At 53.7% G+C, this 67,388-nt stretch overlaps 5 protein-coding genes across 11 annotated transcripts; 4 read left to right on the top strand and 1 right to left on the bottom strand.

Moving 5' to 3' along the window:
• Nucleotides 1–512: 512 nt before the first annotated feature.
• Nucleotides 513–6,076, top strand: FXYD3 (FXYD domain containing ion transport regulator 3). Its single transcript, XM_079119716.1, has 8 exons — nt 513–613; nt 3,091–3,143; nt 4,263–4,295; nt 4,398–4,421; nt 5,261–5,335; nt 5,418–5,454; nt 5,745–5,782; nt 5,883–6,076. Exons 2-8 carry the CDS (start codon nt 3,104–3,106, stop codon nt 5,900–5,902), a joined length of 267 nt encoding a protein of 88 aa, XP_078975842.1. The 5' UTR covers nt 513–613; nt 3,091–3,103; the 3' UTR covers nt 5,903–6,076.
• A 1,390-nt stretch (nt 6,077–7,466) lies between these two features.
• LGI4 (leucine rich repeat LGI family member 4) lies at nt 7,467–21,070 on the bottom strand. The gene is made up of 10 exons (XM_079119708.1): nt 20,968–21,070; nt 13,839–15,834; nt 13,377–13,448; nt 13,055–13,126; nt 11,887–11,958; nt 11,722–11,793; nt 11,348–11,517; nt 9,092–9,256; nt 8,499–9,004; nt 7,467–7,804 (listed from the first exon to the last, which is right to left on the bottom strand). Exons 2-10 carry the CDS (start codon nt 14,009–14,011, stop codon nt 7,490–7,492), a joined length of 1,617 nt encoding a protein of 538 aa, XP_078975834.1. The 5' UTR covers nt 14,012–15,834; nt 20,968–21,070; the 3' UTR covers nt 7,467–7,489.
• On the top strand, nt 17,822–21,656 carry FXYD1 (FXYD domain containing ion transport regulator 1). 3 transcript variants are annotated; one of them, XM_079119713.1, is made up of 7 exons: nt 17,822–17,961; nt 19,145–19,209; nt 19,690–19,722; nt 20,011–20,085; nt 20,213–20,249; nt 21,109–21,158; nt 21,331–21,656. In XM_079119713.1, exons 2-7 carry the CDS (start codon nt 19,149–19,151, stop codon nt 21,351–21,353), a joined length of 279 nt encoding a protein of 92 aa, XP_078975839.1. In that variant the 5' UTR covers nt 17,822–17,961; nt 19,145–19,148; the 3' UTR covers nt 21,354–21,656. The 3 variants fall into 3 exon arrangements, with proteins under 3 accessions (XP_078975839.1, XP_078975841.1, XP_078975840.1); XM_079119715.1 differs by having other exon boundaries at nt 17,856–17,961; nt 19,090–19,209; XM_079119714.1 differs by lacking the exon at nt 17,822–17,961 and adding an exon at nt 18,661–18,756.
• Nucleotides 21,657–21,845: 189 nt separating this feature from the next.
• FXYD7 (FXYD domain containing ion transport regulator 7) lies at nt 21,846–30,375 on the top strand. 2 transcript variants are annotated; one of them, XM_079119717.1, is made up of 6 exons: nt 21,846–21,976; nt 26,005–26,034; nt 27,902–27,976; nt 28,073–28,115; nt 28,230–28,270; nt 29,980–30,375. In XM_079119717.1, the coding sequence occupies exons 1-6, from the start codon at nt 21,946–21,948 to the stop codon at nt 30,000–30,002; spliced, it is 243 nt and encodes an 80-aa protein (XP_078975843.1). In that variant the 5' UTR covers nt 21,846–21,945; the 3' UTR covers nt 30,003–30,375. The 2 variants fall into 2 exon arrangements, with proteins under 2 accessions (XP_078975843.1, XP_078975844.1); XM_079119718.1 differs by having other exon boundaries at nt 28,073–28,106.
• Nucleotides 30,376–30,580: 205 nt separating this feature from the next.
• On the top strand, nt 30,581–42,364 carry FXYD5 (FXYD domain containing ion transport regulator 5). 4 transcript variants are annotated; one of them, XM_079119711.1, is made up of 10 exons: nt 30,581–30,800; nt 31,468–31,528; nt 33,067–33,147; nt 33,960–34,016; nt 35,623–35,727; nt 38,076–38,150; nt 39,067–39,096; nt 39,174–39,248; nt 42,031–42,076; nt 42,173–42,364. In XM_079119711.1, the coding sequence occupies exons 2-10, from the start codon at nt 31,468–31,470 to the stop codon at nt 42,207–42,209; spliced, it is 567 nt and encodes a 188-aa protein (XP_078975837.1). In that variant the 5' UTR covers nt 30,581–30,800; the 3' UTR covers nt 42,210–42,364. The 4 variants fall into 4 exon arrangements, with proteins under 4 accessions (XP_078975837.1, XP_078975836.1, XP_078975835.1 ...); XM_079119710.1 differs by having other exon boundaries at nt 30,587–30,859; nt 35,620–35,727; XM_079119709.1 differs by having other exon boundaries at nt 30,592–30,800; nt 35,620–35,727.
• The last annotated feature ends 25,024 nt before the right edge of the window (nt 42,365–67,388 follow it).

Below are 67,388 nucleotides of genomic sequence, written 5' to 3' on the forward strand. Positions count from 1 at the left end.
TGACCTGGTTTAAGGACGCTTATTTGGTTCCAGTGTCTCCTACACCTCACAACCTTCGTCTTAAAGGCATCTTCTACTGACCCTCAAATGGTGTCAACAGAGAGATGTGGCCCGGAAGGGGACTTTAAATCCCCCAAAATTGCCACTGATCCCTCCTCCAAGCAAAACACACAATCCAAGTCAAAGAAGTTGGGTCGTTACACGGATGGGTCACCTCTCTCCACAGCCTTGCCAAACAGAGATCTGCCGTCAAAGACCCCAAAACCTTCCCCGTCCAAGATCTCCTTCTGGTTTCAGGAGATTGGAGAAAGTCCCTCCCCTAAGTCGAGGGACCAAGTTCCAGACCATGCTGCTGTCCCTGCACCTCACCTGAGGCTGCTGGGGCCTTGGTGACCCCAGGGAACTCCCTGCTGCGGTAACTGGGGCGGGATGGAGCTGTCTCTTTAAGAGCAGGAATGGGGTGGGGGAGCCCCGGAGTCTTAGGGAGACTGACTTGTTCCCTACCTGCCTAGGTTTGCTCAGGGCGTGGCCACTGTGGATAAAGGCAGAGCTCAGGACTCCGCTTGGCAGCTGGCTTTCTCCAGGACCCCAGCTCTGCCAAAGGAGCCACCAGGTGAGCGCCAGGGCCCCTTCCCGCCAAGACCCCCTAGAACCTTCCCCCTCCAAGGTCCTTTTCTGATGGCCAGAGATTGGAGGAAGCCCCCTCCTTTCCTGTGACCCTCCCCCTCATTCTCCTCGCGGGTACTGGGCCAGGCAGCTGTGGCAAGGTGAGACCTGTAGGTGGCATCTGGAAAGACTGGTGGCGTCTGCGTAAACTGGAGATGTCCGAGCGGAACCGACGTGTCTGGATCGGGGTGTCTAGGTGGCCGGGGGTAGAAGTAGGGGGGGTATTTAGGGGCATGGTGTGTAACAGGGTAGGTGAGAGGAGACTAGGTAACTCAGGCATCTGGGCGCCTACATACGGGACCTGCGTGGATCCTGAAGACCTCCAGGAAAAGGAGATGCTGCTGCCAGGAAAGCTGTCAAATAGGAAGCTAGTTAGACTTCAGGGACTTGGAGGTGGAGGGCTCTCTATGCACACCTCTGCAGTTGTGGTCATTGGCCACCATCTTGGAAGAGTAGAGGGATAGCAGAGGGCAGGTGGTAGGAGCGGCCTTCAGGCTGGGTGTCGGGATCTCCATGGCCAGGAGGAAGCGGGCAGGGCTGCTTCCTCTCCCAGCTGCCCCCACCTGCAGTCAGCTGAGTGGGGGTGGGGCTTGAAGGCCTGAAGAGACAGTGAGGGCAGACCAGCTCCCCCTCCCTGGAAGTGTTCAGGCTGGGAACCCTCTGCACAGGCTGGGGTGCAGCTAAGGCATCTGTCAGTCACCCCAGGTCTTGGACACAGGGTGATTTCATAGGCATGGCGGGAACAGTGGAGCCTTGCAGGCCAAGGGTGCTTGGAGAGAAGTCCCTGGGGAGAGGCTTAAGTGGAGAGACCCAGCAGCCCCAGGAGGCAGAGCATTTGTACTAAGTGGAATTCTCAGGGGTGACAGGGTCAGCGACAGCGGCGTGGGATCATGATAGTGCCGGCTTCCTCACGCTGTGAAGGTGATCTGAAGGAACGGCTCTCAAGAGCTGGGAACAGGCCACGTGGGGCGAGCAGCGCTCAGCAAGCATCGGCTGTTATTCCTAGTGTTGGTGTCACTGAGGAGTGACAAACCCCAGGGGGTAGCTTTAGACCTCAGGCAGGCGCCTGCCGATGGCCTCCCCAGCCACTCTGATGTCCTGCCTCCACTCACCCAGCTCCCTGCAGAGGCTTCTGGGGTCTAGATGCCTGAGGCACACTCCCCAAAGCTACCGCCTCTCTTCCTGCGAGAAACGGATGCTCCGGCTGAAATCACTGTGGGTCCAGTGTCCCAGGGGAGCCAGAGGACTCCCAGGCCTGGGGTGACAGAAACCCCAGCTGCTGAGCACATCCTCTTTGAGCATGTGTTTTGCCATCAGTGAGACAGGGACACAACGGCTGGCCTCGGGGCTTGCTGGGGATCGAAGGGTTGAAAGCATGGCAAGGCCACTGGGCAGTGTCTGGTGCAGGGTATGTCCGGGGAGTGTCCAGGGAGTGTCCACTCTGGCCATCAAGATGCCCGCAACACGTGCCAGGGGCAGTGGAGCCAGTGGGGGCTTACGGCAGGCGCCCATGGTGTGGGTATAAGGTTGACCCTCGGCCAGGAGGGAAAGGGAAAGTGTTCCAGGGGACGGGCAGGCCTACCTGGGGAAGCGGAAGGCCTGGCGCCAGGAGAAGCTTGGCAGGACCAGGGCCTGGGTGGGGAGCAAGCCCTGAACCTGCAGGGAGAGGGGCGTGGGCCAGGCTGGGCCAGGGAGGCCAAGCTGGGAGAGCTGGGACTGACCAGGGGCTTAGTGGGGGCCAGGCGGGCAAGGGAGGGTGGGACAGAGGGTGGAGCTGGGAATGCCAGCAGCGCCAACCCAATGTCCTCCCCTGACCCCCTGCCCCAGCCTGGCGTTCTCTCCTGCCTCCACCCAGCCCAGCAGCCCGAGGGGAAGCTCAGCCCCAGCCTGAAGCCCGCGAAGTCTGGGCAGAGCCGGGCAGGCTCCACGCTGTCTATGGGAGACACTCCCCAGCACCCGGGCTTCCTGCCACCTGGCTCCTAACACCCTCTTTCCCAAAACACCCCAAGGCCCCGACCGTCCTGAGTTAGAACAGCCACTGAGGAGCCAGGCCTGGTTGAAATCCTGCTTCCTGGCCAAGTGACCTTGGGCACCAACTGTCGCCTCTCAGAGCCTCAGTTTCCCCATCTGTGAGATGGAGATAGAGCAGGCCATGCTCCCTTGTTCAGGTGCCAGAGCCATTCACTAAAAGCCTGACATCCCTGTCCTGTGAGTCATGGACGCTGTGTGCTCATCGGGCCTGGGCCCTCACCCAGCCCTCACTGGACTCTGGGGCTCCTTCCTATCTCAGCCCAGCAGTCCCAGGGCCAGGCTTCCTGCACACAGCCTGGGCGGCAGCAGGGCAGGAAGGCGGTAGGAGCCAGAGGCAGGGGACCACATCCCCACGGCCGGCTAACGCTGCCCCCACTTCCCGCTCTCCCGTAGGTCAGTTCTCAACATGCGAGAGGTGGCTCTCAGCCTGCTGGTCCTCCTGGCAGGTGAGTGCCGGCCCCTGGACTGTCCTTTTCTCTGGACCCCCAGCTGGTGGCATCAAGCCTTGTGGTGTGTGTGTCTGCGTTTTTCTATCTCCCTTGGAGAGCTGGTGACTCTTAGGGACACTGTGTCGTATTTATGATTTCAAGGGACACACAAGGACAGGGCCTCTTTTAGCAGAGCCTCACACAACTGGAAAGTCACCTTCTTCCCCATCCCCCTGCCAACCGTCAACCTTCTGAGAACCTCGAAGAGAAGGCTGGGCCCAGGGCGGGGCCTCTAAGGGGTCCCTAAACTTTATTCCAAGAGGTGACTGGAAGCTGGGCAGGGCAGTCGCAAATGATCGGAATGTTCCGTGCCTCAGTTTCCCCATCTGTAAAAAACGAGGAGACTAACAGCACCCATTCGCGGAGTCCTTTCAAGGAGGAAGCGAGTTCATATTTGGAAAGCACTTGGAAGGGAGCTGGGTACAGTCAGCCCACATGTACTTCCCGTGTCCGTAAAAATCCCAACGTCCCTGCAGCAGTGTGTTTCCGGCCGGCCTGAGGGGCGCGCTGCTTTGAACCAGGATTAAATCCTAGCCCTTGGCTTGCGTTCGTGTTTCTTTTTCTCTCTTGCTTTGGGCGAGGTTGGACGCCACGCAGGGCAGGCGTGTGAAGTTGCATTTTTACGTCCTGGTGAGTCACTTTGCAGGGAGCTGGTGAGCAGATGCCAGAGCAGGTGGGGCGGGATGTGGCAGAATCCGTGGGTATGGCCATGGCTGGCTTTCGGGGAACCAAGCCTTGGAAACGGAAGCCATATGCCGTCTTGACAAGAAAAGTCCCCCATCTCTGCAGGAGGCGTGGATTAGCCACGAGTCTGGTGGCCCCAAACCACCCAGACCTATTCCAGGTGATGCATGCTGGAGTGACTCAAAGGTGCGAGGGCGAGTGGGTGAGTCCACGTCTCCGTGAGTGGACGCACCAAGGCAGTGAGACCAGGCAGTGAGACCAAGGCAGTGGGATCCTGCGTCTCAGGCATTGGGGAACTCACCGACCCCCAGGGACCCCCTCCCAAGGACCCTAAGGCTCCCTGGACCCTCCAAGGGCTCTGCCGAGACCAACATCCCCGTTTGTCCCTGCCAGGTCTGCCTGCATTGGACGCCAACGACCCGGAAGGTGAGTCAGAGGGTGCCCCCACCCATCCCTGGAACCCTGGAAAACTGCTATTGTCTTCGACTCATGTGGTGTTTTTTTTTTTTTTTTTTTCTTTCCTTGCAGATAAAAACAGTCCTTTCTACTATGGTGAGAGCTCAGGCCCCCCACTTAGTCTCTTTCCAACCCCCAATACTATTTTGTGCTCAAGTCCCCACACAGGGTGGGTGGAGGGTCTGGTGTGGGACTCCGGGGCCAGGATAGGAAGGAGCATCGACCATGAACATGGTGGATTCCAGGAACAAGAGATGGCAACGTCACCTTGGGGCAGAGTCTCATCCAGCAAGGTGGTTAGACACACTCAGCGAGGCATGATCACAAGAAGCCATTAGGTTCGAACCAACTATTAGAAGGGCAACTGTTAGAAAAACTTCCTGGAGGAGGTGAGGGACTGCACCCAAGCCAGCATTCTCCACTTATCTCCTCCCCTTGTCCCTCTGCCCTCACCTCTTCCACTGCCTGTCATTCTGCTCCAGCCACACTGGCCTCCTGCTGGTCCTCAGGCACAGAAGACAACTGCAAACCACAGGACCTTTGCACCTGCTGATCCCCCTGCCTGGAGCACTTCCTATCATATATCCACACACTCCTTCCTTCACCTCCCGCAGATGGCTGCTCAGTTGTGGCCTCCTCAGAGAGGCCTTCCCTGGTCACTCTCTTTAAAACACCTGCCCTCTGACTTGCAGATCCCTGCCCTGGTCATTTTCCTTCAGAACGCTTTATCTCCACCTGACTCAACAAGAAATACCTTGTTTGCTCGGGTGTAAACTGGAATGTGTGCCGCACCAGTCGGGCTTGGGTTTTGTTCTGTTCTCTGTCCTCAGTGCCCTGCACGTGGGAGGTGCTCAGTGCCTGTTTATCAAATGGATAGGGGTGATGGATAGAAAGGACCCGGCTTGGCCTTGAGGTCCCCTCTGATTTTCTCCCAGATTGGTACAGCCTCCGGGTCGGAGGACTCATCTGTGCGGCAGTCATGTGCGCCATCGGCATCATTGTCCTCATGAGTGAGTGCAGGGGCTGGTGGAGGGGGGCAGGCAGGGCGAAGCCTGGAGTCCCCTCCCTTGATGGCTCACCTCTCCCCGACAGGCGGAAAATGCAAATGCAGATTCAGTCCGAAGCCCAGGTAAGATGGTTCCCGGCATGCCCGCCTCGCCTCCTGCAGGCTAAACACTCTTCAGGGCCAAAGAGCCTTTAAGTCTTCCAAAAAGTGGATGAGACTCAGTGTGCTTCCACTCGGATTTCCAAGACGTATTATTCATGGCTAACAATTCCCCAGAGGGCCCCCAATTCTGAAATGCTTAAGTTCCTGGAAAAGTAGCCAGGAAGCCATACCTGGGCGAGCAGAGTCTCCACTCACCCTGCAGGAGGGGACAGATGGGTGGAGGTGAATCTCACCACCTGCTTTCTTCCTAGTCACCGGCCAGGGGATGGCCCGCCTCTCATCACTCCAGGTAAGACAGGATGGGTGGGCATGGACCGCGGGGAATACCCGCGTGTACTGGGGACCCAGGACTCCATCTGCCCCTACGACCGAATCACCACCTCTCCTAGGTTCCGCCCACAACTGCTGAGGTCCCACCAGCTGAAAGAACACAGAGGGCCCTTCTTTGTCCCCAAGTCCTGGCTGGGCACAGAAGCCTGGACTCCAGGGTAACCTCCTCCCTCCCCTCCTCTCAAGGGAGGGCCCGGCTCTTTGTTCAAGGCTAATACAAAATTGCTTGCCTGCCGCCCAGGCAGCCTGCAGACTCCCTGTGTGTGCCTGGGAGCGGGTGGGCCCGAGGGCCTGGCCTGGGCTGGGGCTGGCCGGAAGCTGCCTGTTGGTGGGTCTTCGCTGGGAAAAGCTGCTCCGCCTACTTTCTCAGGGCCTGCCCGGGGCCTGGGGCCTGCTCTCTGCCTCCTGGGTGCAATCGGGGATGTTCTAGTGTGCACGGGGCACTTCTGAGAGTGCAAGAGAGCCCTAACCGGCTGGAATGTGTGGGCACTCGGGCGAACGCTGGCACCATCCCAGGAAAACAAGGATAAGGTCTCATCCTACCACCACGGAGAACTCCATTTTATGATTGTGACAGTGAGACACCTAGGATCCCCTCCCCCACCTGAAACCTTTCCGAATACCCAAGTGTCCCCATGAGACCTTTAAATGATTCCCCATGACAGCCCTAATAATATATAATGGCCACACGGTGTGAGAATCTCCAGTGAGTCTTAAACTCCCTGGAGGCTCCCCAGTACCCAATAAGACATCCAAAATGTTTCCATAAAATGCCTAAAATCCTTCAAAACATCCCAAAATATCTCCTACAAGGCCCTGGGACATGACCTCTAAAAAGAGGCCGCAATCACGCCCTTCTATCTCTGAACGTCCCGTGAGCCCACCCTCCTTAATGCCTTCCAGAGCCCTCCCCCTGGCCATGACAAGGCTCCAGGGTCACCCCAACCCCCATGCCATCCACAAGACTCCCGCTCCCAATGACCCCACGACAATGGGCAGGGCAGTGCACAGCGCATTTATTGAACTCCCGCTTGCTGTCCTCTCCCCTGCCGCCCTTCGGGGAGGGGCACCCGCGGCCTCCTGCGCACCTCTCCAATCCCAACGCCCCCGACAACCCGCCCTCCTGCGCACGCGCAAGAGAGACGGAACGCGGGGCCACCGCCTCTGGCAGCAGACATGCGTACAAGCAGGAGAGAATGAGCGGGTCAGGCAGGAAAAACGACCCAGCAACTGTGACGTCGCGGAGTCGGGCACGCCTCCATGAAAGCGAGTGGCAGGGTTGACTTTGAAGGGAGAGGAATTCTCTTACCCCAGCTTTCACAGGGAGCAGGTGGGTGGGAGTCGGTAAGGGGGAGCTTCCAGACCTCACGGAGCCCAGCGCATCCCCCCTTGACTCTGGTGTGCCAGCTCCAAGCAGGGCCCCAGCCTGAGCCCTCGAGTCACCAGTTGCGGGGCATCTCTCCCGCCAGATACTGCTTCTGACTGGGAGGGCAGTTCAGGCGGGGACTTTCCATTTCTCCCAGTGGGTCCAGATCCTCCAAGAGGTGGTGTAAGGCCTGGACCTGGAGCTGATGGACTTGGCCTGTGGTCAGCATCTCACAGGACTGGTCATTGCCCCCAGTGGGGCCACGCCCAAGGCTCCCCATGCCAGCACCTCGTGTCTAGTCTAGGCGCTCAGGTCCAGCTCATGGTGCTGGTAGATCTGCGTGGGGCCCTTGAAACAGGCTGCAAACAGGAAGCGCTTGCCGGCTAAGGTGACGTGGGCAAAGGCCCGGGGGGCCACCAAGGCCGGAGGCCCCAGCTCCTGTACTGGCTCCAGGAGCCACTTGTCAGGATCAAGGCGGAACACCTGGCTGAAGGCAAAGTCGCTGCCCAGGATGGCCAACTGGTCCCTGGCAATGAGCAGCGGCTGGAAGACATGGGCGCCTCTGGAGGGAAGCTGGTGCAGAAGGCGGAACATGGAGCCGTCCCAGCGCATGACCTGAGGGGATGGCGGCCAGTTAGGGCCTGGGGCCTTGGGCAGGGCGCAGGTCTGCCTGTCATCCTTAAGGGTCCAGAGAACTCGGGACAGCTTGGAAGCAGGCCCCTAGGTCTTCAGTTCCCACAGCTGTCTTAATTCAGTGCGACCATCCAGCTGCCCAGGCTGCTCAGCTGCAGTTCTGAGCTGGGGAGTCCCCCTCTCTTTCCCTCAGGCCCTACACTGAATGGTCAGCAACGCCATCTGTGAGTTTTACCTACAAGAGCTATTCGGCCTCTTAGTGCACCCTGGCCCAGCCTCCACCCTCTCCAGCCTCCTTCCTGGGCCCTAGTTCCTGCCCCTGTCCCCAGTCTGTTCCCCACCAGAGACCCTGTGAACACCAGAATTAAAGCAGGGGGCCCTCCCCTGGTTGCAGTGCTGGGGGGCAGGGCCAGCCTCTCCATCAGTCTCGGGGCAGCAGCATGGGGCGGGAGGACAGGCTGGGGTTAGGGCAGTCCTGGAGGGTGTCCAGGAGGCGGAGCCAGGCTTGGGGATAGACTTAGAATCCTGGGCAGCGATTTGGACACAGAGAGCCTCCAGGGGCCACAGTGTGACTCCAGTGTCAGTGTTGGGATGGGATCAGAGTTCAAAGGTCAGCCTGTGAGGCCGGAGCAGTTTATGGCCCACCGTGCCCCGCCACCTTGCTGGCCAGCCTCACCATGGAGTCCCCGATGTAGCGCGTCAGGCACAGGAACACGTCCCCGCCAGCCTGGAAGTGGCGCGTGGCATAGACGTCCTCCGCCTCTGGGATGTCGGTGCGCCTCTCGAAGCGGCCACCCGACCAGTGGAAGAGCACGGGCCGCTGAGAGGCCGAGGCCAGCAGCAGATGGGGCCGGCCGTCCAGCTCCAGGGCCTCAGCGTCGGTGTCCCGGTGCCAGGCGTGCAGGCTCTGGCGTGGGTAGAAGCCGGGCCCGTCACGGCAGAGCAGCGTGGTGCTGCCCGCTTTGGAGGCATCGGCCACTACGAAGCAGGGTTGCCCGTCCAGCCAGAGGAGCTCCGCGTCATTGGGCCTCAGCAGCCGCCGGGGGGCCAGTGCCTGCATGGGGGCCAGGCGCAGGTCGGGGCCTGGCCGTGCCCACAACTGGGAGCCTCCCCACAATCGGGCGGCCAGCACGAAGAGGCGCTGGCCCAGCACCAGCGGCTTGCAGGACACCACTGAGGGCGCTGTCGGGGAGCAAGGAGGCTGTCAGGCTGGTGGGCAGGCTGCTGGGCCGGCAGGCAGGCCAGGGACAGGTCGGGAGGAGCACTCACCCGACAGCTCGTCCTGGGTCCGGAAGCGCTGCAGGCTGTAGTCCCAGGAGAGGATCAGGCAGCGGCCGGCGAAGGGCTGAGCCAGGATGACGTGGGGCTCCCCCTGGTAGGAGAAGGTCTCCACGCCCAGCGCAGACTCCCCCACTGTCTGGAACCAGGACAGCTCTGGGGGCGGCAGGAGAGAGTCAGGTAGGCTCCAGGGACCCAAGGGCCCTCACTGCTGAGCCGGGATTTGCACATTTCTGAAAGGAGGGTCCTGCCGACGCTCTTCACCCCACAGGGTCCCCAGCATTGTGCCATCTCTAGCAGTATTGACTCAGGCAGCACCTTGCTTTTGTGAGCCGAGTGGCATGGTCAAATAATCCCCTAGACATGGCCCACTCAGTGGTTCCTGGGCCTCCACAGCATGCCAGCGAGGTACGTGCTGTCATGAAGCAACGGAGGTTCCTTGGCCCAGGTGGCCGGCTGTCTGAAAAGGACTGGGGCCGGCCAGCAGGCTGCCCAGCTAGAAGCCACATCATCCTGGCCCCTCCACCAACACTCTCCCTGGAAGTGAGGTGTGGTCATGTCAGGACCAAGTTCCCACCGGTCAGGAACAGAAGGGTAATGGACGCTGCTTCACCTGGGGGTGCAAACCCAGCCTGTCTTGGACTTGACCTAATTCTCCTCCTTCTCGGGAGCGCATCCTAGGGAAGCGTCAAACCTGATTTCAACCATGAAAACGAGGTCAGTACCCAAGGGCTGCTGCACCCACCTGGACGGCTCCCCTCATCTCCCCTCTTCAATTCATGGTATTTTGAGCCTCTTTGTTACATGGCTTAGCTTTTATGGGATCTGATCTAGCAAGATGCCATAAAAGATCCCGGGTCGTTAGTGGGGTGCCATGCTGTGACCCCAGCTTATCATGTGTCACCCGCGTCCAGATCCAGGTGTCAGAGCTGAAGCCCACCCAGAGAAGGTTCTTTTAAAAATGCCCATCAACTCCTGCTCCACACCCTCCATGGCTCCCCTACGCCCTTGAAATAAAGTCTATTCCCCGTGACTTTCAAAGTCCTGCATGGTGGGGCCCCATGCCAACCTTGACCTCATCTCTGTTCCCTCCCTCCAGGCACCATCCCAGCCACACTGGCCTTTTGATCCTCAAACAGGGCAAGTTCTAGGCCGCCTCAGGGCCACTGCCAATGCTGTTCCCTCTCCACGGAGTACCCTTCCTCTCCTTTTCACATAGCTAAGTTCAGATCTGATCTCCCCTATTCAGCGAAGCCTTCTCTGACCCCATCGTGCAGGATAGGAAAGGTCCCACCTCCCCCACGACTCCCTGTGGAATGTGTGGCTCGTTTATTTGTGATCTCACTGAGTATTAGTTGATTAACTGAATCCAGAGTGAACGTTGGGCTGGGGTAGAGCCCCGTGGACAGTCCTTGCCTAGCAGGGGTGCGGCCCTGGGTCTGATCTGCGGCACCCCTTCCCCTCCAAACACAGAGCGATCCCTGAGCTCAGTCACCTTGTCCTGTGAGTCCCCCAGACCAAAAACATGTCTCACGCGTAGATCAGATTTGGTCATTGTTATCATATCAGTAGCATCTGTGTAAAGACTCTTTGGGTTTGAGCTCAGATGTCCACTCCTGACTCCTGCTCAGTTCTGTGGGACCCTGGCCCTGGCTCCGGGCTCCCTCAGCTCCCGTGGCTTCTGCCCTGGCCTTATTTCTTCCCCATCCCACCCCAGACCCCTCTGCCTCTGACTGCCCGTCCTGGCCCGGAGGGTTCTGGGCTGTCCCTGTGTGGGGCTGGGCTGTGGGCTCTGTGAAGCCAAGACCAGGGGTGTCTTGGTCACTGCTCTGCTCTCTGCATTGCCCTGTGCCCAAAGATCCCCAAAATATATTTATGGAAAAGCAAAAGGAAAAGAAATACAAGTGAGGAATGTGGTGTGTGCGGTTCCTGGCACAAGTCGAAGGACGTGTTTAGAAGTAGCCAACTGTATCTTAACCACCAGCGTGAGCATGTGCAAGAGTCCTGCTGGGCCTGGGTCGGGTGCTGGGCGGGCCTCGACGTGTCACAACTCCTCAGAGCCTCCTACCTCATGGTTCATTACCCCCATTTTACAGAGGAGGAGACCGAGGCTCAGGGTGGTGATGCTATGTGCCCGGGGTCTCGTGGCCAGGAAATGGCAGGGAGAGGCCAGCTCCTCTGTGCCGCGGACCCCTCTCCTAACTTCTGGGACCCCTGGGCCCTCCCTCCCCACTGGGAAAGCCCCACCTATGGCTCTGCACTTGAAGGTCTTTGGGTCGAGGTGGCGGAGCTGCATGTGAGCCAAGGCTGCGGGGCCTGCACAGGCCCCGGTCCCCACGCTGGCGTTCACGGTGGGCATCCACTGAAGCAGCCAAAGGACACGGCAGTCGCACTGGAACGGGTTCCCACGGAGGTCCCTGGTGCAAGAGGCCAGGAAGGGGCTGCGACCCAGCCTCTACCCGCTGGAGGCCATGTACCCCGCCCTAACCCCACAGCCCCCGGGGGCACGAAGAAGATGTCAGGACCCTTGCAACTTGTGCCGCCAACCCAAAGTGGCACCGACGGCGCCCCCACTCCCCGACCGCTCCCACACGCCCGCCCGCCGGGGCCTGGAGCCTCACACGTGAGTCAGGGTCTCCAGGCCTCGGAACAGGAATCTGGGCAGGGCCTCCAGGTGGTTATTGGCCAGGCTTCTGGTGGGGAGAGAGAAGGAGCGTCAGCAGCTGCCAGCAGAGGCGCCGCCCGGCGGGGGTGCCTGTGGGTGGTGGGGCGCCGGAGGCACGCACAGGTGTGTGAGCGAGCGCAGTCCTCGGAGCGCGTTCTTGGAGATGGAGCCGATCTCGTTGTCCTCGATGAAGCTGTGGAGGGAAGGCGGGCAGGGGTCCCCCGGTGCCGGGACCACCCCGCGGAGGCCAGGCCCAGGAAGGGGGCCCCCTCTCTCCCCGCACCCTGGCCAGTCCCAGGGAGCGCCTCCCCAGAAACCCCTCCTGGCCAAGGTCACGGTCCCCAGAGCCGTGAACCTGGCCCTGCATCACTGCCAGCCTCGCCGTGAGCGCGGCCACCACTGTCACCGACGTCAGCATGGTCCCACCGTCATCACCAGGACCTCCCTACGGGTGCCGGCACGCCGCCACCACCACCGGCACCACAGCCGGCCACCGACATCACCACACGTCCACTGTCAAGGCCAGTCACCAAACTGCATGCGGACAGCACTGGTGAGCATCACCAAACAGCCCGGCCTTTGCGATCCACACCAAAAACACCCGCCACCCTCACCAGCACCGTGGCTGATCAGAATCACCAGCGTCACCATTATCCCAACACTCACGTCACCTGCGGCTGACACCGTTGCTCTCACGGCTTTACAAACATGGACAGTAGCAATACCACGGTCAGCACCACCGGCACCCACGTCCTGCTCACAACAATCCGCCACACCAAAGCCCACCGCACCGGTGACCCTCACGAGCACCCGCAGAACCGTCCCCTTGAGCAGTGGCCTCCTTGCCGGCGACGGCAGGTCGATGCTGGCCACCACTTCCCACGTCAATAGCAACAGGACCCCCCACCATCACCACCTCTGCCCTCACCATCCGCCATCAGTCCCACCAACACCTAACTCGGAGCGGTTTCCTGTTCTTTAAAACGCTTCCTTCCCCTGGCCTTTTTGCCCGCATCCTCCCTGGGTTCCCGTGAGCCAGGAAGGGGCCAGAAATGAGTCTGGTTATCTGGGCCCTTTGTGGATCTTGAAGCACAGAGAGGTGAGGTGAGCAACCTGAGGTCACACAGCGGATCCAAAGCCCTGACGCTATCCGAGGAGCAGATCTGAGGGTCCTTGTCCAGACAGCTCCTCTCCAGACCCACCGCGCGACTGCCTCCTACTCTGGGCGCCACACAGAAGCCCCTCGCCTCCTCCCAGGCCCACCTGCCCCAGCCCCTGGCCCCACTCACAGGTACTGCAGGTGGGACAGGCCGGCAAACGCGTCGTCCTCTATCACGGAGAAGGAGCTGGACGTGAAGAGGCTGGCGGGGAAGAGAGGCGACCCAGTCGAGGACCCTCTCTGATATCTTGGCCTTGCCCCCGCCATCAGCCCAGTCAGGCCGGGGACACTGACACGCACGTGGGTGATGGTGCGCAGGGACCGAGGGACTTTGATAGGGACACACGCGTGCGCGCACGCCCTCTCCTGCAGGGACACCCCACGCCCGCACACGCATGCGCGCCGCCCACCGCCTCCCTCCAGCTGTCCGCGGCTCTGCGGGGCCCACTCACAGCAGGTGCAGTGACGGCACCCTCAGGAAGCTGCCGGCCTTCAGTTGGGTGACCCCAGTCCTCACGAGCGAGCTGGGGACGTGGGCGGTGGCGGGTGAGAAGAGGACCACTGCAGCGCTGCGGTCGCCAACGCAGAGCCCTCTGCCGTCTCAGACTGCCCGCCAGCACCCTGACCCCGGGCGCTTCCCCTCCGTCCCAGCAGGGTGCTTGTCCTCTGGTTGGTGAGGGTCCCGGCAAGCGCCCAGCCCGGTCCAGGGCTCTCCCTCCTTCCAGGTGCCCAGGACCCCTCCTGCTCCATCAAGTCCCGGCAGCCCCCACGCAGTGCGGGCATCCCGACATCCTTTGCTGCCCAGGATCCAGGTGGGCCCCTGTTTCCTTGGGCACCCAGGTACCCCGACTCTACCCGGGGGGTCCCAGGACCCCTGTGCCCACCTTCAGGCCCGGAGAGGGCCCGGCACTCACAGTGACAGCAGCGTCGGGGAGAAGCTCTCTGGCAGGTCCGGGGAGCCCTCGCACAGGGCGCTGTCTTTGGAGCAGGAGCAGCGGGGGGGACACTTGCCCTTTGGGGGTCTCCAGGCCACCCCCAGCCCCAGCCCAGCCAGCAGCAGCAGCAACAGAATGCCTGTCTGTCCCATGCCCCCCACCCCCCGCCCAGGTGCCCACTGCTCTCCCGCCCAGCCTGGCCCAGGCCGCTACATCTCGGCCAGAGGCCCCTCCATGCTGCCCACTGGACCCTGCCCTGGCTTCGCTGCCGCCCCGGTCCTTGGCCTCTCTCAGCTGCCCTTCTCCCTGGACCCTGCGGTGTCTGCTCCTCTGTCTTTCTCTCCCTCTCCCTTTGTCTGTCTGTCTCTGTGTTAGTCCATGGCCCACTTCGGCCTCTACCCAAGTCTCAGTGTGTCTCTCTCTGTCTCTGTCTCCCCAGGTCCCTTTCTGGTGGCGTGTCCCTCTGCCTGGTGTCTTTACTTCTCCTCTCCCGCCTTGAGCCCGGGAGTCTGCCTCCTCCCACGCAGCCTCTCCCTGAAGGTTTGGGGAAGGGATGTGCAGAGCGGGGCAGGGAGAAGGAGGGGGTCAGAGGCCATAGGAAGAGCGGCCCTAGGGAAGGGACTTTTGGGAGGGGGTGGGGCCACCAAGGACTGGAGCCGCCCTGGCCACTCCCAGCCAACCCCCTCCCCAGATTCCCCCACTCAACCTCACCCAGGGAGTGTGAGGAGGATGTCACCGGGGTGGGAACTGAATGACCCAGCAGACAGGAGGGGGAGTGGAGTAGAGGCCACTCCTGAGGGGTGGGGGAGGTCCTGGCCACTCCTGGCCAGCCCCCTCTTCTGGATCCAGGAGGGTGTGGTGGGCCCTGTCACCAAGGCGTGGAAGGGGCAGGTCAGGTCCAGCTGCGCCCTCTGGTGGCCATACTTGGTATGACAGTTGCCTTCCCCCAAGCCCAAGACCTCCTGCCCGCCCCTGAAATTAACCCTTTAAATGCCCGCCACCCACTGGGGTAGACACGCGACCCAAAGAAATAATGACGACTCCACCTCTTTTTCAGCTTTTACTCTGCAATAAGCCTAGTCCTAACAGTTCATCTATTGACTACTCTGGCCACAGCCCTCTGGGGTTGGTACTATTCTCATGACTAGGGTACAGCCTGAGAAACTGAGGGCAGGGGTCAAGTAACCTGAGCTCCAGGTGTCCAAGCCAGAGGCAGAGCCAGGATTCAAATCCAGCTGGCAGCTGGCTCCAGGTTATGTCAGATTTTGTCCTCAGAGATCAGAATTCATGGATATGTGGATAATGAACAGTTTTGATTTGGACTAAGCTTTTAGTAATGTGGATCGATTCTGTTCATTAAATAAAATGATACTTGCTGCCTAACCTGACGTAGTAATAGTGCTTACTGAGCACTTACTATGTGCCATTCTTTTCACGGGTTGACTCAGTTTCCCCAGTAACCCTGTGAGGTGGGCAGGATTATTATCCCCACTTTACAGATAGGCAAACTGAGGAACCAGGAAGTTCCTCAGTTAAATGATTAGTTTTATGGTGCCCATCAGCTCTAACACTGACCACTAGTCTGTACTACCTCATTTCCCAGGACCAGGAGACTCACCCTTGAGACTGAGGAACACACTTCCTCTCTTGCCACTGGGGTAGGCATCCAGAAGACTGGGCTTAATAGCACCAGCTTGAGGTCACACAGATCTGGGTCCATCCCAGTCCCTTGTGACCTCCAGTCAGTCAGTCAACCTCTCTGGTCCTCATTTTTCCCATCCATCAAATGGGAACATTCTTAACACCCACTTCCAGCATGAGGAAAGGACTCAGTGAGAAGATAGAGGCCACTCACCCTCCTGGGGTTCAGCACAAGGTGGGCACCCCAAAGTGGTAGTGGGCTTGGGGAGGAACTCTAGGTCCAGGTCTTAGTTCTGCACTCGGTTTCCTTTACTGAAAAGCAAACATGATAAGCCTCTTTACTGGGACTTTGAAAGTACAGATAAAGATCTTAGTACCAGGGACATGCAGGGCACATGCGCCCACACACAGAGGGTCAACCCAGCGGGCTCTCCCTCCACTTTACCATGAGAAGGAATGGCATGGACAATAATAACGACAGATAACTTTTTTTTTTTTTTTAAATCACTTACTATGTGTCCCGCTTTTTCTCTGGTTTTATAGGGATTGTTTTACAAAATCATCCCAACTTCCCTCTGAGGTGAATATTATTATCCTCTGCATTTTACAGATGGAACAACGGAGCCACAGAGAGGTTAAGTCATTTGCTCACTATCACACAGCTAGAAAGGGTTGAGCTGTTCCTCCCTGGGTCAGTTTATGCTCCTGGGTTGGCCCCAGGAGGGAGGGAAGTTGGGGGGCCAAGAGTGGGCCAGGTGCCCCCTCCCAACTGCCCCCTTTTGCCCCGTCCCTCCTCCTCAGTGCCGTGTAAACACCAGGTTATCATTAACCAGGGCCAGCTGATGACCCTGGGATGCAGGGTCAGGGGGCAGAGGCTAAGTGGACTCAGCAGGAGGGATGAGGGAGCCTATTGAAGCCTCCTGGGTCCTCTGAAGCCAGGTGTGTGTGTGTGTGTGTGTGTGTGTGTGTGTGTGTGTGTGGACACTCACATGGGTGTGTCAGGGCTACACCTGTGCCTGCCTGGGAGCACCTTGCAGTGTCCCTGCAGGTGCCCATTGTTGAGGGCAGGGGCATTTCTGTCCTTAGTCACCAGGGGGCCCTCAGGAGAATTAGCTCCACCTAGCTAAGCCTTGGTTTCCTCATCTGTGAAGCGGAGTTGAAAATGAGACAAGGTCAGGTTCAGAGCCGGGGTGGCATATACAACTTCAGCCGCGTATCCATCTAGTGTGGGAAACTGAGGCACAGAGCAGTCACGAGGGCGGCCCAAAGGCACAGAGTCGGGAGTGGCGAGTCTAGACCTGATTCCAGGTGCCTCTGTCCCCAGGGTCTGTGAGCCTGGCCTGTCCCCAAGGACACCAGAGCTGTTTCCCTGGGCGTCCATGGCCTCCTGCTCTCAGGGAAAGGCCCCTCAGGCTTCAGCGCGCAGCTGTGGTTTGGGCACGTGAGCGCGCTGTAGGTCTGCACACACGAGGCCCGTGTGCCCGCCGCCCCTGTGTGGACTGCGGAGTGGCTGGTCCTCGGCCGGGCTCCTCCACAGTTGGCTTCCCCATACGCCCAAGGAAATGAGGCGTGTGTGGACACAGCTCACTGGCCTGCAGGTCTTTGAGACGGCGTGGGAGTGCAGGTGACGCGTGTGTGGCAGTGAACAAGTCGACGTGTGCTGCGTGTGTACCGGTGTGTTGCTGTAAGGCCATTTGTGAGGGGTCTTCACACAGCATGGATCTCTGTTTCCATTTGCACGAGCGGACAGATGCGAGGCTGTGTCTTGACTGTGCCTCTACGGGTGTCACGGGGAAGGGTGTGTGCGTCTATGCAGGGTGTCCCTCCTGGTGTTTGGGGTCTGGTATTAGAGGTGCTGGCTGTGTGTGTCTTTGGGTTTCTCTGGTGGTGTTGTGTGTGTGTGTGGGGTGTGCATCTCTGGTGAAGCTCACAGTCGGCAGCAGACCACACACACACACACACACACACACATGCAAGTAAAGTTCCCCCCAACCGTCCTGTGGCACTGTCAGGGACAATAGAGACACGGGGGTCAGGGGGCAGTGACCTGCAAAGCACCAGCAGATTCCCAGAGCACAGCCCTGAGATCACTCGCCGGCCCCAGCTCCACTGCCAGGAGCTCCACGCCAAGGCTTGCCGTGTGCACGCGTGTGTGCACGTGTGCCTGTGTCTGCGTGTGCCTGGCGTCCCTCACCGGCCCCTGCTGTTTCGCCCTCTGAGTTGAGAGAGTTAACCTAGCGGGCCAGGGCGGTCTGGGCTGGGGGCCGCCCCCTGGCCCCCCTCCAGCCCGGGCTCCAGTTACAGCTGCTGGTTGGGGAGGGGAGGGGTGGGGTGGGGCCAGGAGGGGAGCCTGCGGGGGGCGGAGCGTCCAGCTCTGGGCCAGGGGGTCCAAAGTGCTCAGCCCCCAGGGCACCACGGGACACTTGGGGGCCTTCTTTCGGCAGGGGACAGCCTGATCGGGGTGAGCGTCCCCCCCAGACGTTTTCCCACTCCTGCCTGGGCAGCCTATTTTGGGAGCGGGAGTGGCCAGCCGGTGGCTTCCCAGGCAGGCCTGACCCTAGGGGGAGGAGAGTGTGGGGACAGTGGGGTTCCGCTGGCTGGGAATCAGGGTGCGACTCCTCCCCCTGCTGCTGCGTGAGCCCCCTGGCTGGGTGTGGCGTGGTCACCCCTGTGCAGGTCTGCTTGCCACATTGCTGGGCACTGGCGGCCTGGAGGAGGAGCGTGTGTGTTGCTGTCTACACCCCACATTCTGCCCCCAGCAGTGTGGGGAGAGGGTGTCTTCTCCCATTCCAGCCCCACCCACCCTGTGTGTGTGTGTGTGTGTGTGTGTGTGTGTGTGTGTGTCCCTGCCCCTGGCATCTGTCTTCTCTCTCAGGCCCGCTAGCTTGGGCCTCACGTCACTTGTCTGGTGTTGTCTGGTTATAAAAGATGTCACCCAGGGGCGGGTGGAAGGGCTGTTTCCCTCTTCTCTTGTGGTTTCCAGGAGTGGAGAAGGGGTGGCTTTACCCTGAGGGCGATGTGGTGGCCAGGCCTCACCCCACCAGGGTTGTGCATGACCCCCGAGTTGGTGGGGGGAAGGCTGTTGCCATGGTGGCCTGTGTGAGGCGGATTCTTCCAGGGTGAAGTGGGAGATATTTATACCCAGGGTCAGGCCGAGAGCGGGCGGAGAGCGGGCAGGCGGCCGAGGGCAGGAGAGCTGGGATCATTCCGGACGCAGCGAGGCAGCAAGGCCTGGAGGCCGCCGGTGTGCAGGCAGGTGGGACTAGGGTGTGTCCTGCTGTCTTGCACACAGTGTGTCTGTCTCTCCAGCGGGGTGAGGTGGCATCCTGCCTCCCCTGTCAGGGCAGAGCTGAGGAATCTGGGGCCTGCCGTGGGGAGATGGAGGCCAGCGGGAGACCCACCCGGTGGCTGTGCGTCTTGCCTCTGCCCTTGCTGTGTTGGGTTGTGTGACCCCCACTGTGTGAGCTGCTTTGGTGGCACTGCCCCCTGAAGCAGGGGGTGCCCCTGTTTCTTGGGCAACTAAGCTCGATGACTGACACTTTTGTGATTAAGTCCCAGGACTGTCTCTGACTTAACCCTTTGGGTCCAGGCCCCAGTATGGAGAGGATGAGGGAACACATTTCCTGACCCTTTTGTCCCCTCAGGACAATGGCGTCTGTCAGTCACATCTTGGTTCTCTGCGTGGGTCTTCTTGCCACGGCCAATGCAGGTGAGTCACAGAGGGCAGCCCACTGCCCACCCTAGCCTCAAGAGTGGCAGGGGTGGGAGAAACCATGAGAGAACCAAGTGGGAGACTCCTACCTAAATGAACGAAGTTGGAGTACCAGGACATTTGGGATCCAGCATGGGGTCCAGTCACAGGCTGGCATTTGGAGGAAGGGAGCGGATGGGTACCCCAGGTCAGGCAAAGGTGGGGGTGGGACGGAGCTTGGCTTCCTTCCAGATTGAGGGAATCACAGACAGGCTGTAGTACACGGGGGTGCTGGGGCAGTGACATGACCCCACCCTGCCCAGGGCAGTACAGAGGGGGCGGTTAGGACCCAGAGTGGGTGGGCAGCCTGCCGGGGTCCAACAGCCCCCAAACTCTCAGCCTTGGAAGGTAGAGCCCCCAAAGGGTCTTTCGACGCCCCTCCCTGTTCAGAGTCCTGGGAAGCATCAAACCCGGATCCCTCTCCCTCTCTCTTTCCAGAAGCGCCACAGGAACACGACCCATTCACCTACGGTGAGGGGCGGCATCTATTCCGGGAGTCAGGGGAGCGCCTGGGTGTGCCGGCCCGCCCTCCTCCTCTCGGCTGGCTCTGAGTCCGAGCCCGCTCCGGCTCCTTCGGACTCAGTTTCTTTCGGTCGCTCAGGGCGGGTCCTCCGCCGCCTACGGCCGGGTCCCTCCGCTCTCTGCCCTCCTCCCTGCCCTGCCCCCTCCTCTGCTTCTCTTCGGTCCTCTCTCCCCACCAACTGATCTCCTCTCCCGCTCTCCTCTCCCTGCCCGCACCCTCCTCCCTGCTGCCCTCAGACTACCAGTCCCTGCGGATCGGAGGCCTCACCATCGCCGGAATCCTCTTCATCCTGGGCATCCTCATCGTTCTCAGTGAGTGCCCGCACCTCGCCCCGCCCCGCCCCGCCCCGCCCCGGCCCCGCCCCCCCGAGGGAGCGCGCGGACTGAGCGCAGAGCGGACACGATCTCAGCCTCCGCGCCCCTCTGCCCACCCCCACAGGCAAGAGATGCCGGTGCAAGTTCAACCAGCAGCAGAGGTAAGAAGTCCCTCTCCGCCCTCCCTCCTGGGGAGGCGCGCTGGGGGCCAGACGGGGAGTCCACCCAACCCGAAGCCAGAAACCCTTCGACCAACACGTGCGAAGCACCTACTATGTGCCAAGCCCCGCACCAGGTCCTGGGACCAAGTGGTGAATAAACTCCTGCCTTGCTTGGTCAAGCTCTCGGCCCAGTGAAGGCGGTGGCGGCGGTTCCACAGATTAAAATCACACAGCATGATAACAAAACTGCTGATAAAGAGGGAGCCGCTGTGAAATGAGATCATCTCACACGGCGGCCCAGTTTAGCTCAGGGTCTGGTTCCTAGCGCTTTGATTCATCTTTAAATAAAAAATTTAAAGCACAGCCAACATATGAATACCTTCATGTTAAAACAATTATAATATCGTTATCAGCAATAACTAACACATTTTGGCTATTATACCACGTGCCAGGCACTCTTTCCTTGGGTGTTATTTTATTTATCCTACCACCTCCTTGAGGTAGGGGCTGTTATCAACCCCCATTGTGCAGATGGCAAAACTGAGGCGCACGGAGGGAAAGTCACTTATTCAAGATGAGGATTCTGGGTTTCCCACTCAGATCACCTCCTGGCAGTCTACCAAGTGCCTTTGACCATCCCCGCCCCCCAACCTCAAGTCCCTTCCCCAGCATCCCCGGTGGTATTCACCGTTACCTGCGTAGAACGACTCTGCCACACATACTGCTCCTGGGCCCTCCTCATTTGGGGCGTACCCCAAGCGTGTCCCTTGTCTGGAAGATGAGGCCGTCTTTGGGGGTTTTCTGGAAGCCACTGTCGCGCCTTTTCCATCTCGTGTTCCCTCTTGCTCTCCCTTCCCAGAACTGGCGAGCCTGATGAAGAGGAAGGAACTTTCCGCAGCTCCATCCGCCGTGAGTCTGGGGAGACTGCGGGTGTTTGGGGGTGAGAGCTGGTTCCTGGCCATCCCTGGCCGTGTAAAGGGAGGGGCTTGTGCTGAAGCCAGAGGGCAGGGAGTCGCCCCACCCGGACCCTCCCTCCACAGGGATAACCCTCCTGACACCCGAACTTTCTGTCCCCCATCAGGTCTGTCCACCCGCAGGCGGTAGAAACACCTGGCACCATGGAACTCGGCCAGGTCCTGCAGCTCCGACGGGGCTTGGGGAGTCGGGGAGGGAGGGAGGAAGAGGGGGCCACGAACCAGGGTGGGAAGGTGGCTAAGAGGAGGAGGAGGAGGGCTTGAGGTCCTTCCTCCTCTCACCCTTTTCACCCCACAGGATTCCCCGGCACCTGATGCGTCCCACCCACCTCCTGCGCGCCTGCCACCACCTAGACTGTCCCCTTTCCCAGTCCTGCCTCACTGAGTCCCCATGCCTCTCAGATTTCCAATAAAACGTGCTTTTCTCTCTTGACAGCGCTTTGTTGATCTGTCAGTCCCTCTGCGCGAACGCCTGGGAGCCCCCTTGGTCCCGGCAGGGGGCGCCCCCACCCTTGGGGAAGGGGCGGGGACGACAGCAGTGGGCGGGGGCGGGGGCGGGGGTGGCCTGGACGGGGGCGGGCTCCCCGGGCCCCCATTGGCTACAGGCCCCCCCACACCAGGGCTCCCCCCATCTCCCCCCCACATCAGTCTGTCCTGCTTCCAGCTGCTGCAGCCGTGCCTTCGCTGCCTCAGCATCCAGCAGCCCCCTGCTCTGGCTCAGCATGGCGACCCCAACCCAGACCCCCACAAACGGTGAGCGTCGCCTGGGGAGTGGGCGCCGGGGAGGCTCCGGGATCTGAGAGCTTAGGAGAGAGGGTGTGGGGAGATTCCAGCACTGGAAAGGGGAAGAAGTGAGGAGGGGATATCCGCCCCTTCCCTGGGCAGAGGCCCCTGTAGCGCACCCCTTGACGCCCCTTGCGGTGCCTCGGACACCTGCTCCTCTGCGATGTGATCCCTGTGCGGGACCTACGATTAGAGAGTGGCAGTCCCCGGAGAAAGGATGCTCGGACCGGTTGCTATGGCAACCGGGTGGCTGGTCCAGCTCAGTGGTGGTAGCAGACGGGCAGAGATGGGTTTTGAGGGTGGGAGCCGGCAGGTCTGCGGCCAGAGGGGTTCTGGAAGATTTTAGGACCCTGGTGGGCAGGGAGGAAGCGTCTACAGCCCTTGTCTTTCCAGCTCTGTCTCCTACCACAAGTGTTTCCTGAAATTCCTGACAGGCAGGTTCAGAGGGAAGAAGGGACAGCTGAAAAAAGAGAAGGGTGGGAGCAGAAATTGATCAGGAATTGACTAGAAGAACCTAAAAAAGATAGAGGAGAGACAGGAGGTACAGAGTCAGAGACCCAGGGAGACCCAGACAGATAGACAGGAGACGCCGAGAGACTGGGAGATAGGGGAGGGGAGAGGTAAAGAGCTGCACCCGGAGATGCAGAGAGGGAGAGAAAATCAGACAGACTCAGAGAGAGGGATGGAGACAACCATGGAGAGGGAAGGGGAGAGAGACACCAAGCCACAGGCGGGGGAAGAGGAAGGGGGCAGCACGGGGTGGGGCTGCAACCACTGCAGTGAACCCCTGAGGGTGGGATAGGGTGAGGGGCCCTCCTTCCAGCCCACACCTACTTGCGGCTTCCAGACTCCGCGGTGCACATCGCTGACCCTCCCACCCCATGCAGCGGCACGGTTACATTGCATACCCGTTAACCCAGATATGCTCCCACTTAAACACTCCTTCCCACTGTTGCCCCCAGCACGCCCCCCTGCTGAGCCTCGGGCTGCAGAGGAGCCAGGAATGGGATGCTTCAGCGGGGGAGGGGACAGGGCAAGTGCTTCCAGTAGGAGGGCAGGGCGGAGGCTGAGGTGCCCCTGGCGGTGAAGGGAACCCCGATTCCACTCGGTTCTCTCCTTCCCTTCCCCCTTTCCCAGCAGGCAGGGGCTGCTGCACTGAGCCGTATCTGCAGAATCTGAAGCAGGGCGGGGGTTGGGGGGGCTGCAGAGGCTGGAAGCCACCCTAGGGAGAGGGGGCGGGGCAGAGCCAGCAAGTCTGGCGGGAGCCCAGGGCTTCTTTTTGCAGAGGTGGTGGTTAGCAGGATCGATGGCAACAGACGGGCAGAGGTGGGAGGGCAGACGCCTCAGTCCTCCCCCTCCCCCCACAGCTTCTCCCAATCACAGCATGAGAGGGGACCACAGGTCTTGGGAATTCCCTGGGGAGGAAAAAGCACGTTGTGTATTGCAAACTGCTTCAGGAAATGAATTAATGAATTGCTGGGGAGAAAAGGGGAGGGAGAAGAGTCTCTTTCCACCCTGCCAGAGAAAAGGAAGGAGAATTGGGGGCAACAGAAAAGGGGGATGTGTGAGCACCACCCAGAGGGACCCTCAGCTTGGCCAGAAGCCAGCCCTGCAGGGACAAGAAGGGAGGTGCAAAAGGAGGAGAGGGAGTTAAAATTTGGCTCAAGCTCCCAGCTTCACACAGGACCCCAGCCAGCCTGGGGTACCAGGACCCATCACCTCTCAAGATGCCCCCGTTGCCATAGCAACCACCTCCTTCCCGATCTCTCCTTGGCAACTGGCCAGGAGTAGTGCACATTCCTTCTCTGTCTCCTGGCTCCACCCTTTGCCCAGCCACACCCTGGGGAACCAGATTGCTGGGCCAGCAGGATCCAGCAGAAGATCTTCCGCGTGGAGCACTGCGCCCTCAGGTGCCAGGCAAAGAGGATTTGGGGACAGATGCTTCCCCGAGGGGCCCCTGAGCACTTTGGAGGAGGGTGTTTGGAAAATCGGGAGACAAAAGCAAGATAGTCCAGTGGTCCCGCCTTCGACGCAGCCTCCTGCAGCCCAGGAGGGCTCGCATGCCTTCATTCCTCCCTTGATGCACGCATGCGTGCACCCCAAAAACTTCTCTGAGAGCCTAACAAATTTACTCACTCTGGTCCAGGAGCAAAGACAGAGCACAGGTGACTGCAACACTGTGACCTCATGGGGACACTTTTAAGGATCACCTTCAAGATTTTTGCCCTGTTCAAATGTTCTCCATACTGCTATTTAATATTTTTTCCTTTGAAGGATTCACTTTTTAAAATATTTAAATTAACATTATTTTATATCACCACCACAAATGGAAAATGAGTGTGTGTTTTTGTTTTTGTTTTTTTTTGCTTTAAATTGATGGTAAACATCAAAACAATCTAAAACAAGTGATTTCACTTTTCTGGGTCCAGTGTCTCCTTTTTGTGAAGTGGAGATGAAGATAGCACCTATATCAGAGAGTTCCTGCCAAGATCAAATGTGAAATGTGTTAACATCCGTAAAGTGCTTAGAAGTGGTTCTGGCATGGAGTCAGTGCTATCCATTTCTGACTAGATAAATAAATAAAGGAGAAAAGCTGATAATGTCACAAAATTCTACCTAGGTATTATTATTGTCTGCCAAAGACTCTGAGCACAGGGCTTGTTTTCTCTTGGGTAACAAGAGTAGATTAACAAGGTTTGCTAGGCATTAAAGACACATCAGCACCAACATAAGATTTCCTCCTTGGAGACTAGAAGAGACCTGAGAAGGGCAATCTTACATACTGTCGGGGTCTTGCCTCTGAGTCACTTGTATCAGTCAGTTTAGGCAACAGCTTGCTTTGATAACAAGCGGTACCAAAAAGCTCAGTGGATGATGATCGCCAGGGCTTATTTCTCCCTTATGCTAGATGTCCATCACAGATTGACTGGGGTGGGGGGCATTCTCTACTCACCAAAGAAAACGAGAGCAGCTACTATGTTGAACCTTCTGGTCACCAGGCCACAGGCAAAACAGAGCTCTTGCCCTGGCACTTAAATGTTCCAGCCTCACAGTGACACTTCCCTTCACAGTTCATGGGCCGGAATCAATCCCACAGCTCCAACCAACCTCGAGGGAGACACCCTTCCCTGATCCTTGGGAGGCGGGAGGAGAACACTAATGACATTACCTGACATCCCTCTGGCCCCCCTCTGGAACGCCCTCTGCAGAATCCCTACTCCAAAACCATCAGACATAAGGGGCCATCGAGATGGACTTTTGGAGTGGGAAGATGTTCTGAGCTGTCCAGGGGAATAGGGTCTGGGCCAGGGAGATGGAGGAGGGAAAGGGCAGATTCACAGGCCCCCAAGCTGTCGACTCTGAAGTCAGGGCGAGTCTCCTAACAGAGGCACATGCTTCACGTGGTGGAGAGCCACACACCCACACATGCACGCATCTTGGGAACACCATCACAAAGCCAATTTTGAATCATAAACTCACGGGTGTCTTAAAAATAAGTAACACAGGATCAGAACGGCAGAGCAGCCCTGTGCTGGATTCGGTGTCAGGAGTGGCTGCAGCACCTGCCCTTGGGAGCGCACAGATACCTGGGAAGTTTTAGGGATTGTACAGGGGAAGCGGATACATCCAGTGGGCCCCCAGTGGAATTGTTAACACTTGGCATCACATTTAAGTGGGAGTGTGTGTATTTTTCTGGGAGTGAGCCCATAGCTTGCATCAGCCCTCCATGGGGATCTAGGACAGAGACTGCCGTGAACAGTTGGGTAGATCATACACTGCACAAGGGATGGTACCAAATGATGGAAAGAGTAGGGATGGAATCCATCCTATGCTCCCTTCTTCAGGCCTGTGTCCTGCCATGGAGCTACATGATCCAGAGTAAGGGACATTTTTGTCTGATTTCCACTCAGAAACCATTAGGCCAGTGGCCCCATCTAGGTCCTTAAAAATGTTAAGGAACCAGTGTTGAAATATTTCCCTCCTCTTCCTTCCCACAGTTCCTGAGGAACCTGACCCATTTTATTACGGTGAGTGTTGGATTTTGCAATGGGGGTACCCTAGGGCTGGATGGAAGGGTGGCTGCATATTCCCACAAGCCAGTTGGCTTCGCCTATGGCTCTATGGTTCATGAGCCACCAAACATGTGACCATGTGGGTACAGTTCACATCAGCTGGGTTTATGGAGGGCAGAACCAGACTAGGGTGGATCTGAGTCTCCTTCAGGCTTCAGCAGGACTCTGGGCTAGCGCCTTGAAGTGATCAGAGAAGCAGGCAGGGAACTCTTAAAAGTAACGTCTAAGTCCAGATCACTTGGACCTGAATCTCCTCTCCCTGCTGTGTGGCCTTAGGCAAGTGACTTTGCCTCCCTGAGCCCTTTGGTCAACAAGAGATGTCATCATTCCCACCTGTGTGGGCTGTGGATTTACCTGAACGATCACCCGGAGGGCACTGAAGCACAAAGAAGTTACCCCCAGGTCTGGGCGACCTGGCTCCAGTGTCCTCTCTGAACACCCTCCTCTCCCCCCCATTTTTGCTGTTCCTCCAATATGTCAATTTCCTTCTCACCTCAGGGCCTTTGCACTGGCTGGTGCCTCTGCCAGGAGGATTTCTCCCCTTGCTCTCCACATAGCTGGCCATGCCCCTTTCCCTTTTTCTGACCTCAGGTCAAATATTGACTGCTCCCAGAGACACCTTCTCTGACTGCAGGCAGAAGGAGCCACACCACACCCAGCCATGACTTGGATTTTTACTTTATATATTTTTTTGTTTGGTTGGTTCATTGAGGAGTGCTTAATCACAATACAAAAGTCCCCTGCTGGAGGACAGAGGCCTGGCTCACTGCTGGTATAGACCAGGCACCCCACAAATTCCCATTTCAGCAAATATTTGCTGGGCACACGCTCTGTGCCAGCAGCGTTCCAGACACTTGGAGAACTGCAGTGAGCAATACAGACCAGATTTCCTGCCCTCCTTGACCTTACCTTCCACGAGAGGGACAGATACTCAGGAAAAATTGAAGTTATTCTTTAGAAGAGAATATAAAATAGGAATGTTTCTTACAAAGGGAAATAAGACTTCCTTCGTTTGCTGGCAAGTATTGAGGAGAGTTTGGGAAAATTCTAACTAGGACAGCCAGAGGTTTCACTGACATTTGAAGGAAGCTCAGAAGGGAGGAAGCCATGTGGATATTTGGGAGGAGGGTTTTTCAGGCAGTGGGAGCAGGTGCAAAGGCCCTGAGGCAGGACCAACTGGCTATTCTCCAGGAACTACTGGGAAGCCAGCCTGGCAGGGTTGAAGGACCCCTGGGGAGAGCTGGAGCGGGAGTGGGGGTGAGCCTTGAGTAGGAAGAAGATCAAGATCACACAGGGACCTCGGGGCTGTGGTGAGGACCTTGGCTTTTACCTGGAGAGCACCGGAGGCCAGGGAGGGCTCTGAGCTGAGGCAATCTGTGATCTGACTCAGCTGTTAACAGGGTCCCAGTGCCTGTGGGTGGGGGCAGGGTAGTGCAGTAAGATCATAGCCCAGGTGGGCCACCTGGATGGGCGTGTGTGTGTGTGTGTGTGTGTGTGTGTGTGTGTGTATTCACTGCAGAGGGGAGGGCAGGAGAGGAGAGAGAGCAGAGGAGAGGAGAGGAAGGGAGGGGAGGAGAGGAGGGGAGAGGAGGGGAGGAGAGGAGAGCAGAGGAAAGGAGGGGAGGGGAGGGGAGGTGGGGGTAGAGAGGCCCAGGGGAGCTGCCCAAGCCCATGCTCCCAATCCTCCCCTGAACTTCCTGGAGGAACATCCACGTGGCCTGCAGCATCCCTGGGTTCCGGGCCCTGGCTGGGCAGCCTGAGCCAGACCTGAGGTGGGGTGCTGAGGTGCTGGCCCGCCCTGATGTCCCCGTCGTCTCCCTAGACTACGCCACAGTGCAGACCGTGGGAATGACTCTGGCCACCATAATGTTCGTGCTGGGCATCATCATTATCCTCAGTAAGTCTGGTCCTCCCTGGGCTGCCTGCTGTCCCGGGCTGGCTCCCGTCCCCGCCCTCTGTCCTCTGTCCTGTCTGTGTTGCTCTCTCCCAACAGGCAAGAAGGTCAAGTGCAGGAAGGCGGACTCCAGGTCTGAGAGGTCTGGCGGCTGGGGGCGGGCGGGGTGGGCGTGGCCGGGGCCCGGTGCTCTCCCAGCGGAAGGGCCTGGGGCTGCCGCCTCCTCACGACCCCTCTCTCCTCTTTGCCTCCACAGCCCAACATGCAAATCCTGCAAGTCGGAGCTTCCCTCCTCAGGTGAGGCGACAACCATCGCGGTTCTGGGAGGTTGTTGAGTGGCAGCGGAAAGTGATGTCCTTGCAAGTCCCCCTGCGGTGCATGGAGCAGGGAGTGGGGTCCTGGTGGCTGCACCCGGGAGGACTATTCCACAGGAGGCCGAGTCTCCCAGATGGAAGATGCTAAGCCCCCAGGGACCGTAGGACCCCAAAGGTCCTAAAGAGTCCACAAAACTCCCAGAAACAAATGCATAAGCCCCCCAAAGCAAGGAGGAGCTCATTTCCCAAGGAAGAAAGCCACACCCCGCAGAGAGAGGGGCCCCATATGGGAGAAGGATTTCAGGCCAGTAGGAATGAGGGAAGTTGAGGGCGCAGGGAAAGAAAGAGAGGAGCGTGTGTTCCAAACTATATTGTTCAGCTGGGCGACCTAGGATGAAATGACTCAGGAGAAGAGAGAAGGGAAGGAAAGAGAAGGAGGGAGAGAGGGAGAGAGGGTGTGTTTCTGAATAATTGTATCAAAAGAACAAAAAGGTGGCAGCCTGCTGGCAAACGCCTGTAATCCCAGCAGCTCGGGAGGCTGAGGCAGGAGAATCAGCAGTTCAAAGTCAGCCTTAGCAACTTAGCAAGGCCCTAAACAACTCAGTGAGACCCTCTCTCTAAATAAAATATTAAAAAGGGCAGGGGATGTGTCTCAGTGGTTAGCTCCCCTGGCTCAATCCCGGGTGAGGGAGGGGATAAAATATTTAAATGTTTAAATATTTTAAAATTCATTGTAAGAAACAAGACGGAGGCATAGGAGGGTGTGGGGGTCAGGAAGGAGGAGGATAGGAAGGGATAGAAGAAGAGGGGGATGGAGGTGTTGGGAAGAAGTGAAGGAGGCTGGAGGCTGAAGGGGGTGTGGAGGGGGTGGACGGAAGGCGTCAGGGAAGATGGGGGGTGAGGATGCAGCGGGAGAAAAAACGCAGATGGAGGCATGTGGCCCCTTGGGGGGTGTTAATTTTAATTATGTAAAAATATCTCGACCTGTTTTGAGGGGAACTGCATCCTTTCCAGGGACTGTTTAAAAAAAAAAATCAGCTGGGAATCTCTCTGCCTCTTATAAAATTCTTAGAACTGAAAATGGGGAGGAGCTTGGGAGCGCCGTTTTGGGGGAGTTGGGTGTGGACTTTTATGTGGTTTCCTGCTCTGTTGACGATCTGTAAGAAGGGCACCGCTGCGCTCTGGGTGCGGCGTGCTGGCCCTGGCACCTGGGGAGCCATCTAAGAACCCCTGCAGGATTCTGACCCTTCCCGCTGAAGCATGGCCTGGAGTGGGAGAGAACTTGGAGAGTCTGTGGTGTCCAAGCGCTGGGGACGCGGGGCTCAAGCGCGGGAGGAGGGTGTAGGAGGCTGGGCTGTAGAGGGGGGTCTTCCTCGCTGGCAGGGGACGCGCCCTGGAGCCCAGGTTCCCTTTCCGGGCGCCATCGCAACTGCGTGGGCTCTCTTTGGCAGCCCCTGAGGTGTCCCCATAGGGATCAGGTGTTAGGGTGTGGGGGGAGCGGGGCGGGGAGGGGCTGGGGGACACGAAAGCTCCGCAGCGCTCGCTCCGGGGTGAAATCCCTGGGGGCTCTGACTTCCACGGTCGCTGTGGACCCGGGGCCCACGGGCTGTGGCTGCGCGCAGGGGCTACTCCCCGCCTACACCCGCGGGGACCCCCCAGGTCCCTGCTAACGCGCCCCTCCTCTTTCCGCAGCCCCTGGCGGTGGCGGCGTGTAAGAACAGCGCCCGGGAACCTCCACAGCTGTCCCTGCCTGAACGCGGGAGCCTGAGGACCGGGTGAAGGCGGTGGGGACCCCAGCCTTGCGCCGGGGAGCGCTCCCCCGAATGAGCCGCCCCACCCACCCCAAGGCTGGAGCCGCTGCACCCCGCTGTCCCTCCCCAGGCCTTGGCAACGACGATCCCCCAAAGAGCCCGTCTGCATCCCAGACCCAGGGACTCGGGCCTCCTGCTCCTGGGAGTCCACGCCCGGCGCCCCCAGATCCCCGTGTGCCGCCCCCTGCACCCCCTCGTCTCCTCCCCGAAGATCCGCCCCCGGCGCCCGGGTGTCCACGTCTTGAGCTTAATAAATGTGCATTTGGTGTTTTCCCTGTTCCGTTTGCCTGTTCTCGTCTGTGGGCTCGCGAGGTGGCGGGTCGAGGGCCCCCGCGGGCTGGCGTGGGCCGGCTGCCTCCTCCCGGTCCTCACGCCTCCCCGCACACCTCGGGCCCTTCCTCGTCCTCCGGCCTCTGCGAGGAGCCCCACCCACCGCCCTGCAAGCCCGTCCCGCAGCCGTCCCTGCGCCGCGCCGTGCTGGTGGGTGGAGACCCCTGCCCGGCCTCCCACCAGCCCCACGTCGCCCTGAGCCTCCCCCTCCTGCCTCCACCCGGCTCTGAAGTCAGGAAACCCAAGAGGAAATGACTGGGCCGTCTTGGTCCCCGCCCGCCCGCGCTCCCCTGGCCACACCCTCCGCCCGGACACCGCTCCCGCCGCGGTCCCCTCTCCTCCAGCTGCGGGCTCCGGACCCCCGGCGCTGACGTAAGTCCCTCCTCCAATCCACCTCCAGCCGCTGCCCCTCTGCCCAGGGCCGGGCTCAGGTGGGTAGCAGACCGGCCTGGCTGGGCCTCCCGCCTCCCATTCATGCCCCGGCCTCTCACCTCCCCTGGGGCTAGACGGGTCGCTCCATTCTCCGCTCCTGCCTCAGTGTCCCCGGCTCGCGCCATCGCCGCAGACCAGTCCCTCTCAGACCCTCCCAGCACCCGGGGCGCGCGGTGCCCGCCTCGCAGCCCTGACACAACTCATTTTTTCCCCTGCGATCAGGAGGCATTACTCACTCTTCCTCTTTCCACTCCTTGAGGGCTCTGGGCCTCCGAGAGTGGGGCGGGGACCCCATCCACCGCCCCAGGCCCCAGGGCACCGTGAGCCTTCGCCACCCGGAGCGCTGCCCCGCGCGGAGGCGCATGGAGGCTTCTCCGCCTCGGGGTGCCCCTGTGCCCTTCGTGTTGCTGGGACGCCAGGGTGGCCTGTGCCTTGTGTTTGTGTTTGCTTGGGAGGGTGTCGCTTGGGACTCTCACCTCCAAGATCCTCCCACTACTCCGGTGGCAGCTGACAGCCCTGGCAGGGGTCCTGGAAGCCAGAGGCCCTGCTCCTGGGGGAGAAGGGGCTGCCCGCCCGTCTCTGACCCCAGTTCCCACTTACCCCGCAGATGTCGCCCTCGGGTCGCCTGCGCCTCCTTACCATTCTTGGCCTCATCCTCCCCAGCAGAGGTAAGAGCCTGCCCCGGAGCCCTCAGCGTGCTGCTGGGCGGGTGGCCCGTGCATGTGGCTGCTGTCCTGTCATCTCCCTCGGCCCCTCCACTGAGCAGGCATCAGACAGTGGGGCTCCCTGGGCACCTGGGGCTACACCTTCTCTGGGCACCTCAGACCTGGGCGGTTGCTTCCAGAGAGTCTGGCTGGAGCCTGTCCTGCTGAGCATCCACAACTTCACCTCCAAGAAGAACTTGGAGAGTTTGATTTGGCTGGGTGTCGGTTTTCTGTTCCAGAAAACCTGAGCTCCCAAAAAGCAGATCCCTGGGTCCCCTCACAGTGAGCTGTTAGGCAACGGGTGGAGCTGGGGCCAGTCCAAAGAGGAGGACGCGCAGCCTTGCCCAAGAAGTTCTTCCCAGGGCAGTGACCGTGGTGGGCACATCCTGTGTGGCAGGTGCTGTGTGCCTGGGTGGATGGAGGCTTTACCTCTACTCTCTTTCTACCTGTTGTTGTGCCCCTTTTATGGATGAGGAAACTGAGGATCAGTGGGCAGAGGAGCCTTGTGCCAGAGTCTAGTGGGTGGAGGAGCTGGGGTTGCAACATCCCTGCCTCTGCCAGAATCCAGATCGTTGGCTTCACCAAAGGGCCCCCACTTCCCTTGGATGCTCATGTATTCTCTTGACCACAGGACAGCTGTTTGTTGAGCACTTACTATGTGCCAGGTAGTGCCACAGGACATTACGTTCCTCTGGGGCAAAGACAGACACTGAGCCACTAATGAGTAAATTCTATGGGAGTGAGCTGGGCAGGGATCTGGAGGCCAGAGTTGTCTGAGGCGTTTGAGAAAAAGCAGGAAGACCCAGGGGCCAGGTTGGGGTGAGCAACAGGCAGACTGCTAGAAGAAGATCGGGAGTCTGGGGGCCAGAGGGAGGGGAGAAGGACGGGCAGGTAGGGCTTTGGCCTTTACCCAGAGTGAGGTGCAGCTGGGGCTGGGCTCTGAGCGGGGAGGTGGGAACAGATGGGGAGCAGGAGCCAGGGAGAAGTCCCTGTGACATCTGGGTCACAGGAGGGGGGATACTGTACAACAGAGGTCACCCGGGAGGGGACAGAGGCTGGTGTGGGCAAGGGCAGTGGACATGTGCAGGCAACTCCGGGCCGGCGGAGGGAGGACCCTTCCCCTCCTCTCCCTCCCCTCCCCTCCTCTCCTTCCGCCCCACCTCCAGCCCTGTCATCCCCACTCTGCAGACAAGACGACTGAGGTGTCATGTGTTCTAAGTCAAACGGGGAGGAGGTTGTTGGGAGTATTGAAAGTAGGGCCCCAGCTGACCCCAGCCCCCGGCTCACTAGAGCACCCCACAAGGATGGGTGAAGAGGCGGCTGGAGGAAGGGTCCTGGGACATTAGCACAGCCCGGAAACGTCCCGTAGCCAGAGCTGAATGGTCCTCCCAGACACAGGGCCTCTGCAGTTGCCCCAGGTCTGGGAAGCTTGGTCAGGGTGGAAGTGGAGACAGGAGAAGGGGGACCAGAGACTCCCTCCTGGCTTTTCCTTGGTTCCCCAGGACAGACGCTGGAGGAGGCCACGTCCATTTCTACAGTGGATCCAACTACTTTGGGCACTCATGTCCTGACACAAGTCCCAGGTAAGGAAAGAGGGACAGGACTGTCAACATCTCATTAGTGCCAATAACACCAGCAACAAGAATCAACAACTTAGAATAGGAATTTGTGGGTTCGTGTAACTAAAAAAACTAAGCCATGCCTAAAAACCTTCAGGCATGGCTTGATCTAGGTGCTCAAATGTTGCCATCAAGAACTTATCTCTTGGTTCTGTTTTCTCTGTGTTGGCTTCATTCTCGGTCAGCTTATCCTTTCATGGGGCCCACATGGCCCCTGCAGGCCTACTAAGAATCCAAAGGCAAGAGAGTTTCCACCTCCTCAATCTATCAGATGTCCCACACCTGAGTGTCATTGGTCAGACTCAAGTCATGTGTCCAACTGAGCTGATCATTATGGCCGTGAGCATAGAAAGCAGATGGGTGGACCTGGGTCCCCTGGTCAACCTCTGCCCCTGAAAAAAGTGGTCCAGACATCAGGGAGGGAGGGATCCCCAAAGGAAGTTCCAGGGGGTTCTAATCAAGGCAGCTGGGTGCTGGTCTGTGGTCGAGATATTTGGAAAACTGAGTCGAACACGTTGCTTTAGACAGGACTTCTTCAGGTCCCAATAAAGCTAACTGGCAGCCATGTCCCCAGAAGGAACTGCGAGTGTGGTTGGTGTAGGAGGCAGGTACCCAGGCAGGGAGACCCCGGCACTTGACAAATGAATGGCAGAGACTGCGGTCATTTCGTTACATCAGAACGAAGTTGCTCCGGGAATCCCGCGGGTCTCGGTCTTGGACCTTCTCCGCTTCCCTCTCTCCTCTTCTTGCCCTGACTCCCTTTTTCCTGACTCCAGATACAGTCCACCCAGAAGTCCAATCCACCCCTGAGACCCGGACCCTGCCCACTGATGGTGAGTCATGGAACCCCGGGTGCTTAACCCCAGGGTCACAGTTCCAGCCCCGCTTCATTTTTTTTTTTTTCTGAGACATCCTCACTAGGTTGCTGAGGCTGGCTTTGACCTTACCATCCTCCTGCCTCAGCCTCCTGTCCACCCACTTTTTAAAAACAATACAAAGGGAACTTTTTGGAATTGCGAAGCCTTACGTGTACCAAGAAAAGTACCCCAGCCACCAACGTAAGACTCAGCAACCCACCCTAGACCAAACTCCTGCGTCACTTCCCAGGTAGATCAAAGAACAGACCTTTACAAAGTCCCCGCAGAAACTTCCTGTGTGCCAAACCCTATTGATTTTTTCTATTTATCTCTTTATTTTTTCCTTTAAAACTTTTTTTTCAAATACTATTTTTTCTTGGAGTTTAATATAATTCAGAGTGCCCCTGAATTTTTTCGGTTCATGATTATTGACACAGTAGTACACAAACACATTATCCTTGGAAAGAATAGAAGTATTTTATGCAAGACTCAATCCCTTTGCCACCCTGCCACAGCCCATCCTTGTTCTCTTTCTGTCTCTGGGATGCCCCACAGTTATTGTTAGGGGTGACTTCCTGATCCTATGATATCACATGAATATTACCTGCAGAAAATACACTGTCTGGTGTATTTCTGGGAGTTAAAGGATATTGTGTGAATGTCCTGCAACTTGGTTTGTCTTTTCTAAGCAATAGCATGTTTGGAAGGTGTTCTCACATCATAAGACTCACACTTTCCTTCTTCTTGGCTGTCTAGTATTCCACAGGGTGCTGGGCTGCAGTGAATATAGACACACCCTTCCTGATGCGCTCCTTGCTTGCAACACACATGGCCACAGTGAGCAGCCTTGTCCCTTCCTCTTGAGTGGACACAGAACTTACCCGCAATGTCACAGTCCTAAATACTTTATGTGTGTCAACGCCTTTGACCCTCACACAAACCCTGAGACAGAAACAGCCATTATCTCCACCTTGTGGATAATGACACAGAGATTCAGAGCAACTTGCCCAAGATCTCGCAATAAGACAGGTCCACAGACGGGATCGGGGTATGGAGATCTAGCTGCAGAGCCTGGACTTTCATCCAGAATGGTATGGGGAAAGGTCCTGACATGTAAATTTGTTTTAAAAGTTGCTCTCTCAAGTGGCCACACCGCCGGCAGCCTACAGTGACACTCGGTATATTGACATCTTTGAGCCGTGCCAAATTGATGGCAGGGGGAGATACAGTCCTATAGATCTGCATGTCACTGGTTCACTCAGTCTGTCCGTCCTTCCTTCCTTCCGTCCATCCTTCCTTCCTTCCTTCCTTCCTTCCTTCCTTCCTTCCTTCCTTCCTTCCTTCCTTCCTTCCTTCCTTCCGACTGAACCCTAACTACTGAGCAACAACCCCGGTCCTTTTTGTACTTTATTCAAAGACAGGGTCTCGCTAAGCTGCTTAGAGCCTTGCTAAGTCGCCGAGGCTGGCCTCAAACTTGCCATCCTCCTGCCTCAGCCTCCGCATCGCTGGGATTACAGCGTGGGCCATGGCACCCGGCCCACTCAGTCCTTATCCTCTCCTCTTTGTTCTTTGACCTGAGGAGAAACAACACAAAGCCAGACCACAATCCTGACTGAGACCCAGCAACCGACAGGAAGGGATGTGCTTCTGGTGACAGATCCAGGGACGCTCGTGAGCAGCGAGGAAGGTAGAGTCTGGGGCTGGGAACAGTGGCCTCCAGTCCTTGTTTGATACCCCATCTAGGTCAGCAGATCCCCAAGTACGTTTTGGGGAATTGTTAATTCATTATTTTTTTGGGGGGGGTGTGTAGTCAAAGCATTTGGGGATCTCTGAGTCGAATTTAAACGTGTTTCTTGGTGGCAAGACTTCTCAGCACCTCCATAAAAGCTAATTTGCAGCAAGCCTCCTGTGAGGCAGCCTTTAGAAAGCAGCGTTTCCCAAAGGCAATGGACTTGGTTACCCTCCTTTGTTCAGCTTCCTCCCTGGGCTGGTGCTGGGAAATAGGACTGTAGACGTTGCCTTTGTGTGTATGCTGCCAATATTAGGAAAGGAACTCTTCAGCTGCAAAATATAGAACGCCCAATTAAAACAAAAAGATTTATTAGCTGCATACGTTCTGTCAAATCTGGATGTGAAAACAGTGTCAGGCATAGCTGGATCAAGGGGCTTAAGCACATCACTATGACAGAATTGCTCCCGCTCTTGACTGTGCTGCCTCCCTTCTATTTTTCCCTTCTTGTTGGCAAACATGGTCCCATAATTCAGTGTCTACAGAGGATTTCTTTCTCATTAACTCCAGTCCAAAGCCCAGAATTGACTCTCATTGCCCAAGCTGGGGTCACATATCTGTATCTGAACCCATAGAATCCTGGACTGCTCTGCTTGGTCGGGTCTGAGTCCCACCCTAGGGCTGGACAAGGGAGTCAGCCCTGCAGGCACCACATAGACCAATAGTCAGGGAGGTGGCTCCTTCCAGACAAGTAAGTTAATGTTACAAGAAGATGTGAGAAAAGGGTCTGAGATAAGATGAAGGCAACAAACAGCCTCCCGTGCCTCTGCGATGATCCCTGTTCAAGGGGAAGCTCTCACTGGCTAGCACTGTAGCTTAGGTCACAGGCTGAGAGGCAAGCACAGTTGCACAGATTGAGCACTGCACAAGAGCACCACCTCTAGGGTCATATCATTCCGCTTGTCCATCTTTATAATCATTCTGACTTTCCAGTGATGACCGTGGCACATCTCATTCCTACAGAATCTATGAAAACACTTTCACGACAGATGACAGTAAAGTGTCTTGGGGAATGGAGCTTTTCCGTTTTGCACCAAAGTGCCCCACGGGAGGCAGCAGCAGCGTCTGCGTTTCCCAATTGATAGAAACACTTTTAATTTACTCTTGAGCCGTTGCTGGGCTGTGTTGCTCTCCCGGTGAGTCTGCGGTCCTGTTATGTGTGACAGAAATTTAGCAGGAACAGGGGGTCATCAAGTCAAGGGGAAGAAGCTGCCGCTGAGCCTCTCCCTCCTCCCTCCTGGCTTCTCTCCTGCTGGGGCACCAGGTGGGGAACGTGGCTTCTGCCGTTGCCATGACGAGGGACCATGGGCTGGGGGCTTAAGCAGCAGGAATTTATTTCTCCTGCTTCTGGAGACTGGACGTCCAAGATCAAAGGGTCAGCAGGGCCCACGTGGGGTGCGGGCTCTCTCCTGGGGTTGCGGATGGCCGCCTCCTTGCCCTGTCCCCGGGAGGCCTTTCCCAGGTGTGTGCAGGTGGAAGTGGCAGCCCCGAGTCCACCGCGCGACCTCGCCACACCCTGTGGGCCGTGATGGGGGGGGGGACTTCTAGTGTGAATCGGGGGAGACACAGTTCAGTCCCTTGCTGTCACTCAGAATCACTACCTGGGGTATGAAGGGCCTCAGGGACGAACTGGGCAGGGGTCACGTGGTCCCGGGTTATACCCGAGGCTACGAGGCGGCACCATTACCACCTGGGACTGGACGGGCTGGGCGGGGCTCTCTGCCTTGCGATGCCGACCCGGGTCAGGCTCTCCCCAGCCGCCCTGATCCTCTGCCGCCAGGTCGTATCTAAGGGGCGAGGTGCTGAGAGAGCCCAGGCAACCCAGGGTCCAGGGGACGGGCGGTGGGTGCTCCCGAGAGCCAGGGTGGGGACTCAGGCCTTTACTTTGGGGGACTGAATTCTTATCAGCACCCCCTGGGCTTCAGGGTTTCAGGACTGAGGTGCTGGTGGAAATGTGGTGCTGGCCCCCGCCCCGCCCTGCCAGCTCCTGGACCGGGGACTGGTGTCTGGGAGGCTCGAGGAGAGGGGCCAGCAGCGGGTAGGGGCAGCTGGCTTTGACCAGCAGGTGGGGCCATTGCTGTGTCTCTGCGGATGGACAGGCGGGGGACACCTGTGCCCTGCACCGATGCAGAGATTGGGGGAGGGGCTCCTCTCACGTCAGCCCTCCCTGAAGTCCTCCTGTCTGTGTCCCGCCCACCCCTGCCCTCCCTGTCTTCTGGCCACCCTCTCTGACCATCCCACTGAAGGCACCACGGAGCTCCCTGGGAGGCCATCCCCAGGCAGAGACGCCAGGACAGACCCCCTGACCCCCGGCTCCTCAGGTCAGCAGCTCCTTACCAGGCGGGCAACGGGCCAATCTGGGTTCCTCTGTGTTTCCTGCCCCTGGAGTAAGCGCAGCACAGAGGGTTGGGGCGTGTGGGTAGCGGAGGACTCTGGGCCTGGGCAGGGGCGGGGATGCCGTCAGAATAAAGGAATGGAGGCCGGTGCCTCCAGACCTCGACCAAACTCAGCTGCTTAAAGTGGCAGCCGCTCCTGCAGTTTCTAATGGCCCGTCAGAAAGGGTGGTGGGGCTCAGCCGGGTGGCTCTTCTGGTGCCGCTGAGCTTGCTCAGGTGTCTGAGGCCCGTTGGGAGTCAGCAGGAAGCGCGATGCTTGGGAATTTTGTCCTCCGCTTCCTGCCCACTCAGCTGGCTGCATGTGGCAGGGATGTGCCCAGCAGACAGCCCACCTGGCTGTTAATTCAGCGCAGGTTCACTGAGCACCAACCTGGGAGGTGGGACCGGACAGGGCGTGGGACAGACAGAGTTCCTGCCTCATGGAACTAGTTCTGGGGTGGGGAAGACAACAAATAATAATTGTAATAATACACAGCCGGTGGTTTTACTTTGCTATCCAGAAAAATAAAGCCGGTTTAGAGTTAATGGAATGACCGAGGGGTATTTCATATAAAGAATCATGGATGGTCTCAGTGAAGGAAGCAGGGGAGGGAGCCAAGTGGATATTTAAGGACCAGCCAGTGCAAAGGCCCTGAGGTGAGAAGGCTTAACAGCCTGGAGGCCAGTGAGGCTGAAGTGCCGCAGTCAGCGGGAGAGTGAGGAGAGGTGACAGGAGCCAGGTCATGTGCCCCAGTGAGGACAGAAAGGCTGAGGGAGACCCGTGTCTGCCCCGGATTCTGCCACTGACTTATTCCTCCACAAGCCTCTGCCAGACACTGACGTGTGCCTGTCTTCTCTTCCAGATTCGGATGAGGACAACCCCTTCTACTACGGTATGTCAGCCGCGGGAAGACGTGGGAGAGGGAAAGCCAGGCCCCCTGATCTTCCACCTCCACTTCTCTCTCTGTAGATGTGACCACGCTGCGGAGACGGGGCCTCCTGGTGGCCGCTGTGCTGTTCATCACTGGCATCATCATCCTCACCAGTGAGCCGGGGGCTGGGGTGGGAGGCTGGGGAGGCTCTGACCCGGCTGCTCCCAAGGTCAGGTTACTGAAGGCCCCGGGCCAGGGCTTCCCACCAGGCACCTCGGCAGCTCTGAGTCTGCGCAACCTCCCTGGAGCGGCTGTAAGGAGGTGACCCCTGCTCAGCTCCCACCTGGGAAACTCGGGCGGGGCTCAGCAGGCCGGTCTTCTGGCTGCGTCTGGGGCACCTGAGGCGTTGACTGCGAGCTGGAGCCACGTTCCTAGGGCACCTCGGGTCTTCATCTCCTGTTCTTAGCCTCCGTGAGGTGACGATAAAACCATGGATTAGACCAGGAGGCCAGGAGACTGGGAGGTGAAGGTGTGAGGGGCAACGAGAGAGGGAGAGGGAGAGAGGAAGCTCGCAGGCTCCTATGGATATTGAGAGGGAGGGTTAGGGAATGGGGCCATTTTAGCAGTCAACACACCAGTGCACTGACCTGGCTGGGAACAAGGGGTGAACAAGACTAGGCGGGGAGAAGGCAGATGAGGACCAGATGACCCGTCTAGACAGCAACCACACCCGCCCCATGGAACAAGAATAGGGGGCCTGGAGCTCCCAGAGAAGGGACTCTTTCAAGAGCTTATTGTTTCTGTAAAATCTCCCCATGCTGATGTATTGGTGGCTGTGACAGTCGGGGTCACGACAGGTGACAGATGGACCCTCCAAGGGTTAGTGGAAGAAGGTTTAAAAGAGGATCTATTCATCTGTTTTCCTTTGCTGTAACGAAATACCTGAGTGTGGGTACTTATAAAGAAAGGGGTTTATTTGGATCACAGTCTTGGAGGCTCAGGTGGCCTCACGGGTTTGACCTCTGGTGAGGGCCGCTGCGGCCATCATGGGACGAATTCAGGAAGGGAGAGACCCCGGGATGAGACAAGAAGCAGCGTGGGAGGGCCGTCCCGAGTCCCCATCCCTTTCTTACAACCTGACGCCCCTCCTGAAGGTGACGCCCCTCGCTAGGCCCCACCTCTTAAAGGCCCCACAGCCTCTCAGCACCGAGGACCTCACTTCCGACACTTGAACCTTCTGGGGGACACTCTCCGACCATATCCAAACGCAGCCGGGGACTCTGGTGGGAGCAGTGGCCCGGGGAGGGATCCCAACCACTGCCTCACTGTAACAGGCGGAGAGATCCGGCGCCCCCGCCCCTCCTCTTGGCGGGTTTCTGCTAGTGCTGAGGTAGAGGCGAGGGGCCCCTGGATGCGGCCGTCGGATGCGCTCCTGAGGAAGGGATGCAAAGCGGGATAATAAGGAGGGACACTAATATTTTTTTAAAGTTTAAAAGAAATTCTGTGTGGGTGCAATAAAACACAAGCCCCTTCCCCCATTTATAAGCTCTCAGCTGAGCCGTATGACCTATGCCAAAGGCCTCTCTCATCCCACTTTCTCATCAGGAAAATGGGTACAGCCACATCGTTCTTGCCTGAAGGCGGAGGCAGAACAGTAATAAGAATAGCCAAGGTGGCGAACACGCCGGATCCTCCTCCAAGAGTATGCGGGTCAAGCGCAGTCGCCTCAGTCGCCCATGAGTTTGTAGATCCTGACTCTGTGCCAGGCCCTGTTCTCTCCCCAGTGGGGATATTAAGGCTCAGAGAGTTAGGCGTCTGTCCAAGGTCACACAGCACGTAAGAATCAGGGGAGAACCGGAGCCAGGTCTATGAGGGCAGAGCCTGGGTGTTCTATCTGGGGCCACATAGTTTTCCAATGACAAATATTTCGGGGCACCCTCTCTAGGCCCGACCTGTGCTGGATGATGTTGGGGGCGTGGCCATGACAGGCAGCCCTGACCCTGGTCCTGGGGGAGCTCACAGCTGGTGGGCAGATGACACTAAGCAAGGAAATGCAGGAACCAGCTGAGTACAAAAGAGAAAAAGGGTATCTGTCAACTAAAACAAGGACAAGACAGGGGCAGGGGAGGGGCACTCTGAGGAGGTGGAACTGGAACTGGTTTCTGATGATGAGAAGATGAGAAAAACAAAACAACCCAGGCAGAGGGAGAAGCAGGCAGAACGTCCTGGAGGCAGGACGGAGGGGAGCCTGTTCAGTAATGGGGGGGGGGGGGGGGGGCAAGAGAGGAGGGGATGGGGGAGGCAGGCAGGTTGCTTATCTCAAGTCCTCCTTGGCTTCCAAGATCCCCCCTCACTCACTCTGGCCTCCTTCCTGTTCCTCAAGCCCATCCAAGCCCTCCCACCACAGGGCCTTTGCACTGGCTATTTCCTCTGCCTGGAACACCATCTACATATCCACCTGGCCCCCCTCACCTCCTTCAAGTCTTTGCCCAGATGTCACCTCCTCCGAGGGGACGACATCGTCAGCGAGGCCCCTGACGCCTAGGCCTCCCTGAGTCCTTCTTGGCTCTATTTTTCTTCACAGCACCATTTACACATTTGACCTAGTGATTTTTCTTTGCTAGTCTCGCCTACTAGAAATGTCAGTTCTGTGCCGTCAGGGACTTTTTGTTCCCTTTCTTGTTCCCCCCTCTTTTCCATTGCCCTGATCAGTACCTGGAACATAGTAGGTAAATGAATCTGTAACACTCAAAATGATCTACATTTCCGAAAGACCCGTCCGTCCGTGTGTGTGGAGGGTCTCCTGCCTGGGGGCCTTTGCACTGGCTGGTCCCATGCCTGTCTCTCCGTCACTTATTTATGGAGCTGCCCGTGCGCATCCTGAGAGGCGGGACCTGGCCTGTTCCCGGTCCCCAGCACACACTAATCAATATCACATTTCCTTTTCCTTCGCAGGTGGCAAGTGTCGGCAATTGTCCCAATTGTGCGGGAATCGTCGCAGGTGAGTCCATCAGCAGTGGGGGCCACCAACTTCCTGGGGACTGCAAGACAGAGCCCCGGCCAGTGCCTGGCACCCAGCCTCCTCCCTCCTCTCAAGAGCCTACAGCGTGGTCAGTGGAAGCAGCCCCGCCTGAGAGGGAGGACTCGAATGGACAACGGAGCCGCCTCGGGCTGAGGGCCCCCAGTCCCGCCTCCCCGCCCCTGCTGCCCCCAGGGCTGCGGCTCCCTGGGCGCCGGCCCTTCAGTCGTCCGCTCTGTTCAGACAAAAATTAAAGCACCGTGGTCCAGCCCGCGGCTCCGATCCTGCCTGCACCGCTCGGGAGGGAGTAAGAAGCCGGGCTGGGCGTAGGGACCCTGGAGAGGAAAGTCAGGGGCGGGGAGTGAGTGGGGGGCGTGGCCGTGTGGGGTGCGGCTGGTGGGTGACTCTGGAAGTGAGTCGGGCGGGCGAGTCTGCCTGCGAGCCATTTGAGCCCCTGCTCCCGTTCACGTGCAGAGCCTGGTAACCTGGGCCAGCTCCCCAGCACAGATGGAGGCCCCCAGCCCTGGCGACCCCCTTTTCTTCGCACTATGGGTCTCTCTTGCACCTTGAGGAGGGTCACACACGAGCGTGGACACTTCGCCTGCACATCACGCTCTGTCCACACTCCCAAGACGCATTGACCGCTGCCGGGTAACCTCTGGACTGAGGGATGTGTCTGCCAAGAACGCCCGGCGGGCCCTGGGGTGGGCTCAGAGCAATGAGGGTGGGGAACCCCCGGGCCCTGGGGACCCCGGCATGGTGGAGAAGGCGCGGAGTCTCCAGCAGGACTTCCCGAAGCCCTGGGTCTCCAGAGCCCGTGGGGAGGGGCTCAACCCCTCTGGCCAGGGCGGCCTCTGAGGGGCAGGGCTCCGGATGGGGACCATGCCTAAGTCAAGAGAGGAAGGAGACCCTGGTCCCCGGTGTTGCAACAGTGTTTCAGAAACGTCAGGTCACAGACTTTCCCTGAATTTACTGGGCCACCAGCTTGGTACCAAAGGAACAGAGAAAGAAGTCATAGAAAAGAAAATATCCGACTTTCTTATTTTTCATGTTCTCCCTCCAAAATACAGCATAGCTACTATTTACATGGCATTTATATTGCATTAGGTATTCTAAGCAAGGCAGAGGTGACGTAGAGCGAATGGGAGGACTCTACAGATCATAGTAGATACCACACCATTTTATAGAAGGAACCTGAGCAGCCACAGATCTTAATATCCTGGGGGGGGGGGGGACTGTAACCAACCCCCTGTGAATACCCAGGGAAGACCACATATGTAGTGTGAGAGACTGAAAATGTTTTATTATTGACATCCACCACCTACTAATCAGAACAGATGCCTGCCCAGTCATCCAGCCAGCCAGCCAGCTAGCTGGCTGCATCTATTTATATGCATATATATTAGACTGAACCATTTGAAAATGTTGCCATTCATATATTTTTGAAATAATGATTTCCTGTGACTGAACCTAATGACATACATCCTGGTGATGATATAAAGTGTGTTTCTAATCACAAGGGGCTTTTAAAAATATCAAAAAACACCACCCGTTGCAGAGGTGCAGCCTGTAATTCCAGCGGCTTGGGAGGCTGAGGCAGGAGGATGCTGAGTTTGAAGTCAGCCTCAGCAGAATCAAGGTGCTGAGCAACTCAGTGAGACCCTGTCTCTAAATAAAATATGAAAAAAAGTCAGGGGGACTGGGGATGGGACTCCGTGTTTAAGTGCCCCTGGGCTAAATCCCCGGTACCAAAAAAGAAAAAGGAAAGCTCGGGGTGGGGGGTGGGGGCTGGAGGTGCTGCAGGTTGTGCCGGGAAACTGCTCTGACCCTGGAGTTGCTGGCGGCCTAGTGCCCCTGGCTGGCGGCTGCGCCAGCTGCCGGATGTTTCTGGGTATTATTTCCCGACCTTCCGTTGTCTCGTATTCTCTTGCCAATGTTCACACCCGCCCGCCGCACCTGTACTATCCATCACTTTTTAAAAAGACGGATTCCCGTTTTCACTTCAATACCTTTATTTTGAAAGGCACACTCGTGTATAGAAAATCAATACTGCTCGATATAAATAGAAGAGCCATAAAGACGAATCCCATGGAAACCAACGAAGATGGGGTGGTGTTGCTTCCTAACTGGAGACGCCGGCGCTGACCACAGATCCGAGCCAGAGGCCCGTCTGTGCGGTGGCAGGGGGACCCTCGGGCTCGGGGGTGTGATCGTCCCCCACCCTCACCTCTGGGACCCACTGCGGGTTTGAGGGTCCCCGAGATCCCCCTTGGGTTCGACGATCTGCTAGAAGGACTCAGCGCACTGAATGTCATGTTCCAGGTCGTGGTTGACGCCATCAGAAGAAGCACCTTAAAATCAGCCAAGGAGAGAAGCACCTGGGGAGGGGTCCAGAGCGTTCCAAGCACAAAGCTCCCCCTGTCCCCTCCCGGGGGAGCATTTGCGGACCACGCTAACTTCCCCAGCGGTATTGCCCACCAGGGAAACTCTCCGTGGGCCCCGAGTTTTTACTGATCTTAGTCACATAGACTTGACTGGCTTCCCAGCTGTCCGGCCTTCCAGGGGTGTCGCAGATCCACGCGACCCAAAGCCCCCACCATAAATTGCAAACTGTTAGAAACCAGCTGATGTGACCAAGGGCCCCGTAGAAAGAAGGCCACACACCAGGCAGAAGGTACCCAGGGGTTAGAAATCACCTTCCAGCAGCCAAGGGCAAAGCCAGGGTGTGGTCGATTCCAAGTCAGGGTGCAGTCACTCCTCACCATATACACACTTTCTGCTTTGTATCATCTGATGGATTAATCCTGCAGAGTGGGCCAGGAGCCGCATACAAACCATTTTTTATGATGCAATGTGACATTCTCTGGTGACACAATGCAATGTGATTTAACATGGTCTGGGACCTGAAGCCAGCTCACGTGCCACCACCTCAGCTTCAGAGAATATCTGACAGTGGGGAGATGCCAGCTCACCTTGTGCATGACAGGAAAGTGGGACTCAGGGACCAGTCCTCCCTCATCCACCTCCCTGTGGGGTGGAGACAAGAAAAGCTAAGCTATGGATACTGAGTTGGGTTCTGAACATGGATTCAAGTCTTCTAAATAGAGCCCCTCCTAGCAGATCTGAAAGACCCAGGAGACCCTTTCTCCTGTTTTCTGCAGGCTAGCTTGGTTGGACAGGTATTGAGTTTTTTGATTTGGGATTTGTTATTTTTTTTTTTGACTATACCATTCCAGCATCCAGTCACTTGCCTTGTGGTCCTTGAAAGGCTGTTGTTTCCCATGTTCATATATGAACGCACTACCAGTGTAACGCTACATCATGCACAACTGCAAGAGTGGGAAGTTAGCCAGGTGCAGTGGCGCATGCCTGTCATCCCAGCGACTCGTGAGGCTGAGGCAGGAGGATCGGGAGTTCAAAGCCAGCCTCAGCAAAAGCAAGGCTCTAAGCAACTGAATGAGTCCCTGTCTCTAAATAAAACACGAAATAGGACTGGGGGTGTTGCTCAGTGGTTAAGCGCCTCTGGGTTCAATCCTCAGTACCAAAACAATAAAAAATAAAAAAAGGACATGACACTCCACGTATGTATAATATGTCAAAATATACCCTACTGTCATGTACATCTAAAAAGAACAAATAAAAATTTTAAAAAAGATGAAAAAAGGCAATTATGCACACAAAAAGAACCTCTAAATGGCCAATAGAAACATGAAAGATGTTCAGTGTCATTAACCATCAGTAAAAGATAAACAGCAACCACAGGGAGACAGCACCACACGGCCCTGCAGTGGAAGAGACTGACGATTCTAAGGGCTGAAGAGAATACAGAGCAACTAGAATTTTCCCAGGAGCATAAATTGGTTATCATCATTTCAGAAAACTGGCCCTTTCTTAAAAAGATGGATGTACTCTTAACAGAGGACCCAAAATTCAACTCTCAAGAATTTATCCGAGAAAAGCCCTATATTCACAGGGAGACTTGTACACAGATGCTAGAAGCTGGGCACGGTGGCACGCCACCTGTAGTTCCAATGGCCCAGGATTGCCCAGGAAATCAAGGGCAGCCCTTGGCAACACAGCAAAACCATTTCAAAAAAAAAAAAAAAAAAAAAAAAAAAAAAGTCAAAACAAATCAATGGTGACAAAAGCCAGAACAGCAGTGGCCTCTACTACTATTCTGTTGCCTCCGTTATGTACCCAGCAAGGGAATGGAATGACTGCCAAGATGCATTAGGGAAGCTTCCTGAAAGATCAGGGTGTTCTGTACCCTAACAGTGGTGCTGATTGCACATCCACATGTCCCATCATACCTGAGATCCACCCTGTGTGTAAGTTAAACCTCCACACAGACACGAGGAGACAGAAACCCAAAAGACAGCTCTGTTCTGGGTCGTGATTTCCTGATCCCTGAATCTTAGGCAGAGCAACAGGATTCTGAAGGTGATATGTATGGTGGCACCTCCTGTTCAGGGTTTGGGAGAAACTCCCCTGGTGAGTGGGCTTAGCATATCTTGGGGATCATTTGCAGAGTCTTAGCCTCATGCTCACTCCACAAGTCTTTCCAGAGAGCTCTTGGACCTCTAATGCCCAGATCAGACCAGATCGTTTTTGCTTAAAATCCACAAGTCGCAGAATCTCAGTGGCTCACAGCAAGGGTGTGTTTCTCTCTCACACTGCATGTCCATCATGGGTCAGCCGGAAGTTGCGGTGGGGCTCAAGATGATGCGGAAGCCATTAACAGAAACATTTATGGTGGTTGTGATGGAAGGACAGAGAGAACAAAGACACCACAGGCTCTTGCAGCCTCTGCTAGGAAGGAAAATACATCATTTCTGCTCACGTGTTCATGGGCCACAAAACAGCTGCAGGGGTCCCAGCCATCGTGCCAACTCCAGGGAAAAAAGAAGAGGGGGGGAAAATTGTGGGGAAGCAAAGGTGACACCAGGTGGTTCTGCTCTTCTTAAAAAGGTTTCTTCTCCCAAACTTCTACTTACTTCTGATTGGTCACCTTTATCTGCAAAGGAAACCAAGCAATGACCTTTGGCTGAGTTCATGACACCTTAGATGCCATCAGAGAAAACCACAGGCTCCAGGAATTTGTTGAGGAGGACACCGAGCTTCCCCCAAGTTAGGAGATGGGGGCTTAAGCCACTGTGACTCAAATCTGAAAGGAAAAGACACAAGACTGGGGGATGTTGAGACTTGCAGGGTGCAGCAGCACTGAATCTCCGACTTGGAAAAGACCTCCAGAAATTTCTCTAGCAGGACCTTCAGTGCTCCCCAAAGCCTGCTTCTCTGCTGCCCAAACCCTTCCTGGCCCAAGACACTTTCTGTTGCATCATGTTCTGCAATGAAGCCTTCTCATCCTCCACTCTGACATCAGGGGAGAAATTTCTTGCCAAGGGCTAATGGAACAGCTCTTATAATTCAGCCAGCCTCCTGAGTATAATTCTGTCAAGGTTCTTGTTTTGGAAGAATTGAAGCCAAATCACATTGACTGAAAGGAACCTGATTTTTCATATGAAACTCGATTGTTCAGGGTGTTGCAGGGGATCTCCAAAGCTGTGAGTTGTTTGCTTTTAAGGAGGTTGGGGAATTGTTGACTCCAGCTTCTGATGGTGGGAGATTGATTAAACATGACCTGAGGCTCTGTCTTGTGTTAACTTAGCTTGGTTAAACTACATTTCCCAGAATTCCCTTCCTTGCATGCCTACAAGTCTCTGGTTATGATGGACCACAGGAGACCTTCTTGTGGGGTGGAGGTGACATGGCAGCCATTTTGTAGTTTATACCACTTGCCAATTTTATGCCAACTCATCTTGTAGGTGTAAGGCAGCAACCAAGACTCAATTGGACTACCTTCCCTGGATCCTCCTTCAGTTTATCCAACCCCTGGGCCATGTGGGTGTGCTTAGCCCTGTGAAATGGGCCCTGTTTCTGGTAGGACACCACACCACCAAGGTCAAAGGTAACAAGAACTGACATGGAATTGTCTAACCTTGTGGACTCTAGCTTGTGCTTGTGGGCTCCAGCTTTTTCCTTACTCTCCCAGAACTTATTCCCATTTTCCATTCTTGATTTCCTTCCCTGTGGGTTTTAGCATCAAGCACAGTAATAGCAGCTTAATAGAGACAGATTCTCACAATTATTGAAAGTTGGATGTATGTGTGTGTGTGTGTGTGTGTGTGTGTGTGTGTGTGTGCGTGCATTAGAAGTTCACCTTTGCCAGGCACGGTGGCACACATTTGTAATCCCAGTGACTTGGGAGGCTGAGGCAGGAGGATCATAAGTTCAAAACCAGCCTCAGCAATTTAGCGAGGCCCCAAGCAACTTAGCTAGACCCTGTCTCAAAATAAAACTAAAAAAGGCTGGGGATGCAGTTCAGTGGTAAAGTGCACCTGGGTTCAACCCCAGTACCAAAAGAAAAAAAAAAAGTTCAGCTTTGCTAATACCAAATTTAATACTGAGTGGTGCTCCAGAAGAGCAGAATCCTAAAATGAATTCTTGGTTTTCTGACCTAATTTGATTTGAAGTCATTAATGACCTTTCTAATAATAAAGGGGACACTGACAGCCCATGGCAAAATTGGCAAAAGAGCTACTCAGATCATCACCCAGAGCTTCCTGTGTTAAGTTCCTGTAACAAGGTTCTGAATGAGTATCTGCCTCCAGCGAACATTTTTTGGGAAAATAAGATGGAGAGTGGAATTGGTTCACTGTTTCTAACTGTGCCGGGAAACGTGGGGACAGAAAATAATAAGCTCAGGGTTTTAAATTCCCAACTCACGTTCTTAATCAGGGACCCAAAAGTTTCTGTGGCCGCTTTGAAAGAAACTCCTATTTCCTGTAGTCACAAGGGCTGAGATTTCTGAAAGCCAAACCCAAAGTCTAATTCCATGGGTGGTGCAATCACAACAAACACTGAACTTCCGACCTCACAGGGTCTCTTTTGTTGAAGTTAGGGTGTTGACTGTGAAGGAATAAGACCCTGGAAATTGGAGTGGGGACATGTGAGCAGATTCCAGGGTACCTGGGAGCCTCGAATCTCTTAAATTCTGCCATCTCTTTGTAGATAGAAGCAGCCCTTTCCCCTCTGCCTGCAGCGTGAGCCTTCCCTTGTCTGAAGAAACGCTAATGGTCTTCCCTAAGATAGTTGCCTCCTCAGGACCTATTCCTACCACCTCTTCTTGTTCCTGAGACCTCAAATTAGACTCAAGGCTCAAGAGAATCCAAAAGGTCAGGTACAGAGTGACCTACGAGAAACTGAAATACACACCCGATTAATTGCCCATTTCCGCTTTCCAGATTATATCAGCAGAAAACTGGGAAATTTGTGCAGAAATGGATATTGAGGTGGTTGAATCAAGGTAGAAGAATATAAAGTTGGGTCAGAGATTCAGGGTTTGAGATCGAAGGGCTAGGAATAATCCTCACCACTTTCTTAATTGGTTGCCTGATAATAGGGACCTCAAGGTGGCCTATCCCTTGGTATCCCCAGGGGACTAGCTCCAAGACCCCCACAGATACCAAAATACAAGGAACCTCACATCCCTTATATGAAATGACATAGTATTTGCATAGAAACTACCTGTATCCTCCCATGTATTTGAAATCATCCCTGGATTATTTATAATACTAAATAGACAATAAATGCTATGTAAATAGTTGTTATACTATATTGTATTTAGCGAAGGTCAAGAAAAAAATGCATTGTATCAGGACAGATGCAACCCACACACACATTTTCCCCCCAGTTCACGGCTGGTAGATTTCACAGATGTGGACCCAACAGATACGGAAGGTCCACTCTACTGGTGGTAATGTCAGAAGTTCCTTGGTATACAGTAGTCAGCAAGCTTTTTCTATAAAAGGCCAGAGAGTAAATGTCTCAGATTTTATGGGTTAGTCTCCACTCGTAAGTATTCAATTTTCCCATAGTCATGGAAACACCAGCGACTCCATTTGAAAACAAGTGAGTGGGGCTGTGTCCCCCCAGAAACTTATTTATGGGCCCTGACATCTGAATTTCATATTGTTTTCCTATGTCACAAATATTATTCTTCTTTTGATTTTATTTCAACTAAAATGTAAAACCCATTTTAATCTTGTGGGTCATAGCGAAGAAGCCCGCGGGCTAGATGTGGTCCACAGGCCAGAGTTGGATGGTTCCTGCTGTACCGGAAGGCGTCCAATGGCTGGGGCAGAGTGGAAGACCAAAGTGGCTTTGTCATGAAAGATTTGCTTATCCTCACACATTGGAAGGTCAAGGGGACACAACTTTCATTACTGCTCTCGGAAATAAATTTATGAAAGCAAGTCCCAGCATTCTTCAAGAGCTCTCTTGGAGATCCTTCTTCACTGGTCAGAGAGTCTAGTGGAAACGGATACCGCTGAACTGGAATTTCTAAATGCAGTGGGCGTGATGGGAGTCTGGAGTGGCAGGGACCCAAGGAGCATTTCTATACAAAAGATAAGGTGAGCATGGTGACTGTAGTAAGACCAAAACAGCAACGGAGAAGAGGCGGACTCACAGAAGTCTTTGGCATCTGCTAGTTTATCACGGTATCCGTAGAAATGAAATAGGAGTGAGTCTGCTAAAGTCTTGCTTGATCAGAATGGCTGAGTTCTGATCTAGAGAGCAGAGGTGTGGCCTGAACCACCAAAGCAGGGAGTCATAGCCCCTCGGTCATTTCCCATACTTGAGTCTTTGAAGGAAGGACAGGCAGGGTCCCCTTGAGGAAGAATGTTGTTACACTGCCAAACTTTATGCTGTTACTCTTCCTCTTAGGCTTTTCCAGATAGAAGTGGCCATTTACCAAGCGACTAGGCAAATAATCACTTTCCAGAGATTACTGGACACTGGGTTTGACTTGACCTTCTTTCCTAGAGATCCAAAATGTCACTGCAGTTCACCTAAGTAGGGACTTCGGAGGTCAGTGGACAATGGAGTTTTAGGAAGTTCTGACTCACTGAGGTACTGACAGCTCCTTGAATTCACCCTCTGGCTATTTCCTCGATTCTGGAATCAATCATTGAAATACACATCTGGAGCAACTGCAAGAATTCCAATTTGGTTCGTGGTCTCATAGAGTGAGGAACATTATGGTAGGAAAAGCCAGTGGAAGCCACCAGAATTCTCTCTGCCCATGAAAATAATAAACCAAAAGCAATGCCACATTCCTTTAGAAAGAGCATTTGGCCTTCTACTGGGCCTCGGCAGAGACTGAAGGCTTGACTCTAGGCAACAAGATGCCTTGTGACCTGAGCTTCCCCTCACACCCTGGTGTCTCACCCAACCAACCACGGTGGGCAGCCAGTTCGAAGGCACTCAAGGACCAAATGGAAACGGCATCAACTAGCCTGGGACCGGGTAATTGGCATGCGAAGTGGTTCCTCCCCCTTCCTTTCCATCGCCCCTCTCTCAGGTGACACTCGTGGCCTCGTCAGGCATTCCCTAGGACCAGCTGACCGAGGAAGAAAAATGGCAGGCTGGTGTTCGCGGAGTCCCGCGTGATACGCAGCTGTCACAGGAAGGAGCTCAGCTGCAGCAGGACGGCCCAGCCTGGGACATCCCTGAAGGAAGGAGCAGTTCCCCACCGGAAGAACCTCCAGGCCTGCGGCTGGCTGCATGCGTGACTTGGAGGAAAGATGTCCAGAGTGTGAATCTGCCTCAGTCATGGGCTGGCCAGAGGCTTAGGGGCCGAGAGGAACCGCCTGAAAGGCTGGTCACTAGGAATTCTGGGGAAGAGGAATGCAGACAGACCTCCCCACGGCAAGGTGGGCGAAAGCACACCCAAGAGCCCAATGATCGGGTAGGCAGGACCACCCAATCTGTGGGCCTCCGCGGCCTCCTTCCAACCACAGTCCTGCCCCGGGGGAGCGTTAGCACCAGGGCCACGCGGCAGTGAGGAGGGCTCCGTGTGGCCTCACCGCAAGGACTTCCAGTGACCAAAGCAGATCTGGCTACCGTGACTGATTAGGTGCTCAGACTTCCAACAGCAGAGACCGGCCCTGAGTTCTGATGTGGCACCATGGCTCAGGACCCTCCCCAGTTTCCTGATGGCAGGTCAATTGCATCGAACCGCTTCTAACACGGAAAGGACACCACCTTTACTTTATCTTATTTTTATCAGTTATTGTAATATAATTCACATGCCATACAAGTCACACATTATAAGTGCATAAGTCAATGGCTTTCACAGATGTGAGCAGCTAACACCATAATCGATTTTAAAACATTCCCGTCATCCCCCATACCCCGTAATTATCCATCTCCCTGTTCCCTCCTTCCCCTCTAAGCTCAAAGCACCATTGACCTCCTCTCTGTGTCTAGATTTGCCTGTTCTGGACATGTTGTATAATCCGTGACCTTTTGTGACCAACTCCTTTCACTGGGGCATAATGTTTTCAACGTTCGTCTGGGAGGCCTAACACGTGGGGACCACCTTTCTTTTTTATGGTTTAATAATATTCCATTGTAAGGATTTGCAGTATTTCATTTATGCACTCATCAGTTGATGGATATTTGGGGTGTCTTTGCCTCTGGGCTTTGATGAATAATAATATCATGAGCCCTCAAATAAACTTACGTGTGACCATGTGTTTTCACTTCTCTTAGGAACAGAATCATTGGGTCAAAACATTCAACTCTATTTTTAGCAGTGTGAGAAACTGCTAGGCTGATTTCCAAATTGGCTGCACCATTTTATATACCAGCGATGTGCATGAGGGCTCCAATTTCTCCCCACCCTCACCAAAGCTTGTTATGGTCTGGCTTTTTATTCCATTCATCCTAGTGAGTGAGAAGAGATCTCTCATTGGATTGCATTTCTCTAAAGACAAACACCGTTGAGCATCTTTTCATGTGTTTATTAGCCACATGTATATATCCTTTGGAGAAATGTCTATTTAGAATCTTTGCCCAGTTTTTAAAAATTACATTGTCTTTTTATAACTGAATTGTAAGAGTTCTTTATGTATTCAGGATACAAGTCCCTTATCAGATATATGATCCACAAATATTTTCTCCCATTTGGTGAGTTGTCTTTTCACCTTCTTATGGTATCTTTTGAAGCACAAAAGTTTTAAATTTTGGTAAAGCCAAATGTATTTGGGGGGGGTGTTGTGGCTTTTGTACTGACGTTCTATCTAAATGTCTGTTTGGGGCTGGGGTTGTAGCTCAGTGGTAGAGCACTTGCTACTGTGCACAAGGCCCTGGGTTTAATCCACAGCACTCGTGGGTTAGGTGGGGGGGGCGGGGAATCTGTTGCCATAAACGAGATCATGAAGATTCACCCTCATGTTTTCTCTTCCGAGTTTTATAGTTTTAGCCCTTATATTTAGGTCTTGCTCCATTTTGAATCTAGTTTTGTGTATGTTGTGAGAGGTTATGGTTTGGGTGAGAGGTATCTCCCAAAAGCTCACATGTGAGACAATGCAAGAAGGTTCATAGGAGAAATGATTGGGTTGTAAGAGTCTTAACCCAATCAGTGATTTAATCCCCTGATAGAGATTAACTGAGTGGTAACTGAAGTGGTGGGTGTGGCTGGAGGAGGTGGGAATTGGGGTGTGGCTTTGGGTACATATTTGTATCTGGTGAGTGGGTCTCTTTCTCTGCTTTCTGATCATCATGCGAGCTGCTTCTCTCCACCACACTCTCCTGCCGTGATGTTCAGCCTCACCTCGAGCCCTCAGGAATGGAGCCTGCCTTCTATGGATTAAGATCTCTGAAACTATGAGCCCTCAAATGAACCTTACCTCCTCTATAGTTGTTCTGGTCGAGTCCTTTAGTCCTTCAGTCACAGCATCAAAAAAGTTGACTAAAACATGAGGTAAGGATTCGACTTCATTCTTTTGCATGTGGCTATCTGGTTATCAAATCACCATTTGTTGAAAAAAAATTTTTTTTTCTCTACCATTTACTACTCTAAGCATTCTTGTTGAAAGTCAGGCTACAGACTTGGGGGTTGACTTTGGATTTTCAATTTTATTCTATTGATCTGTATAAGCATCCTTGTTCTTGGTTACTCTTGTTTTACAGTAAGCTTTGGAATCCTGAACTTTGAGTCTTCCAGCTTTGATTTTGTTTTTCGAGATTGTTTTGGTTGTTTTGGGGTCCCTTGGAATTCCAAAAGAATTTTAGAATCAGCTGATCGATTTCTACAAAGAAATTAACTGAGATTCTGATATCTATTGCCTTAAATCTGTAGATCAGCTTGGGGAGTTTCATCATCTTCACACTATTAAGTCTTCCAATCCATGAACATGGGATGTTTTCCCACTTATCTGTGTCTGCTTTCATTTCTGTCGCATTTTGTAGTTTTCAAAGTACAAGTTTTGTGCTTTTCTATTACATATATTTCTAAGTGTTAGAAATGGGTGTTAGTATGGATGTAATTGCTTTCTTAACTTAATTCTTGGGTTGTTCTTTGTGAGTATATATAAATAAAATTGATTTTTATATTTAATCTTGTATCATGAAAACCTGCTGATCTTGTTTGTTATTTACAATACTGTTTTTAGTAGAATCTTTAGAATTTTCTATATAGAAGATCAAATCCTCTATGAATACACGTAGTTTTACTTCTTTTCCCTTCTGGGTGCCTTTTGTTTCTTTTACTTGCCTAATTGTCCTGGTAGGAACCTTTATTATAATGGTGGATAGAAGTGGTGAGCGGATGCAGTGAATTCTGTCTTTCATTATCCAATACAATGTGAGCCCTGGGGTTTTGGGGATTTTGATTGTGTGTGGGGGGGCGCTGGGGGTAGAACCTTGCTCATGCTGGGCAAGCACTGTCTTCTGTCTTTTTTTTTTCTTGGTCAATCCAGCTAAAAGTATGTCCGGTTTTGTTGATTTCTAAAAATGATCAGTGCTGGATTTCCTTGATTTCTCTCTATTGGATTTTTAAAAATTCTCCATTTCATTAGTTTCCACTGTGTTGTTTATTATTTCCTTCCTTCTTCACAGTTTAGGTTCTGCTCTTATTTTTCCAGCATCTTAAGATGTGTTATGGACTAAATGTTTGTGTCCCCACCTCGTTTCCTATGCTGAAGGAACCCAGTGTGGTGTCAGTAGGGCCTTGGGAAGGTAAGGAGGTAAGTAGATTTAGACTCAGTCATGAGGGTCGGGCCTCCCCATGGAATCAGTGTCTGTATGCGAAGGAAGAGAGCTGAGCTTGCTGACTTCCCTGAATCCCTGTGAAAAAAAAAAAACAGCAAAAAGGAGGCCATCTGTAAGCCAGGAAGAGAGCTCTCCCCCTGGATCTAAATCACCCAGTTCCTTGATCTTGAACTTACCTGTCTCCAAAGAATGAGAAAACAATTCCTGTTGTTAAAGCCAGCTAGTCTAGGGCATTTTGTTATAGCACTCCACACTAAGACAAGATGAACAGTTACATTATTGATTTGAGGTCTCTCTCCATATTTATAGGTATAAATTTCCCTCTAAGCCCTGCTTTAGCTGCATCCCATAAGTTTTAATATGCTGTATATTAATTCCTGTTTCTCTCAATTTAGTTTTATTTTCTCTTTGCTTTCTCCTTTGACTCATTGGTTATTTAAAAGTGTGTTATTTGGTTTCCATCTATTTTCTACATACCACCTGGAAATATGGACAGTTTTCCCTTTCTGATATGTATGCCTTTTACCTATTTTATTGGTCTGTTACACTGGCTAAGATTTCCAGTAAGATACTGAATAGAAATGGTGGACTGTTCTTACTTTTTCCAATCTTAAGGGGGAAAGCATTTAATTTTCACTATTAAGATATTTGCTGTAGATGCTCTTTATCAGGTTGGTGAAGTTCATTGCTAAGCATAATTTGCTGTTTTAAAGCAACATGTATTATTGTTTTATTTTGTTAGTAGTTTTTCTGTATCTATTGATATGTGTGGGAAGCCATCCTTATTTAGCAGAAGCAGACTAGGTTGAGCCATGGGTTGCAGAGGCCTGGCTTCTAGGAACTGCCAGGAAGCATGTGGCGCTGTGTGGGAGTGGTTCCCTGTCTCCTTCTGGAATTTCCCCCCAAGAGGAGGGCTTCCCTAACTCCACCCTATCCTGTCCATCACAGAAGCTCCTCCCAGTCCTTGCCCCCTTTACCTGTATATTGTAAATAAAGGAGAGTTGGGCGACTCCATGTTGTTCTAAGAGGCCAGAGCTGGTACGGCCAGACCCCTCACGCCCCCTCTCATAAAAAGAGTATTAACTCTTGTGTGTTCATTGAGTAGATAAGTTTTCTGGGTAATAGAAAAACTGCCAACATCCTCCTCCGGCAGTTAACCCTTTTCTCCTCCATGCAGTATGTGGCAGTGATCATATGATCATATGATTTTGTGGTCTTTGGACTATTAGTATGGCGGATAACACTGATTTTCTTTCTTCCTTTCTTTCTTCCCTCCTTCCTTTCTCTTCCTTCCTTCCTTCCTTTCTTCCTTTCTCTTCCTTCCTTCCTTCCTTCCTTCCTTCCTTCCTTCCTTCCTTCCTTCCTTCTTTCCTTCCTTTTTTCCTTTTTTTTTTTTTGGCACCTGGAATAGAACCAGGAACACTTAACCACTGAGCCACATCCCCAGCCCTTTTTATTTTTTATTTTGAGACAGGGTCTAAGTTGCTGAGGCTGGCCTTGAACTCTTGATCCTCCTGCCTCAGTCTCTGGAGCCGCTGTGATTATAGGCTTCTGTCACTATGCCCAGTGGCATTGATTGATTTTTAAACATTGAATCACTATTGTATTCTTAGTATGAATCCCACTTAGTCATAATTTATTATTCTTTATATGTGTAGCTCAATGCAATTTGTTAAATTTGTGTTGAATATTTTTCATGTACATTCATGAGGGATATTTCAGTTTTACTTCTTCTTATTATTTGTACTTTTTTTCCATCAGGATAATTCTGGCTTTATAAAATGAGTTGGAAAATATTCCTTCCTTTTGCATTTTCCAGAAGAAGTGAAAAAGTTGGTGATTTTTCATCTTGAAGTTGTTTATGGAGTTCTTTGGTGAAACCATCTGGGCCTGGAGTTTTTTTTTTTTTTTTTTTTTTATAGTCACAATTCTTTATTTTTACCAATTTATTTAGTATAAAATAGCATCTCAGTTTTTAAGATTGGATTTACCTGATTGCCAGTAAGGGTAAGCATCTTTTCACATTTTCAATTGTAATTTATATTCAGATCATTGCAGATTCATTTGTGGTTGTAATAAATAATAGAGAGCCCTTGTGCATTTTGCCCAGTTTTCTCCATGGTAGCATTTTGCAAAACTATAATACAACATTGCATGAAGGATATTGGCATTTATATATCCAGTCATATTCAGATCTGTGCAGTGTTGATTATTTTTTATGTCTGAAGTGAGTGATTAAATTTTACATTTTTTTATCATAAACAAATGGGGTACAACTTGTTTCTCTGTACATGAAGTAGAGGCATACCATTTGTGTAATCATACATTAACATAGGGTAATGGTGTTGGATTCATTCTGTTATTTTTTTCTACCCCCCCACCCCTCCCACCCCTCTTTTCCCTCTATACAGTCCCTCCTTCCTTCATTCTTGCCCCCCTCCCACCCTGGAGATTTTTTAAATTGTATTATTAACTATATATGAAACTTACTTAATAATTATTCATATTGTGTAGGGCATCAATGGTAAGTTTTGGTTAACTATTGGTTTTTGAGAAATTGGCTCATTTCATGCAAATTTAAAAATTTGTGTATAGAGTTATTCCTAATATTTCTCTATTATCCTTTTAATAATTATAAGCTCTGTAGTGAGATCTTCTTACCCCACCTGATATTAATAATTTTTATCATTCTTCTTGGCTTTAATAGAGATCCTAAATGTTGTTAATCATTTCAAAGAACCAGCTTTTGGTTTCATTGATTGTTGTCTATTTCTTTTCTGTTTTCTGTGATTTTTGCTCTTATCATTATGTATCTTTGTGCTTGATTCTGGTTTATTTTATTCTTTATGTTCTAGTTTCTTAAGATGGAAGTTTAGACTATTGACCTGAGATCTTTCTTCATTTCTAATATAAGGATATAATGTTATACATTTCCATCAGAAAACTTCTTTAACTGCATTCCACAAATTTCAGTATTGATTTTCATTTTCCTTCTGTTCAAAATATTTCCCAATTTCTCTTGAGACATCTTCTTTGACCCATGAATCCTTCTGGAATGTCCAGTCTGTTTTTCAGGTGACTAACGATTTTTCTGTTAACTTTCTCTTATTAATTTCTACTTTAGTGCTATATGGTCAGAGAATATAATTTTGTATGATTTTCTTGTTTTATGACTCATGTTACAGTGTATCCTGGTGAATATTCCATGGGAATGTAAAAAAGAATGCTTATCCTGCTGCCATTGGGTGAATTGTTACATAACTGTTGACTAGATCCATTCAGTTGGTGATCTTGATAGGTTCTTCTATATTCATGATATATATCTTCTATATCCTGATTTGCTCTTACTAGTTCTATTTATTCCTGTAGAAGTGTCAGTTTCTACCTGCAGTTGTGGGGTTATTTATTCTCCTTTCTGTTCTGTCAGTTTTGGGTTCATGTGTTTCATAGTTCTGTTGTTAATACACTTAGAATTGCAATGTCTTCTTGGTAATCAACCTTTTTATCAATATGAATCTGAAGTTCGTTTTATCTAATGTTAATCAAGTCACTCTTTTCATTAATGTCTACATAGAATATCGTCTTCATTCTGTTACTTTTAACATGAATTTCCTTACATTTAAAGAGAGTTTCTTGAAGAGAGTGTATAGTTGGGCAATTTTTTAAAACCTCTTGATAATCTTTCAGTTGATGTACTTAGATAATTTAAATCTAATTTAACTAATAATTTAATTTAATGTGATTAATGGTGTGTTTGGGTTTGGTATAGCATCTTATTGTTTGTTTTCTTTGTTCTTTGTTTCTTCTTTTTTCTTCCTCTTTTTCCCCTTTCCTGACTTTTTAAAACATGTTTAGCATTCCATTTTTAGTTTTCTATCAAACAGATTTTTGACTACATCTCTTTGCATACTTTTTTAGCGTTAACTTTAAGGAACTTAAACCGAACTTTTCACAGTGTACGTAGAAACAATATTTTACCACTGGAAACCCTCCCCACTTTGTGTTATCGATTCCGCAGTTTACACATACGCTCATTGAAAATCCCTTAAGCAATATCATTTTTCTCCTTTCAACCTTTAAGTAGATTTTAGAGAACTCCAGAGGAGGATGGGTGACTTTATGCACCGAGATGATCAGCCTTTCTGTTGTTTCTCCTTCCTTCCTGGTGTTCCAGTTTCTTTGCCTCATTTCCCCCTGTCAGAGGCACTTCATTGAGCCCTGGTTTTTGATAACTGGTCTCAAACTTTCCTACTGTTGCTTAATCTGAGAATGCCTTTGTTTCATCTTCACTCCTGAAGGATATTTTTATTGCATACGGAATTCCGGAGTGGCGCTCCTCTTGTGTCAGAACTTTAAAAACACTGGGCTGCTTCCTTCTGACCTCCATGATCTCTGATGAGAACTCTGTCACCATTTCTCACCATTTGAATTGTTCCCGTGTATGGTTTTCCTTTGACTTCTTTGGAGATCTTTTGTTTGTATTTAGTTTTTAGTGGTTTAATTTTTATTTGTCTGAGCATGGAGTTCTGTGGGTTTCTCATATTTGGGGTTCACTCTATTTCTTGAGGCTGGAGGTTTATGTCCGTATTTGGGAAAAATCAACTGATTTTCCTCTTGCACACTCACACTCAACACTCAGTATTTCACTTCTGATACTAAACGTCCAACTGTGTCCTCTCCAAGCAATTCTTCAGCTGAGTGTCACACAATTTGACTCAGTTCTGACCTTGTCTACCTGGTGTCAGTTCCCACAAGGTAAGGGAGGGCACCTCACAAAGATGCCCCCATTTCAGATGCCAATCCCAGGTGATATGTTTCCAGGTCACCCACGACTTCTGTCTTGGCTCCAAATCCGTTTTCCTTGCCCCTCTCCTTGGTTGGGTTCAGTCATTTGCTGGAATGGCTCAGAGTCCTCAGGGGAACTCTTGACTAATGTTTCCCCATTTCTTACAAAGGACACAGCTCAGGAACAGCCCAGTGGAGGAGACGCCCAGGGCAAGATGGGAGCCTCGTGCCCTGGGGGTTCATCACCCTGCAGCCCCTCCACTTGTTCAGCAACCCAGGACCTCTATGAACCCTACCCTTTGAGGTTTTCTTGGAGGCTTTATCACGTGGGCGTGAACTGTGGCCGCATTGACCCTCTGTGACCAATTCCACCTTCGACCCCTCTCCTACTTCCCAGAGATGGAAGTGGGGTGGGGAAGACAATTCCAACCAACTAACCACGTGGTGGGTTCCCCTGGCAACCATCCTCATCGTGATCCCTCCCACCATAGGTCATCTCATTAGCATATGGAAAAGACTTAGGAGCTGTGAGCCGGGGTGGGGTGACCAGAGGAGGGGTAGCCCACAGCCGTCCATCTTACTGCGCGGCAACGTCTTTGCTAAACTTGAGGTGTTTTCAGCCATTATGTCTTCAAATATTTTTTTCAGCACCACAACTTAATCCTAACTTCGGGGACACAAAGGTTCCTAAGGTTCCTAAGGCTCTGTCCATATTAAAAAAAAAAAAAAAAAAAAATTTTTTTTTCTTTCTATGGTACAGTTGTGAACATTTCTCGTGATTCACCTTTAAGGGACTGCTTTCCGTCATCTTCATTCTGTAACTGAGCCCACGCCATGGCAATTTTAATCTTGGTGATTGTGTTTTTCAGTTGCAAAATTTCCAGTGGTTTCCTCTTTGTGCTACGGAGGTCTGAGCAGCTTGTGGGGGCGGGGCATCAGGCAGCCCGCGCCAAAGAACAACCAATCAGAGGCCGGCAGGTAAACCTTTACTGGCGTCTTGCAGCCGACTGTCAATCAACAGAGCCCCCAGCCAACACCAGGGGGACACTAAACCCTCTATAAGGGTCCCCGGCCAGCCGGAGCTCTGCGTAGACTCCCAGGCCCTCCACCCTGGCCTTTCCCTGCAGAGGACTGGTGAATCCTGCTCGAGGGCCAGACCCCAAAAAAGCCTTGTTCAGCTGCTTTTGGTCCAACTCCTTTCTGCTCACCCACATCTGACCTTACAATAAGTTCTATTTTTCTTTACTGATACCTTTATTTCAGTATTTGTTTCAAGAGTAATGCTCATAGCTAGATAGGTCCCTGACTATGAGAGCTTGGCCTACAGACATTTTTGAGATTTTGGTGGTGCAAAAGCAATATGCATTGCGTAGAAACCATACTTTGATCTTTGATCTTTTCCCAGGCTGGCAGCCTGTAGTCCTAGGCAGGTAATATGTATGTTACTGGAGTTCTAGGCCAGGGGCCTGGCTCCTGGGGTCCCCACAAACAGGGTCTGTTCGCTCACTCCAGAAACAAACAGAAAAGGTAAGAGTGAAAGGAAGTTATAATCAGCTGCAGCTGCAATCAGGAAGGCAAGGGCCTGTGCTCGCCGCAGCCCCCTCTTCTGGATGCTCCCAGGCCTGGGGTGGGAATGAGGAAGCGCTGGGGCGGGGAGAGCAATGGGCGGCCGCGCAGGCTTGGTCAGGCCGCGCTCCGGTCCCTCACGCACGTCTCAGCTCTGGTTCTCCGAGGTGGCTGGAGAAGGTCCCCGTCCACTTGCTGCTCAGGATGTTTACAATTCTGGAAAGGGGCAATTTGGTTCCCGTTTTAGTCAGCTTTTTCACTCTGTGACTAAAAGACCTGACAAGAACAATTACGGAGGGGGAAACGTTTATTGGGGGGCTCAGGGTTTCAGAGGTCTCAGTCCACAGAGGGCCGGCTCCCTCCCTGCGGCCTGAGGTGAGGCAGAACGTCATGGCGGAAGGGTGTGGTGGAGGCCAGCGCTCACATGGTGATGGGAAGCAGGGAGAGACTCCAGTCTCCAGATGCAAAATACATACCACAAAGGCCTGCCCTGGGGACCCGCCTCCTCCAGCCACACCCCACTTGCCTTCAGTCACCTCTCCATTCATCCCATCAGGGATTAATCCACTGGTTGGGTTAAGGCACACAGCCCAATCATTTCTCCTCCAAACCTTCCTGCGTTGTCTCACATGTGAGCCTCTGGGGACACCTCACACCCAAACCATAACAGTTCCCATGAGTCCATTGTTCCTGCTTAGAGTGGGCAGTCACATACTGGGGTGATCGGCCTGCACAGCTCCTGCTGTTCCTGAAAGGTATAGGACAGTGATTCCAGACTTCTAGGTGTCCCTCCAGGGTTCAGAAACAGGGTGTTGTCATATGTCATGCCATTGTGTCCCCCAGCAGGGAGGAGTGAGCCTGAGAATGAGGACAAAATAGAGGCCCAGGGAGCCGGTAGTATGGGTGGAGACACACTCTTCCCACCACCCTTTAAGCACCTCAGATCCAGCCGCACCTGAAGCTGCAGATGTCTGGACTTTAAAATGACATGTCCCAATAAGTTCCATCTTTGTCATTTAAGTCTATTTAGAGTTGAGGTTCTGACTGCTGCAAAAGAGTCAAAACAAATAAACTGACCCTTCCGTGAAAGAATCTGTTTACACCTGAAGCGGGTTTGATTTTCAGGGGAGGCGAGAGACGCCATTAATAATAGTAGCTAACTTTATTGAACACCTATTATGTGCCAGGGGCTCTTTAGTTTGTGTAATGCTGGGGATGGAAGCTGGGACCTCATGCACGGCAGGCAGGCTCTACCTCTGAGCTGCCTCCCAGCCTCTGATGCTCTTTAAACACCACATGTGTGAGCTCTTGAAATCCTACAAACAACTCTGCGAGGCGGCTACCAAAACTGACACACTTTTAGATGCAGTCCAGAGAGCCTGGGCAGCCACCTCAAGGTTACACAGGAACAGGAAGCACTGACAGGAAAGGAGTGTCAACCACCCCCTGACCACAGTGGCTGCGAGGACCCTCCTAGCACCGGAGAGAGAGGGGGATCGGCTCCCAAGGTCTCTGCAAGTCCAGTAAGCCAAGAAAGCCCTCATGCCCTGCAGACCAGAAGGCCCAGCCGTGGGCAGGGGGGAAAGGGCCTCTTCACTTCGGACTGAGAGCTGTGCACTTCTAAGTGCTACCTCGTGGTCCTCCTCCCGTCCTCTGCAGTCACAGGTTGGCTCTCTCTCCCACGCCAAGACTGGAGATGCTGGAAGCTGCCGTCTGGTCCCCGGTCTTCTCTGTCATCATCGACCTGTGACGTCTCTTCTGGCAGGGGCTGAGCTCCCACACTGACACCCCAACATCATTTCGAAGATCATCTCGGGCTAAAGGAAAAGCCATTAAATAGATTTTGTCGCCCGTATGATGCAGCTCTCTCCAGCTCTGCTGTTTTGCTTATTCTGGTCTCATCAGAACTTCCAGAGGCTGATTTTAGAAATGCAAGTCTTCTTCATTACCAAACGCCATGTCAGGAAGAGAGGGAGCGTCGCCTGTCTCCTGCAGCTGTAAAGGAGACAGAACAGTCTGTGCTGTAAATTTAGTTCACAGAATCTGACAGGCTGCAACATGAGACAAGCCTTGCTTGAATTGTTCTCAGCCTAAAAATCCAAGTCTTTCTGTTGCCTCAAGTCCCACTTGGCCTTGACGGTCACTATGCCAAACTGGTCCCTCTGTTCCTTACTCTGTTCCCACTTCCAGCTATATCGCTCCGATTTACCTTCTCTCTTTTGGCACAGGACTTTTGCACATGCTTTTCCTTCTCTCTGAAACACTGTTCCCTGCATCCTTTGTCTACCTAAATCTCCTTGTCCTTCAAGTTTGCTCAAATTTCACGTCCCTAGGGAAGACTTCTTGGGCTCATTTATATTATATGCTTTCGTGGGCTCCGTACTTTTCCATCCTATTATCATATTCACATTGATCATGTTCACATGTGTGTGTGGCGGTGAGAGTACAGTATGCCTCACTCCCTTAGAACACAGCTCTGCCAGTGCACGAACCAGGTGTGGGTCACAGCTGACCAGTATTTAGCACTGGCTATCACAGGGGAAGAGGTACTGATGTATAGCATTTGCTGTTGTCCATGAGGTCAATATCTGACCACCATGGATTTCAAGCTATTAATGCAATTTCAAGCATCATTCCTGAAAAAGGTAGCAATTGGCTCTTCTGAGCTGGTGTGAACTGGCTCCAGCATGATCCCCAGCACCTAGCATGGACTTGCTAAATGAGCGAATGAATGAATAGTCCAATAGAGTGAGCCTCCTCTACCAGCGCCTGTGTGCAGCACTCTCTCCAGCGAGGTCACAAAATGGGTTAATCCCATCCTGGATTAAATAAAGTAACGGTTTATCCAGGGATTACATGCCTGGAATTCTAGCCACTTGGGAGGCTGAAGCAGGAGGATCACAAATTGGAGACCAGCCTGGGCAATTTAGGAAGACCCAGCCTCAAAACAAAAAATAAAATGGGTCGGGAGGTATAGCTCAGTAGTAGAATGACCTGGGTTCAATGACCAGTACCACTAAAACATAAAAAATGAAAAATTAATATAAATTAATGAATGGATTAATGGGTTCTCACAGGAGTTTCTTTGTTATAAAAGTGAACTCTCTCCCTCTGTCTTCCCCTCTGCAATGTCATGGCACTCAGGAAGGCGCTCACCAGTCAGTACCAGACTCTTAGACTGTTGGAACCATGAGCTTAATAGACCTCTTTTCTTTATAAATTACTCAGTCTGTACCATTCAGTTATAGCAACAGAAAATGGACTGAAAATGAACACTGGTACTGAGAAGTCAAACTATTTGGAATAACAAATGCCTGAACATGTGGAAGTGGTTGGAAACTGGTTCCAGCAGAGGCTGGAAGAATTTTGAGGAAGAATTTGGAAAATGCCCATATTGCCATGAACAGGGCATTAAGGGTGACTGGTGAGGTCTCACAAGAAGACAAAAAGACTAAAGTCTGGAACTTCTTAGTGACTGGTTAAGTGGATGTGACCAGAGGCTGATAGAAAGGGGGACAGGAGCCAGACGTGGTGGCACACGCCTGTAATCATAATGCCAGCAACTTGGGAGGCTGAGGCAGGAGAATCACAAGTTCCGAGGCCAGTCTCAGCAACGTAGTGAGGCCCTAAGCAACTCAGTGAGACCCTGTCTCAAAATAAAGCATAGAAAGGGCTGGGGATGTAGCTCAGTGGGTTCAGTTCCTGGTATGAAAAAAGAAGGAGGAGGAGGAAGAGGAGGAGGAGAAGGAGAGGAAGAAGAAAAGAAATGTGGGCAGTGACGGCCACACCAGTGAGGTCTCAGAGGGAAATCAGAAATACAGGAACCAAAGCAAAGGGTGCTCTTGTCACATGGTTGCGAGGCAGCTAGCTGGCTGCATGGGGTCCACATTCCGTGGAAGGCAGAGTTTGAGAACATTGAGAGAATATTTGGTAGAGGAAATAAATAAACAGCAAAGCATTCAGATACCCAGTGACTCCTACCCATTTATATTAAATTGTATGAGAAAAAAAAGACTTAAAGACGAAATTTATAGCCGGGCGTGGTGGCACATGCCTGTCATCCCAGCAGCTCAGGAGGCTGAGGCAGGAGGACCGCGAGTTCAAAGCCAGCCTCGGCAATAGCGAGGTGCTAAGCAACTCAGTGAGACACTGTCTCTAAATAAAATGCAAAAAGGGTGGGGATGTGGCTCAGTGGTCCAGTGCCCCTGAGTTCAACCCCTGGTACCCACCCCCCCGAAAAATAAAAGGGACTTTATAATCAAAAGGGCAGCAAAGCAGAAAGATTTGGAAAACTCTCAGTCTGGCCATGGGGTAAAAAATAAAACAGCATTTTTAGGAGAGAATACCAAGAGTGTGGCCCAGTGACACCACTTGCAAAAGAGATTCGGGTGGAGGGAAGGCAGCCAGCTGCTGAGCCAGGCCTCAGAGGATTTTGGGGATCTTTGAGGCTGCCCTGCCCATCATGGGCCAGAGGCCCAGGGTAGCCTCGAGACTGCTCCCCAGTGCACACAGTACTTGGTCACCCCAACTGAGGCCCAGACAGGCCCAGGCTCAGGTTATGCAGATACTCCAGAGGGTAGGGACCACGAAGCTTGGCAGACATGCTGTGGCTCAAGGCCCAGGTGTGACTCACGCTGCCGCCATCCTAGACAGCACAAGCAGCAGGTCTTGATGGCGACCGTGTGGTTCTTATTATTCAGGCACACAGAGAACAAGATCCCTGGGGTCACAGAAACTTCCACCTGGGTTTCAAAGGACATACCAAACAGCTTTCAGACCCAGGCAGAAACCAGCCATAGGGGTGGAACCCCAGAATGCCCACCAAAACCATGGTCAGCACAGCCATGGAAGAGGGCTGCTCTTGAGACCCCCGGCAGCATGCAAGCCCTCCCTGGGGTACCGGCATGCAACCCCTGAGAGCTGAAGCACGGTTGCTCCCAGCAGAGCCAATGGAGGGGGCTCCCCAAGGCCCTGGTGGCCCATCCTCCCCCACCCCTACTGTGCACAAGCTGCCCTGGGGGTTTCAGACTTGCTTGGCACCTGGGACACCTTTCCTATTGTCTGTATCCCCCCTTTGGAATGTGTCTTAGTCTGTCTTTTGTTACTATCACCAAATACCTGAGGCTGAGTACTTTATGAAGAAAAGAAGTTTAGTTAGCTTACAATCCTGGAGGCTCCAGGGCATGGTGCTGGCTTCTGTTCAGCCTTGGTGGAGGCCTCATGGCAGGAGTGTGTGCGAGAGAGCGCGATTGCATGGTGAGTCAGAGAGAGCGCGATTGCATGGTGAGTCAGAGAGAGCGCGATTGCATGGTGAGTCAGGAAGCCAGCATGAGGGGAGGGCCTGGTCTTGCTCTTTTTATAAGAACTCACTCTCACAGAGCTCACTGGCATCCCACAAGAACCGCTCCACCCCTTCTGTGGACAGGGGCTCCGTGACCCACTCTGCTCCTCATCTGAAAGTTCCCTCCCCTTGGGTGCTGACGTGTGGGCGCCCACACCTGCAATACTGGAGCCCTCCAGAGGGCGGCTCAAGCCACATCCCAAGCACAGCAGGGTGGGCGGGGTCCCTCTACCTGCCCGCCATCCTGCTGGGAAGCAGGATGTGAGCTCACACACTCGCAGGGGAAGGAGTTTGCCATCGGTGCTGGAATGAGTCGAGACTCTGGGCGGGGGGCGGAGAGATGGGAGCATTTTATGTGTGAGAAGGCCGCCAGTTCTGGTAAGCCAGGGCTTGCGTGCCAGGTTCAGATGTCTCCGCCGAAGTTCATGTTGAAGGTTGATCCCTGTCGGGAAACGGGGGCTGTTAAGAGCTGATTGGTCATGA

The sequence above is a fragment of the Sciurus vulgaris genome (genome assembly GCF_902686455.1).
Source record: "Sciurus vulgaris genome assembly, chromosome: 17".
Taxonomy (NCBI): domain Eukaryota; kingdom Metazoa; phylum Chordata; class Mammalia; order Rodentia; family Sciuridae; genus Sciurus; species Sciurus vulgaris.

Coding starts and splice junctions, on each gene's coding strand:
- FXYD3 (XM_079119716.1), top strand. CDS start 3,104: ATGCGAGAGGTGGCTCTCAGCCTGCTGGTCCTCCTGGCAG. Junction 4,422..5,260: donor AAACAGTCCTTTCTACTATG/GTGAGAGCTCAG, acceptor ATTTTCTCCCAG/ATTGGTACAGCCTCCGGGTC. Junction 5,783..5,882: donor CCCGCCTCTCATCACTCCAG/GTAAGACAGGAT, acceptor CACCTCTCCTAG/GTTCCGCCCACAACTGCTGA.
- LGI4 (XM_079119708.1), bottom strand. CDS start 14,011: ATGGGACAGACAGGCATTCTGTTGCTGCTGCTGCTGGCTGGGCTGGGG. Junction 13,127..13,376: donor GTGCCGTCACTGCACCTGCT/GTGAGTGGGCCC, acceptor CTTCCCCGCCAG/CCTCTTCACGTCCAGCTCCT. Junction 11,959..13,054: donor CTGTCCCACCTGCAGTACCT/GTGAGTGGGGCC, acceptor TTCCCTCCACAG/CTTCATCGAGGACAACGAGA.
- FXYD1 (XM_079119713.1), top strand. CDS start 19,149: ATGGCGTCTGTCAGTCACATCTTGGTTCTCTGCGTGGGTCTTCTTGCC. Junction 19,723..20,010: donor ACACGACCCATTCACCTACG/GTGAGGGGCGGC, acceptor TGCTGCCCTCAG/ACTACCAGTCCCTGCGGATC. Junction 21,159..21,330: donor TTTCCGCAGCTCCATCCGCC/GTGAGTCTGGGG, acceptor GTCCCCCATCAG/GTCTGTCCACCCGCAGGCGG.
- FXYD7 (XM_079119717.1), top strand. CDS start 21,946: ATGGCGACCCCAACCCAGACCCCCACAAACG. Junction 27,977..28,072: donor GGGCATCATCATTATCCTCA/GTAAGTCTGGTC, acceptor CTCTCCCAACAG/GCAAGAAGGTCAAGTGCAGG. Junction 28,116..28,229: donor GCGGACTCCAGGTCTGAGAG/GTCTGGCGGCTG, acceptor TTGCCTCCACAG/CCCAACATGCAAATCCTGCA.
- FXYD5 (XM_079119710.1), top strand. CDS start 31,468: ATGTCGCCCTCGGGTCGCCTGCGCCTCCTTACCATTCTTGGCCTCATC. Junction 31,529..33,066: donor CCTCATCCTCCCCAGCAGAG/GTAAGAGCCTGC, acceptor TTGGTTCCCCAG/GACAGACGCTGGAGGAGGCC. Junction 39,097..39,173: donor GGACAACCCCTTCTACTACG/GTATGTCAGCCG, acceptor CTCTCTCTGTAG/ATGTGACCACGCTGCGGAGA.